The following is a 72,089-nucleotide window of genomic DNA, read 5'->3' as shown; positions in this document are numbered from 1 at the left end:
ATTTAGTGACTTATTGAATTTGATAAGGGAAAAAAGAAGGCGTATTCCTAGATGAACCTATGGGAGTGATCTTGGGAAAATAAGAAAAGAGGAATGCATGAATAATATCGTGGAAGAAATGGAAAATTTCTAAAAATTTGAGCATCAAGGGAGGTTCATCAAGTTCATTTAACCAATATTTATCATTTGTTTGCTTATTTAATGAATGTATATGCCAGCCTATATCTCTTGAGTGGAGCAAGCCATGTGCTAGGCACTGGTCAGGCACTAGGGATAGAACCCAAAGAGAAAGCTGCTCTCCTTGGGCTTGTGCCCCCATGCGGGAGAGGAGCACTAAAACTATGATCACACCAAAAACGTCTAAGGACAAACTGAGGTAGGGCTCAACAGCAGTGATTTCTAAACTTTCCTACACACCGGATTCACCTGACATCTATGTCCCACCTCTGCAGAGTTTGTGGTTTAAATGATTTGGGAGTGGCCTGAGCTTTGAACATTTCAGAAGCTCCTTCAATGATTCTAACATGCAGACAAGTTTAGGAATCACTGCTCTAAAGCAGAAGTTGTCAATCTATGGCCCTCAGGCCAAATCCAGCCCATTGCCTGCTTTTGTTTTTTTTTTTTTTTTTTTTTTTTTTGCATGAAATTAGTTTTTATTTTTACCTCTAAATAAATGCTTAACATTTCTCCAAAATCAAAACTACAGGTGAACACTTAGAAAAAAGGGTGGAAGCATGTTTTCTCCTTTCCTGGGCAAACGAGTAAGATGGACATTCCGACGTGGGCTCCGTTCGTTCCGCGGGACTAGTCTACACAGGTGGCCGAGTGGTTAAGGCATTGCTTGCTTTTGTAAATAAAAAATATGTTGGGAAACAGCCCTGCACACTCACTTATGTATTGGCTACAGCTACTTTCACACTACAACAGCAGAACTGAGCAATTGCAACATAGACCACATGACACACAAAGCTGAAAGTATTTACTATCTAACCCTTTACACAAAAACTTTGGGGACCCCTATTCTAAAGGAAAGAAATATGGTCTCAGAGAACATATAACAAAGCAACAGGAGCTAGCATAAGTGGAGGGGGTTGGGGGATGTAGTTAGGAAGGCTTTGTTGTTATCTAAGTTTGTGTAGGAAGGGTGTACAAGAGAAGAGCAATGCAGACAGAAGAAATGGCAGAAGCAGAGGTCCTATTCCAGTTGTCAATTGCTATGTAATGGACCAACCCCAAAACTTAATAGCTCAAAACAGCAGTCATTTTATAATTATCTTTCACAGTTGCAGGGGCTGAGTGAGCTCAGCAAAGCAGTTCTTGTTCAGGGCATCTCCTGTGGTTGCAGTCAGACCAGTGGCTAGGGCAGGAGTCATCTTGAAGGCTTCTTCACTCCCTGTATAGAGAACGATGCAGCTGTCAGCTGAGCCCTCAGCTTGGCTATGGACTGAAACACCTACTTACAAAAGACTTCTCCGCAAAGTTTCTGTTTCCTCACCGCACGGTAACTGGATTTCAAGAGTCAGCACCACAAGAGAACCAGCTGGAAGCTGTGTTGCTCTTTGTGACCTTCCTTTGTAAGTTACAGAGCATCACTTCTCCTATAACCATAGGGCCACCCAGATTCAAGAGAAGTGGGGCATGGGCATCGTGTCTGCCTAGGAGGATCATCACCATCACCTTTTAAGAAGTGTCTGTGGGTTGGGATATGTTGTGGTGGCCTTCTTTGGAAATACAATCTGCTGCAAGCACAAGGGAGCGTGGACTGCTCCCATATCTCAAAGGAAAAGCACATAGGAGATGAGGTCGGAGAGATTGGGAGTCTCTACCAGTCCTGTTAGTCGTGTTAAGAATTTGTATTTTTTTTTTATAAGCCATGGGAACGTCAGGGATTTTAATAATACTAGTGTTCAATACATTAGAGTGGGTATAAGCACAAATTCTGGAGACAGACAACATGGGTTCAAATCCTACCTCTGCCAATTGCTTGCTGTGTGATGTTGGAAAGTTATTTATCCTCTCTGTGCCTTGATTTTCTCATCTGTAAAATGAGGAAAATGGTTATTTTCTACAGCATCTACCTTATAGAGTAGTTAAGAAGATTAAATGGTTTAATACAAGTAAGTACTTAGAACAGTGCCTGGCTTTTAGTGAACACTACAGAACTGTTAACTAATATTATTACTTGGTAGGTAGTTAGTGTCCCATATCTTTGTCTTAAAGTGGAATACTAGCTTTCAGGGTGAGCTCAGTGCCTTTCCTACACACTCTACTCAAGGGATACAGGCAACTGGACCCTTTGTTTCTTTCATCCTAGATTTTTAATACTGGTACCCAAGGACCTGACCAGCAGCCCCGTGTCACCATCATAGCTTTTGCCTTTGAGCATGGTGTGGCTCCTGCAGGGGAGTCCTACCATTGTGCTTTGACATCCAGCATGACTGGGTGGACTATGCAGATGAGGCTTCTCATCTTGCCCAGCCCACCACAGCTTCCCAAGTCCTTTGTCCTATAAAGAAAAGCATTGGATCTAGCCAGTTTCCTCAGTCACCCTCTCCAGATTGGGCTCTGTCTTGGCACCTGCTGGGCCCTCAGCCTGCAATGAGTGGAGGCTGCCTGCCCTAAATCCTTATATTCTAACTAAGTCCTTCTTATACTTCAAGATTAAGTTCAGGCAAAACTTCTTCTAAAGCTCTTTTTCTAACCCTTTCCCTGCTCCACCCCCATAGTACACCACTTGCATGTCTGTTCAAACCAGGACCTAATTTGTGTGGCCCAGGGAAAAATGAAAAAGTGGGTCTTACTGTTCAAAATTATCAAGAATTTCAAAATAGCTACAGCAGAGCATTACGCCAAGCATAGGGCCCTTACTGTTGCAAGGTCTAGCATGACTGAACAGGTCGCAGGCCCAAGAAGTCGACTCTCATCAAAACACTTATCAGGCTACACTCTAATTGTTGTCACCCTTAAACTTCTACCACTAAACTAGGAGCCACTTGAGGGCAAAGATAGGATAGCATCTTTGTATCACTGATACAATAAATGTTAGAGGATTCATAGCCAAATTCTACCAGACCTACAAAGAACTGGCACCTATCCTACAGAAATTATTCCATAACATCAAGAAGGAGAGAATCCTCCCTAACTAATTCTATGAAGCCAGTATCACCTTGATACCAAAGCCAGGAAAGGACACAACAAAAAAAGAAAACTGCAAACCAATATCTCTTATGAACACAGATGCAAAAATCCTCAAAAAATACTAGCAAACCAAATTCAGCAGCACATGAAAAAGATCATTCACCATGATCAAGTGTACTTCATTCCCAAAGATGCAAGGATGGTTCAACATATGCAAATCAATAAATGTGATTCACCACATAAACAAAAGCAAAAACAAAGACCACATGCTCATCTCAATAGATGCAGAAAAAGCACTGGATAAAAACCAGCACCCTTTCATGATAAAAAACCCTCAACAAACTAGACCTGGGAGGAACATATCTCAAAATTATGAAAGCCACATATGACAAACCTCACCAACATCATACTGAATGGGTAAAAGTTGAAAGCATTTCCCCTAAGAACTGGAACAAAACAAGGGTGCCCACTGTCACCACTTCTATTTAACATAGTACTGGAAGTCCTAGCCAGACCAAGCAGGCAAGAGAAAGAAATCAAGGGCATCCAAATCAGGAAAGAGGAGGTCAAACTACTACTGTTTGCCAATGATATGATCTTGTAGCTAGAAAACTCTAAAGACTCCACCAAAAGTCTCCTAGAATTGATAAATAAATTCAGCAAAGTTTCTCAGGTTACAAAATCAATGCACACAATGCACAAAATCAATGCAGGATATAGCATTTCTATATCCTATTAACAGTCAAGCTGAGAATCAAATCAAGGACTCAATACCATTTACAATAGCTACAAAGAAAATAAAATACTTAGGAATATTTTTAACCAGAGAGGTGAAAGATATCTACAAGGAAAACTACAAAACACTGATGAAAGAAATCATAGATGACAAAAATAAAAAAACCTCTCATGCTTATGGATTGGTAGAATCAACATTGTTAAAATGTCCATACAGTCCAAAGTGATTTGTAGATTCAATGCAATTCCCATCAAAATAGCAATGTCATATTTCACATATCTAGAAAATATAATCCCAAACTTCATTTGGAACCAAAAAAGAACCTGAATAGGCAAAGAAATCTTAAGCAAAAGGAAGAAATCTGGAGGCATCACATTACCTGACATCCAATTATACTATAACTTTATAGTAACCAAAACAGCATAGTACTGGTATAAAAGTAGAGAACATAGACCAATGTAACAGAACAGAGAACCCAAATATAAAACCATATAACTACAACCAACTGATATTTGACAAAGCAGACAAAAACATACATTGGGGAAATGATGCCCTATTCAACAAATGGTGCTGGGAAAATTGGATAGACACATGCAGAAGAATGAAACAGGACCACTATCTCTTGCCATATCCAAAAATTAATTCAAGATGTATTAAAGACTTAAATGTAAGGTATGAAACCATAAAAATTCTAGAAGAAAATATAAGAAAAATGCTCCTCTAGACATAGGCCTAGGCAAAGAATTTATGACTAAGACCCCAAAGGCAAATACAGCAACAAGAAAAATAAATAAATGAGACTTGATTAAATTTAAAAGCTTGTGCACAGCAAAGGAAATAATCAACAGAGTGAACAGGCAACCTACAGAATGGGAGAAAATATTTGCCAACTACACATCCAACAAAGGACAAATATCCAGAATCTACAAGGAATTCAAACAAATCAGCAAGAAAAAAAAATCCCATTTAAAAGTGAACGAAAGATGAACAGAAGTTTTTCAAAGAAGATAGACAAATGGCCAACAAACATATGAAAAAGTGCTCAACATCACTAATCCTCAGGGAAATGCAAATTAAAACCACAGTGAGATACCACCTTAACCCTGTCAGAATGGCCACTATTAAAAAGTCCAAAAACAACAGATGCTGGCATGGATGCAGAGAGAAAGGAATGCTTATACACTGCTTGTAGGACTGTAAATTAGTACAATCTCTATGGAGATTCCTCAAAGAAATAAATGTAGACTTATCATTTGATCCAGCAATCTCACTACTGGGTATCTACACAAAGGAAAAGAAATTATTTTATCAAAGAGACACCTGCACTAGAATGTTTATCATAGCATAATTCACAATTGCAAAGATATGGAATAGACTTAAATGCTTATCAATTCATGCGTGGATAAAGAAAATATGCTGTATATATGCATACACATGCCATGGAGTACTACTCAGCCATAAAAATGAATGAAATAATGTCTTTCACAGCAACTTGGATGGAACTGGAGACCATTATCCTAAGTGAAGTATCTCAGGAATGAAAAGACAAACACCACGTGTTCTCATGAATAAGTGGGAGCTAAGTAATGGGTACACATGGCATAAAGAGACATAAGGGACATTGGAAATTAAGAACAGGGAGGGGAGGGGAGAGGGGTAAAAACGTACCTATTGGATACAATGAACACTTTCCTGGTGATGGGCACACTGAAAGCCCTGACTTCAGCATTAAATGGTATATTCATATAACAAAAACATTTTTACCCCCTTAATATTTTGACATAAAATTTTTTTAACTTGTCATTAAAAAATTTTGAAGAAAAATACACTAACATACAAACTGATAACTAACACTAAAAATACACTAATAACAAAGGTTGGAAAATAGGTTAAAAAAAATCATATAACTTGAAATCTCCTGTAAACCTTGATAGGGAACAGATTAGATTGATGGGGGAATTTGGAATCAGATGTCATGGTGCTAACCCACTGAGACCCCTTGAGACCTTGGCAAGTTATTGACACTTACCAATCCTCAGTTACCCCATCTGTAAAATGGACAAAACCATAGAACCTGTCTCCTCTTAGAGCTGCTACGAGGATTGAATGAGAATAATGCATGTACCTTGCACATACAAATTAGTTCATTAATAAGTATTATTACTAATTATTGCACATATAAATCAATTCATTATTAATAATTACCAGTAATAATTATTACTAATTAGTTCATAATAGTAATTATTACTAATAAGGATTATTACTGACTAGTTCATTAATTTTTACTGATAGTTATTGCTAATAATGTACTAATAATTAAATAAGCAGTTGAACTTGGAACAGTGTTTTCTACTTTTCAAAGTGCTTTCATGTTCACAATCTCATTTAATTTAAAATCCACTTTTATTATTTTAAACATGGGGAAAAGAAAACAGGCTTTTAATCAGCTATCCAGAAGACAAGGGTAGAATAAACCAAGTTAGATCTCTTTACCCTCATTCAAATTCTTTCAATCCCTAATTCAAATTCTTTTAATCCCTAATTCAAATTCTTTCCATTGCACCAGGGGTGATATTGCCTTCAATGAAATAAATCTATGAACATTTTCTGCAGACGTCCTTATAATTATATAACTAAAATTTTATTATTTTTCTGACCACAGTGCCTAGTAAATGCTGTCATAGGATTTCATACACTCAGAATTAAGGAACTAGTGGGGTAATTTTGATCTTACAAATTGCTACTGGCTCTTTAAATACAGAGAAACACACTCAGACATTCATTCTTTAATTTGGTGCCACTTAAAGGTTCACTGCTTGATGATGGGTATGAAATACGGATCCACAAATAATTGTATGGTGGGGGAGTAGCTCCAATGTAAAGATAAAAGCTTCACTGGACCTTCCTCCCTAGGTCAGCAGGATGGTCCTTAAATCTCACAGTCCTGACTTCTGGCTAACTGATAAGGCATTTGTAGTTTTCTAGGGAAGTTGAAATATTTTAAAAGGATATAGAGGATTTCATGTTGAAGTGACTGAATAGACTTTGAGAAAGAGAAACTTTGAGATGTTTATTATATAGAAAATAGATTTTTCTTTTCCTCGAAAAAGTAAAGGCCCTAATAGATGAAGAAAAGGACCTCAAACTTCCTCTCCATTTGGTCAATTCTCTACTGAAACTCCTATTTTTCAAACGTTAGACCTCATGAATTATTCTTCTGTATCACTATTTTCTCTCATATTTTTTTTTTACCTAGTTTCAGTGAAGTCTTCTCTAGCCACCCAGCAATTCCTCCCTCTGCCCCATAATTAATCCCCCTTTCTTGGCTTATTTTTCTCCTAATTTATCTCTTTCTAACTTACTGTATCAGCAAAGTTAAAAATATATATCCATTCCACTTTTTCTCCCACTCCTAGAGTACACTGGGCAGTGCTCTCAATTAGATCTGAATGTGGCCTTTTGCAGACCACAGACTTTTGAACAAAAAGACATGGTATCTGTCACCTCCATCCCACCCAGTCACAAACACACCTCCAACATATGAAGGTGAGGCAAAGACACTTGCCCCAAAATAAAACTCCCAATTGGAAAAAGGAAAAAGAAACTTGGAATACATGCAGCTGTCAATGGTTCATAGCAGTGATAAATTCTTCTGGGGAGAGGTTATGAAGGGGTTTCAGTTTTTGGCAATGACAATGTTGGGAAGGACCCAGAGTAAGGTAGGTCAGAGATAAGATCACTAGAAGAGAGGAGTTCAAGGAACTGAGAGACCCTAGTACAGAATCATTTCCCCGGATGATGCTGTAAAAAACACCAGCCAGAAAATCTTTTAAAGGAAGCTACTGTCATTACTCAGGTGGACCAAGAGCCCCACGTGGACATGTGGTGAGTCACAGCATTCGGAGTGCTGTAAGCATGTATTCCCTAACTGATACGAAAAAGAGATTCATCAAGGGAAAAAAGCTCAGGGATGCATTTACTCTTTTCTATTATAGTTTTGTTGCATTGCAAAATTATCTAGCATTTCCTGTCTTTAAGCTTTTGGAGGCAGAGATTTACTATAGTCATACCTTCTTCGTTTTGGTATCCCCAAGCCTACTACAAGAGTAGATGTTTAATGAACACGCTGGGAATCAAAATGGAAGTTCATGAGAAAGAGTTACAGCCACCAACCTTCAAATCATCATTCTAAGAAACTTAGAGCAAGGTAATCTAGCATGTGAACATGAGGGTTTTATGAAGACAATGTCAGAGGGGATATTCCTCTAGTAATGGTTATGTGGAAAGAGAAATTCCCACATTTACATTAATTTGTTTTGAAGATACTTTCTCTGTGTTTAGAACAGTTCTGAATCCTTCAAATATATAAATACATTTGTCGCAATAACCAATGATCGTGTTTTGAAATGTCATGTGATTCTACCATGTCTAACTCTTGCCTCTAAATCAGAAATGCTTGACACTGTTTTAATGCCAAACAGGCCCAGTTTTGATGTCTTTATTTCTATTTCTATGCAATGCGTGTCCTTTGGTATCAGAATTTTGCTAATATAGATGTAGCTGCTTTCAGCAGTTCCCTGGTCATCCCCTGTAGCTGCTGTGGAAGTCAGGACACCGCACTGTTATGGAACCCAGGCCTTCACACACTGGGCTCCTCTTCTTACCATTCTTGCTTTGCCCACTCAGATGCTCCTAGTCTTCCCTGACTCCGCCCCATTCATTTCATGATAGAGTCCTGGCTTCCCCATTACTATACAATTTACTCTCTACAAAATAGAAGGGAAGAGCTGACAAGGCCTAGGTTAAAATATTGTGCTGGATAATCTAGATCCTACTTGCATTTTCATGGCCTAAATTATATAATTTGACTGTCAATTATCTTCTTCACACTTTAAGATATCAATCTAGCCTCCAAGTAAAATGCTCTTTCCATCATATTATTCTTCAAGAGATCTGTAGGAGGAAACTTCTCATCTTTCATAATCTATATCCGATGTGAGCCACTTTGTCTGGGGTTACAAAGCAATCACTGATTTCAGCCTGTTCCAGGTGGTTGGCCCTTAGCAGTCATCCATCACACTCCCTTCGTTTAGCAGGTGAGGGAACCAAGGCCCAAGATAGTGGACTTACCCTCCATCACACAACTGATGGGTATTGGAGTTGGGACATGACATACTTCTTCAAGCAGGCTCAAACAGTAATAATGTTCAGGCTTCCACGTGGGCCCCCTTGGAACTTGAGGACAGTTCCTGATTGTTTAAATGGCCTTTCCATACTTCTTCACTAACAGCTACAGCCCAAGTCTTAAAACTCATCCACATCTACCTAACCTGCAGCATGCTTTCCAGGCCCCTCTCTGAGGGGTCTGGGGGAAGCTGGGGAGGGCACTGCACAAATAAACACAACAACACGGGCAGACTTTGGAGCTTTGCCTCAAGCAAAGCGCTGCCAGGAGTGAAAGTCATTAAAGACCTTTTGCAAAGGCTGTTAAGAAATGTGTAAACAGCCGTATAAACAACACCAGGTCAGGTCATGGAAGGAGACTAGCAACTGGGGAGGCCCAGGAGAGCCTGCCGAAGTGGGAAATTCCCAGCAGGGAGAAGACATTTGGAAAAACAACTCCATCGGGTTTTATCAACACAAATCATTTCCTAAGTGCTATATTTTATGTAGAGTATGTGTGGCCTAAATTTAACAAGGGAAGCTTTTATCAATCGTGGTTTTTATCGCTTCCAGATATCTCTGTTTCTGAATCACTGGCAACGTTGATGCTGTGCTCATTTTTCTGGACTTTCCTGTCTAAACACACCACGGGTGATACTCTCATTGCAGAGAACAGTGATGACCTGCACACACACTTCCTGTTGGGCGTGCTGTGTGGCTCGGGCCCTACACATGCTGAGCTGTAAACAAACGTGGGCCTGGTGTTCTAATTTTAAGCCTTAGAGGAAACAGACATATTAATAATCACGGTGGTAGAGAAACACCCACAAACTGGCTGTGTTATGAAATATCAGTTTCTTTGCCATAGTCAAGGCCTCGGCACTTTCTTTTTGAGGGGACCGATGCTGGAGGAAAGGGATTTCACCCATAACTTCCTTGAGCTTCTTAGGAATAGCATCAGTGGCCACAAATATTCAAGGGAGTTGTGCTGAGTACGGAAAAGTGATTTCTCTGTGTCTGTGACTTTGCCCACATGTGGAGAGCAATTCCATGAAGACGAGAGAAGCCTTATGCAGACGACGGCCAGTAGCCTATATTCTTCTGCTTCTGCACCCTGATTCTTTTCTCCCTGGCCATTCGAGACGCTCTCTCTCCCTGTTTGGTCCAGCTTCTATTTTTCTTCTGCCAAGGGGTACTTCCTTTGCCTCCTTTGTTCACCAAAAAAAGAGGGGAAAAGCCTATTTCCTCAGTCTGGTTCTTTAGGGGGACTTACTCTCAGAGCATGCTCATCTGGACTTTCGGAGCCACAGACATGCATGAGAGTTTCTTCCATAGCAGTTTCCTTGTTGTCTGTAATATTTTTTTTAAAAGGGAAGTCTTTTTTAATATAAATCAATTCCGTTAAACTGCTGTATGTCCTGAAAATCACTGGAGAAATTCGCACTGAATTTAGATGGTATGTTTGAGCTGCTCTGATTTAAAATATAGATCGCGTGCCTCATGAGGAATCGCCCTTGAGGCTGTACCTCAGAGAGACATGCCGTCACCCTCCAGGACAGCTGAAAGCAGAGTTCATTGAGGGGCCAGGCTGTTATGGATGCCCTTGAAAGAGAAATAAATCACGAGCCTTCCCCATGAGTCCTGACTGAAAGTCACAGTGACAGATTTTCAGAAAAGAAGGCATTACTGTGTAACGAAGCTGCTTCTCCCAAGTGCAACCCTGTGTGGCACTCAGCAGGGCTGTAGCATTAGGGTTTTATTTGTTTAGCGATAGCTTTTTTCTCACCTGAGTAACGCAGGGAGGGACGCCCATTGGACAAGTACAGCCCACGGGGTGTATTGTGCTTTTCTTCTCATTCCACTTGGCATGGGACTGAAGTCACTCTTCCAGAGACCCGTATTCAGTGCCAGTCGAATACTCTCACTTATTTCCTCTAGAGAAAATTTAGTTATTTCTTTCTTTTTGTTTTTATTCTTAATGATATAATTTATCTATTCCTATTAATAATACCAACAAGTAACATTTGCTGAGCATTTGACATTTGTCAGGCAGTGCCAAACACATTCTTAGTTCTCATTTAGCCCTTTTAAAGCATATGACTCAGTGCTTCTTAGCACATTCACAGAGTTGTGCCACCGTCATTATTATCTAATTCAAGAGCATTTTAATCACCCTAAAAAAATACTCTGTACCTGTTAGCAGTTAGCATGTTCCTACTCCCACCCCCAGCGCCTGGCAACTACTGAAGATCTTTCTGTCTCTGGGTTTGCCTATCTGGATACATCATGCAAATAGAATCATGCAATATGTGGCCTTTTGTGCCTGGCTTCTTTTACTTAATACTGTTTCTAAGGTATATCCGTGTTGTAGCATGTATCAGTACTGCCTTATGGATGAATAATATTTTATTATATAAATTCACCAAATCTTATTCACCCATTAATCAATGAGTGACATATCATTTGTTTCCTATTTACAATAGCCAAGGTGGACCTAAATATCCATCAACAGATGAATGGATAAAGAAATGTAGTAGATATACACAATTGAATATTTTATAGCCACAAAACAGAACGAAATCCTGTCATTTGCAGCAACATGAATAGAACTGGAGACTAGTATGCTGTGCGAAATAAGCCAAGCACAGAAAGACAAATCTCACATGCTGTCAATCATATGTGGGAGCTAAGTATTAAAACAATTGATTTCATGGAGACAGAGATAGAATGATTGTGTCCAGAAGCTGGGAAGGGTAGTGGGGTTGGGAAGAATAAAGTGGGGATGGTTAATAGGTACAAAAATATAGTTAGATAGATAGAATGAATAGTATTTGGTAGCCCAACAAAGCAACTATAGACAACATTAAGTTATGGTATACTTGAAAATAAGTAAAAGAGTGTCATTGTAATGTTTGTAACACAAAGAAGTGATAAATGCCTGAGGTGATGGATACCCTAATTTTAAATGTTTGGTAGAATTCACCAATGGAGCCATTCTCTTCATAGGAAGTTTATGACTACTAATTCAATATCCTAGCTTGTTATATGTCTTCAGATTTTCTATTTCTCCTTGAGTCAGTTTCAGCAATGTATGTATTTCTAGAAATTTATCCATTTCACCCATATTCTCTAATTTGCAAATATATAATTGTTCATAGTATTCCCTTATAATTTTTTTTATTTTGTAAGGTGTGTAATAATGTTCTGTCTTTCATTCATTATTTTATTGCTTTGAATATTTTCTCTTTTTTTTTAGTCAATCTAGCTAAACCTCAATCAATTTTTCTGATTTTTCAAAGAACCAACTTTTGGCTTCATTACTTTTCTATTGTTTTCAAGTCTTTAATTTATTTATTTCTGCCAAATCTTTATCATTTTCTTCCTTCTTCTTGGTTTGGATTTAGCTTGCTCTTCTTTTCATAATTGATTAAGGAAAGGTTAGGTTATAGATTTAAATCTTTCTTCTTTTTTAATGTAGGCATTTGCATTTACAGCTATATATTTCCTTTAATAGAGTACTGTTTTAACTGCATTCCACAAGTTTTGGTGTGTTGTGTTTTTATTTTAATTCATCTCAAGGTAGTTTCTAAATTCCCTTATAATTTCTTCTTTGACTTATTAGTTATTTAAGAGTGTGTTAATTTCCACATACTTGTGAATTTCCAGATTTCCTTCTGTTATTTATTTCTAATTTCATTCCATGTAGTCAAAGAACATACTTTTATACTTTCAATCCTTTTACATTTATTAAGACTTGTTTTATGGCCTAACATATAACCTATCCTGGAGAATGTTCCATGTGCATTTGAGAAAAATGTGTATTCTGTTGCTGTTGAGTAAAATATTTTTTAGATGCTTATGATGTCTAATTAATTTACAATATTCACATCTTCTGTTTTCTTGCTGATCTTTCATCTAATTGTTTTATCTATTATTGTAAGAGCAACACTGAAGTCTCCAATTGTTATTGTGAATTTTCATTTCTCCCTTAAACTCTGTAAGTTTTTGCTTAAAAAATTTTCAGGCTCTGCTTGTAGGTGCACAAATGTATATCATTATTATATTTTCTTAGTGGCTTGTCTCTTTTATCATTATAATATATCCTTCTTGTCTTTGTAACAATTTTTGTCCCAAAATCTATTTTGTCTCTATTTGTATAGCCACAAAAAATATATTTAAGCTGTTATTTATATTTGTCTATGTAGTTACTGTTTCTGTGGTATATCTGTTTTTATCCTTTTACTTTTAACCTATTTGTGTCTTTGAATCACAGGCTTATCTCTTATAGATAGCAAAAGGTTGGGGTCACATTTTTATATATTCTGCCAATCTCTGCCTTTTTATTGAAGCATTAACTTACAGGCAATGTAATGAATGAAAAGGTATGATTTACATCTGCTATTTGCAATTTATTTTCTACAAGTCTTTTTTTTTTTGCTGTTCTATTTCTCCATTACTACCTTCTTTTTCTTAAATATTTTATCATTTACCATTTTTATTCCTTTGTCATTATTTTGCTATGTTATTTTCTTACTATCTGCCCTAGTGATTAATATTGTATAATAATCTAGTTCAAATTAATAACTTAATTTCAATAATACCAGAAAACTTTGCTTCTATATAACTCCACTGCCTTCTCCTCTTTCTGGTGCTGTTATATTTATACAAACAATATCTTTATACATACTCTGCCCATGAACACAGATTTATAATTATTGCTTTTTGCAGTTGTTTTTGAAAATCAGATAGAAGAAAAATAAGAGTTACAAATAAGAAAATACATTTAAGCTGTTATTTATATTTGTCTATATAGTTACCTTTATTGGTGCTCTTTATTTCTTTATGTGGATTCAAGTTACTCTCTATTGTCCTTTCATATAAGCTTGAAGGACTCCTTTTAGCATTTCTCATTAGTCAGGTCTGCTAGCAATTATTTTTCTTAGTTTTTTTTTGGTCTTAAATGTCTTAATTTTCTCTTTCTTTTCTGAAAGATAATTTTGCTGGATATGAAACTCTTGGTTGACAGTCATTTTCTTTCAGCAGCTTAAATATATCATCCTGCTCCATCATGTCTAGGAAGAGATCACCTGTTAATCTTGTTGAGGATCCCCTATACATGATGTGTTACTTCTTTTTCACTGTTTTCAAAAATCACTCTTTTTCTTTGGATTTCAGCAGTTTTATAACATCATGATGTGTCTAGGAATAGATCTCTTTGAGTTTATCCTACTTGGAATTCATTGAGCTTCTTGGATGTCTACATTAATATCTGTTATCAAATTTGGGAGGTTTTTAGCCATTATTTCTTCAAATATTCTTTCTCTCCTTTATCTCTCTCCTTTCTTTTTGGAAGTCCCATTATGTGTTTGGTATGCTTGATGGTGCCTCATAGTTGGTGTTCAATGTCTCACTATAGGCTCTGTTTATTTTTCTTCATTTTCTTCTTCTTTATGTTAGTCAGACTTGATAATCTTAATTGACCTATCTTTAAGTTCATTGATTCTTCTGCCAATTCACATCTGCTTTTTAGCTCCTCTACTGAATTTTTTGAGTTATTGTTCTTTTCAACTTCACATTTCTACCTGATTTGTTTTCATTTTCTTCTGTTTATTGGTAGTCTCTATTCTGTGAGACATTATTCTCATACTTTCTTCTTATCCTTTCAAAATAATTTCCTTAGGTTCTTGAACATATTTAAGATAATTGACTTAAAAATCTTTGCCTGTTAAGTCTAACATCTGGGCTTCCTTGGGGAAAGTTTCTATTGACTGCTTCTTTCCCAATATTTGCTGCCATTCTTTCTTATTTTTTTACATTTGTAATTTTTTGATGAAAATCAGACATTTTAAATAACATAGCATGGAAATTCTAGAAATCTAGTCCCCTCTCCTCTGAGATTTGTTGTTGCTGCATTTGTTAGAGTTTGTTGTTTGTGGTGGTACTATTTGTTTATCTAGTGAATTTCCTGGATGTATTTGGTAAAGTCTGTATTCTCTTTCATTTGTGGCTGGTGAAATCTCCATTCAGTTAGGCTAGTGGACGACTAACCTGACAGAGATTTCCTTAAATACCTGGAATCAATAAGTCTTCCATCCCTTGGCAAAAGATTCAGTGTGTGTTCTGCGGGAGCACCTTCAACATTCAGGCAAGCAGGTTGCAACTCTGCCTGGGCTTTCACCTCCTGCTTGTGTGGCACCTCAGATCAGACAGAGGTGAGTCTAGGACTTTCTCAGATCTGTCTTGGGCCTGTGCACAGTCCTATATATGTACATGTCCTTCTAGATTTCCAGGAATAGCCACCTATGGACACCTCATACTCCAACTCTTCCTTTTAAGGTGTTTGTGCCAACTCTCATCACTGCCTCAGATAGCTGCAATGTTAAACAACTGTTGCTGATCATTTTTGGCAAATGCTCCCAAAGAAAAAGCTGTTTGCCCTGAATAAGGACAAGTCCTTTGGGTTGGGGTTGGGAATAACCAGACAGGTCAAATAGTGACAATTCTCTGAGATTTTTGGGGAGCTCCAAACCTGTTCTTTTTCTCTCAGGTGGCTGCTAAGCTGCTGATTTTCAAAGCTGTCATGGCTGAAGGACTGCTGGTTTTCAAGGCTATCACAGACCTGGGGAGAAAGTGATGAGATTAGGACAAATTCAAGTATCACAAAGCCTGATGTTTTACCCAGACTTGGCTAGATTTTTAAAAATAAACTCTCCGTGGACTGTTGCAAGTCTTTGGTTAGTTTACAGAGTACTGAAAAAGTTGATTCTGACAATTTTTGTCAATATTTTTCTTGCTTTTATGATGGAATAGCTCTTTGGAGGTCCCTACTCCACCATTCCCACTGATGTCATTTGCCTACCCCCTGTTCCCTATTGCCTTGAAATAGAATAGTTATGACCTGAAATTATTGTGCAGAAAAATCTCAACTGTAAATTTTTTAAATTATTTGTAAATAAGTTAATGATTTGCATATTCATTCAATATCTGTAACTGTATTCTTTTTTTTTGCCAAGTTGTTCTTTGTGCCCTTGTAGAACATAGGTTTTCTTTTTCCTCCCTGCAGCCCTCTATGGACATCTAAGGAAAACAACAATAACAAGAACTTAACAGCATTTGTTTTGTGCCAGGAACTGTTTAAAACACATCACAAATATTACCTCATAAGAATCTATGATGTAGGTGCTATTATCCCTATTGTAGACATGAAACAGTCCAAGTACAGGACGAGTAAATGATGCACCAAAGGTTACACAGCTAGTAATAGGCAGGGTGGGACTTGGACCCAAGTAGCCTTAGCATTAATATCTTAGCCAGGACACTATGCTGAAAACAAATGAACCACTCTAAAGGTTGATATTTACATTTTTTAAATGCAATGCTCTTAACTTTTGCTGAACAAAAGGAATCATACAAGTGTTTGCCGTCTTCTACATCACAGACCATTAAAGTGTCCACTGTGGAAAATATCATGAAGGAGCAACATTAGCCAATTGGTGCTAAGGTGTGACAGTGTTATGTGATATGGAGTAAGCATATGCTATATACATTTTTTAAAACAATAAGAAATCAAAGGTACAGATACAAACCTTGGCGTTTGAATCTTGAATCTATTCCAAGTCTTTTCACTTTATAAAGATGTATAGTGCCAGACCTATTCTGAAGCTGTGTGTAAAATTCTACATGCTGCAATGAGATTAATATTTTTTAAAGAGTGATTTTATGGAAAGTTGGCACCAGAAAATAAGGTTCTGTTTCATTATTCTGACATATAAAAGTTTATTGAGGTCACAACGTATTCTTTTTTGGAAAAAAAAATCATTAGCACATGGTGAAATACACAATTTATTGGCAAAGTCACAGTAGCACTTTTTCTGTGTAAATTTCTCACAGTCCATCCAAAATGTATTTGAGACAACTTCTAAACAGAGCTAACTGATGAATAGATTAACATGAATAAAGTTCTTCATGCTGGTCTTTAAGTTTCTAGTTCTCAAATAACATTGCTAATCATTTAGCCACATAGGGCTTGCTTTATTTTTAAAATTCCTCTATACATGCTTTGCAATCAACACTCCCCTTTAAAAGGCCTTGTTCTACCTTCTTTATTAAAACACCCTCTGTGTGACAGCTTGCTGAGCGCCTTCCTACCTCCCAAGCCTGATCTCTTTAGAAGAGGGTCTACTGTTCTTTTCCCCCCAATCAATACTAACAGCATAATGGAGGTGTTGATATTTTTCAAACACTAAAATTGAGCAAGTCTTGAAATAACTGACCTACAGTTGATTTTGGCCAACTAAGTAATTTACAGCTTACCTTTCTGGCTTGGTGTTAACTCAGTGTAAACCTCAAGGATCTTTTGGGTAGAGAGGCAAACCTGGAAAAATATTTGTCCTTATAGGTTAAGTCAAAATTTGTACTCCCAGAGCCCCTCCCTTTGAGGAAACCCAGAAGTTTCAACATAAACTTTATTTATAAAGAAGAATTATAATAAATTATAGCTGAAAAGGACTTTATTATCTAGCTCAAGCTCTGTTGACAAATGAGGAAACTGAGACCCAGAAAGATAATTAACTTGCACAAGTTGACACAGTTCAGTCACACCTGAAATACAGCTGCCCAAGTTGGCTTCCTAGGGCACCTTTTGGATTCTTTGACAGTTAGTGTTCAGGTCCTGCCTAGAGAATGATGGCGGTGCCTCCAGAAGATGGAGTTTCTGTTGCAATAGTGGAAGGAAGTCCAAGTTCAAAGCCAGAGAAACATTGCAGTGGTTCATATTACAATAAGAAATTTAGGGCAATGGTCAATATCAGAGTTTTGAAGGCCTGCTTGTTGGAATTAATGTGGAGGTGTTAGAGAGTACCTTTACTCCAAATTGCTCATCTAACTCAAGAGTTCTTGTAGATTCCTTATGACACTAAACAATTGTATTATGCATGTTTCTTGATCAATTTCATTGACCTCTGATCTACTGGTAAAAATAACTAGGAAAAGCTGTAACAGGGCAGGATGCTTTGAAAATGTTGCCATAATGACTTTTAAATGCTAGAACAGAAGCTGATATCCATACAAAATAAACAGAGAACCAAGGAAATTATCTGTGTGATTCAGGCAAAAATGACAATCTGCCTAAATTCTGAATGGATTACAGAGACAGCTGATTTATTTTGATCTGAATTCTTTGCATGATTGGGAAAGCTGTGGGAATTTGAATTATTTAGATGATTGGTAATGTTGTGTAATAAGCCAGGGGATGATCCACATTCTTGCAACGATAGTGGGGGAAAGCACAATAGCCTTACACTTTTCATTCTTTTATTCTTTCAACATACAATTGTAAAGCACTTATTATATTATGTGCTAGCAAAGGTTTAACAACTGGCTGAGTGGAGGTTAAAGGGAACTCTGGTTTGTAGCATTTGCTCATTCCCATGGTGTAAATAGTTCTACCATGACCTATACCAACATGAAGTCATTGAACACAGAGTTGGGATGAGATACACATAGCATACTATTATACAATATTTCCAACTATACATACAATAGACATCAATAGCCTCCAGACCATAGATAACAAAATGTAGTAAAATAATTAGGAAATGATTTTTCAGTATTTATTATCTTTGTTTTTAAATACAATTTATTGATTTGTAAGTTGCTAGAGTTTAATTTTTAATAATGGCTGTTTGACAGCCAGCTTACAAGATTCCTGGGAGTTTATCAGTCATCTTTTGTGAGCCAGTACAAGTGAGCCCCAGCACACCACTGCTGTTAGGTGTCAGACACTGTGCTACATGCTGGTGACCGTGGTATGAGATGCATTTCCTGTTCTTATGGAGAGTGCAGTCTAGTGAGGCAGACAGGTTAAAGACAAACATTATTAAATTAAACAATAAAGACAAATATTATTTAATTTGAAACAGCAATGGATGTTATAAATGTTATAAAATGGATGATTTCAAACAGGAAGCCCAGCCTTTTGTTGGAGGTTAGGGTGGGGAAGGGTTGGGGAAGACAACATTCCTGAGGGAATGACATTTAAAGCAAGGCTTGAAGGATGAGTAAGGGGCTAAGGCCAAGACAAGAAAAATGAACCAAGCATTCCAGAGGAGGGAAGAGCTGACCCAATCACCCTGTGTCAGTGAGGCCTTGATGTAGACAGTAGTGACCAAGGGAGAGAGTGGCAAGCTGGCTGCGGTGGCTCACAGGCAAATTTCATGTGATCGTTTAGGTCCTCTTAAGGGTTTTGGTTTTTCCTAAGAGAATGAGCAAACATTGAAAAGTTTAAGTAGGAGCAAGCAGTTGACAAATTTATATTCATGTGTAAGATTATTTGGTCTGCTGAGGGGAGAATAGATTTCAGGGAGCAATAGTGGAAATAGAGAGCTTCATTAAGAAGCTATTGCAGTGTTTCAGGGGTAAGAGGGTCATCATTTGGATTAAGTTGTCGGCAATGGAGAAAGAGAAATAAATGAAAGATCTGTTTTGAAGACAAAACTGACAAGATGTGTCATGGAAGAGGAAGCTCACAGTCACCAATATCCACGTTTCTTCTCCTTTTCTAGGGCACATGACTAAACTACATTTTCCAACTTTCTATGAAGGTAGGTGGAGCCCTGTGACTGAATTCTGACCAGTGGAATATGCAGTGAATGCTATGCGCAACACTTCCAGACCAGTTCAATAAAAACCTCCCCAATGCAATCCTTCCTTCTTTTATCCCTTCCACAGTGACCTTGGAGGCCATGTGCTAAACATGGCAGGCCCACAGTGTGGAAGGAGCCTTGGACTTTGAGCCGCTGTTCTGAGAGCCATCCTGTTTATAGTGGAGAGCTACATAAGCAATAGATCAATTTTGTTGTGTTAATTCACAGAGATTTGCATGGAGTGGGGGTGAATGGTTGATTTGCGGGATTGATCAGATATGGAGAGCGATAGGAGGGGTAGGTATCAAAGACAGCCATGGATTTCCAGCATGAGCAACTGTGAATGGAGAAGCCATTTAAGGATATGAGGAATACTGGAGAGGAAGGGAGATTATGAATTTTGTCCTCAATGTATTTAATTTGAGATGCTGTGGAAAACAAAAGGCAAATATTGAGTCAGCAGATTAATATACGAATCTGAAAGGAGAAAACCAATTCGATTGTATGAATTTGAGAGTTATCACCCCATGAACAGGGCAGCCACTTCACATGAGTTCAGTAGTCTTTGTGAATGTTGCTCCCTAGATTCGTATGTGCACAGCCTGCAGGACTTTACGGAGATGACATGAAAAGCCATGAGAGAGGAAGAAATCTTCTAAAAGGAGAGGATAGACTGAGAAAAAGTTCAGGAATAGAATCTTAAAGCTCTCCAATATTTAACATTAAGGTATAGAATGAGGTGTTCCAAAATAGCCTTAGCAGATAGGGCCAGCAAGGTAGGAGGGGATGATGTTAGAACAACTGTGTATTAATATTAATAGTTAGCTCAGGCTGCCATAGCAAAATACCAAAGACTGGGTGGCTTAAACAATAGATATTTATTTTCTCACAGTTTTGGAGACTAGGATGTCTAAGGTCAAGGTGCTTAAGGTAGGTTTAATTCTCAGACCTCTTCTCTTGGCATGTAGGCAGCCACCATCTCACTGCTTGCTCACATGACCTCTACTTTATATGTGGAGAGATGGACAGCAAGCCGTCTGGTGACTCTTCTTATAAGGACACTAATCCCATCATGAGGACCCCACCCTCAGGATCTCATCTAACCCTAATTACCTCCCAAATGCCTGTCTCCAAACATCACTTTGGGGATTAGGGTTTTAACGTATGAATTTGGAGGGAACATGAACATTCAGTCCATAACAACAGACAAGCAAAAAAGTTCTTCAAGAAAGAGGTTAACTATGCCAAAAGCTGAGAAGTAGTTAAGAAAGACAAGGACTGAAATTGTCCATTGGATTTGATTGCATAGGGGTCCATAGGAAACCACAGTAAAAGCAACTTTAGTGAAGTGGTGGAAATGGAAACCAACTCAGAGTTCATTGGCAAACAAACGTGGTATAAGGATGTGGAAAAGTTTGACTGCGAGAAGAAAGAGAAGAAAGACTGGAGTGGTTATGAGCACATAGAGGATCTCTGGTTTTGGTTATTTTTTACTTGGTATAGAATGTTTGAACACTCCAGTAGTGAAGAGGAGATAGGATCATGGGATTTCCCCAGGGAATATGCTAAAAGTCGGGGAATATGAACATTTTCTCTGCCTGATATAAGCAGAATGTTCTACCCTAGACAAAGCCCAAGAGTAAAAAAATAAATAAATTCCTTAAGCATTTTGACAGAGACTGGAAGGCCTGCAAAATCGCTAGAGGACTTCCTGCTTTTCAAAGAATATTTTCTTTGAAACATTATGTGATGTTTAGTCATATCTGAACTTTTTAAGAAAAGTTGCTGGAAATCAGAAGGCACTGGTCAATGGTAGGTACGCTTCCAATCCCTGAGTAATTGCAGTATAAGCCATCATCCTGAAGGGTTTTGATGAATTCCCTCTTGGATTTTTGTTTTGTTTTGGTTTTGGTTTCAGGGGTCAACTTAAAATCTAGATTTGTATCCTTTCTCATCTAAATTGTTACATATGCACAGTAGTCCAATGAAAGCACGTTAAAATTACTTTTAGGAGGACCTGCGGTTATAGACTGTAGGAGTTTAGGGCAGGATTAACTCAAAGGAGTTTTTGCACCCATAAAAGATGGTTTGCTAAAGGCCTGCTAGTATCCCCACAAAAAAGAAAGCAATACGCTGTGCCACATTCATTTTATATTTGGATATTGGAATCCCTTCTTGTCCATCCCTTTAAATCTCTCACTCACCGTATATTAGGAGTTGACAAATTCTGTGTCATTATCCTTCCTTTTTTTTTTATTTCAGCTTATTATAGGGGTATAAAAGTTTAGGTTATGTATATCGCCCATGCCGGAAACAACCCAAATGCCCATCAATACATGAATGGATTATCCTTCGTTTTTTTCCTTCACTATTATGACCCTACTTCAGGCTCTCAGTGCCTTTCACTTGAGTAGATACCATGTCCTGATTTTTTCTCTAATATATGAAACATTCTGAGTAATGTGTGCATAATAGAGTGCTTAGTATTATTCACCATCAGAGCCCTACTTCTCTGAGTGACTTGAAATTTTTGCCAAGCGCATCCAATGAGTGTGCTAGAGGACATCATGTTTTCACCTTAATCATGTGCATGACAATGTTGGGATGTGCCATAGTGGTATACGTTTATTGTCTGTACATGTTTTAAACTTAACTGAGGAAAACCAGACCTGCTGTTGAAGGAGCTCCTGGCTGGCAATTTCACTCATGAACAATCGTTGCAGCAAAAGTTAGGGGTGTGACTAACACCTCAAGACATGTTGAGAGGAAGGCTATCATAACTCAATTACATAATTCTTTCTCTGGAAAATAACCCAGAATTATTGATCCTTGATATTTATAGGATTATCACATCTAAGACTATGCAATTTACAAAGCTCAATTTCAAGAATTGCTACTCTTCATTTTCTGATATTGACATTGTGGTACATATACTGTTCTTTTGCCATATAAAAAAATCACACATAAATTAGTGCTTAAAACAAACAAACAAAAATTCCCTTTCTGCGGGTTAGCTGGGCTGAGCTTGGTGGTTCTTCTGTGCCGTGTGCTCTTGGCTAAGGCCACTCTTGAGGCTACATGCCTCTGGGTACTCATCTGGACTGGAACAACCAATCTGCCTCCTTAATATATCTAGGACTTTGTTTTGGTTCTGGTTATCAAGTTGGGTGCTTCATTTCTTCTGCACTTGGCCTCTCTTTCCCCAAATAGTTGCTCCTTATTCATTAAAAAATCCAAACTTCTTACAAGGTAGCAGGCCTCCAAGTGAGAAAAAGTAAAAGCTGACAGGCCTCTTAAGGTCTAGATCTAGAAGTAGCACAACGTCACTTTTGCTGCATTGTATTGAGCAAGGCCAGCCCAGAACGAGGGGAAAAGGAAGTATCTCCACCTGTTGAGGGGCGGAATGTAATGTGAGGACAGGGATAGGAGACACAAGGCTGGTGGCATCTTTGCCGATATTCTACCACATCTACTATTAGGCCATAAGCTTATGAAACCTCAGTTAATTTCTGCTCCACTAGGCATGAATATTTTAGTGACTTAATAAAAAAGGAGTATGAAACTAAATTCTGCTTGAAAATGGATTGTCTATCATGACTCAGTGAAGAGAGAACTTGCTCAGTATCCTTTGACTTGACGCTTAGCTATCATGAGATTGTCACTGAAGTTCTCTCAGTGTCCGTCCATCTACTAAGGGCACAAAACCTCTGTTTGCCATGGTGGATCATAAACAAAGCATTGTTTTATAAGCATTTTAAACTAAGTGGAGTGTTTTTGGGTTTTCTTGCAATAAGCCATAGTACCAACAAACATAAATAAATATTCCATTATCTTTAAGGGAAAGTCAACTGGAAAATTTTATGAATCTGTTATTCTAAAACATTGTATAAATATGTACTTAGGATTGCTTTCAAATTCAAGCTTAGATATTTTAGATAACACCTTTTTTTCCTGCCTACTTTTAGTTTGACTTCAAACAATTGGAAATCTTTTAAAGACAGAGAGTTATCTTATGCAAAGAAGAATGGACATTATGTCAGTATTTCCTGTTGGGAAGAAAAACAGATTTAGATTAGTTGTCTATGTCATTGTCTCAAGATTAGGTTTTAACAATTTTTTCCTTTTTTTTTCCTTCAGATTATGACAAGACTTAGCCAAGTCACTAATAACTAAAGGAAAATGTTTGGATGTGAGAGCTTCCATCAGTGCTTGGGATTTTAAAACCATCTGAGAATTCTTAGGATAAGTTTTGCAAGATGCAAGACATAAGTGCTTTCATAAGTAACCTACAGGGATTGGAAAAGAGAATTTTGTGTGAGGAGGAAGCTAGTGCAGTTACTGGGGTACACTTCCCTGTACCACGTAAGAAACATGTAACAATTCAACTCTTGCAGCTGACAGTGCTTACAGATTATTGAAAATCTACTCTGAACCAACTGCTCTACTGGGTACTGTCTATACATTATCTCATAGTAATTCATGGGCTATTACTCCATTTTACATATAAAGAAATTAAGGTTCAGGGAGGTTAATTATTATGCCCAAATATCCTCTAGCAAGAGTCAAAGCTTGGATTTGTAAATAGTAAATTTACTGACCGTAAGTTTAGAGCTGTTTAAATTGTGCTATATTGTCCTCCAGACCATAAATGAATCATAAGGTTATAAGGTTTTCCCCAAATATCTCTTATTTCCCTTCTCACTTTTCAGTCTTTTAGATTCTCTCAGTTCAAATTCTTATTCAGGCCCATTTTCTTTACTCTTCCTCTTTAAGTTTAGGTTCAAGAAAGGCTCTCAGACAGAGCCAGGTAGAGAAAAGTTCTGGTGGTGCACAGGGAAAAATCTGCTTTTTTCAAATTTCTGATTTCTGGGATGGATCTTGCGATTTTCCTCAAAGCTTTTGTCTTTAGCACTGTGGCATTTGGAGCTTGAGGGTGCCCAAGAATTCTACATTTAATGTGCTGCCTACATTCTTGACACACCTTCACACAGAACCTCAGAACAACTGAAGGAGCAACCCATATATATAACCTCAAAGACCAAGCACTAAGTTCCTTGAACATGATAAGGATCTCCAGACAGTTCTCATAACAAATCACTAACCCTTCAGGGGCTCCTACCCTAAGAGGAAGTTGCAACAGGCACCAAGGCCTACTGGAGAGCAGCCTGAGGTTATTCCACTGGTTATTGATCACACAAGGTTGCTTCCTTCTTGATAAGTTCTTGTGATACAGTTATCTTGCAAGGCCCTTGGCTGGACCACAGATTTAGCTTTACCACAATCCTGCTCACTCAATATTCACAATAATTGCTCCCATTCAGCCCTCACCATACACACCTAATGACTTTTCCTCTCTGAGTGTTGTGTGCGTTTCAGTTTTTCAGAAAATTATGTAATAACATGGCAGAGGGCTTTTGATAACGTTACTGCAGTTAGGTCTTGGTAATGGCCCTTCTGCCTCTGGGTGTAACTTCTGAAGGCCATTCTGAGGACGTTGCCTGGCAACTCAGGGGGGTGGTGGTAACACTGGACTGCACGTCCTGATGCTGTGGTGACAAAAACGCAGGTGGAATGACGTCAGTGTGGTTCAGGGCCAGGTTTCCGTCTTTCTAGTGTCTATATCAGAGGAAGGAAGGGACACAAGGGGAGAATGAGAATGAAAAATAAAATATGGAATACCTTGATGACTTCAAGTATGAAGATTATTTTACAAAGAAAAAAGAAAGCCATATCTGAAATGACACAAAATTGTTTCTTAAGAATCAAGTGAAACTTCCCTTTCAACCGTAGCATTTACAAGCACAAATGGTTTGTATTTAATACACATCCTATATTCCATATAACTGTTGGTGTTGGTTTCATCTAATAACTCAAAGTGTGTTTTCCCATGAAAATTTACTAGGCTTCTTCCTACACTCCCAACTGGGAGACTAGCTGACTGCTGTAAACCAAAAGGGCTTTTCCAACCTAAAGTTTATATGAAATTGGGGAGAATGTGTTTCTGCTCTTCAAATTTAAGATAAGTACTGCTGCGAAATCAGGGCTGTGTCTTAAATCCAGCCTCAAGGGCACATGACTAAGGGTAAAGGAGAAGACTGTACTTACAATGCCTGGACCAAAGAAAACGTCGGTTCTTGTCCTAAATCCACCCAGTCATAATGTACAGTGTGCAGCCCTGATCCTGTCCTGGAACCAGTGTACCCTGGTCACCACCTCTCTTCCCAAAGCTGAGTTCTCTGCTCTATTGGCCCCAAGTCCTGCTAATTTCTTGATCATTCCCTCCAATCACCTTTGCTCCTAGGCCCCAGATGTGCCAAAGCGAGCCATCCCCGGATGCCAGCACTGATACACTCAGTAAACAATAGAGTCTGACTTGAGATCCCAGGGTCTTTATTGAATCCTGCAGAAAACAGGAGCAAACCACATTCCCTGCTTCATATGTTACGTGCATTTTTCTCCAATAATGATGATGCATTATGTTTATGATATATAGTCCAGTTTTCATTATATCTTGTTTTGGTTTTGATCTTACAAAATGTTGTGAGTATTCCCATTTCACAGATAGGGAAATAAAAACTTAGAGAGCTGAAGTGGCATGCCCAAGTCACACAACTAGTAAGTGTGAGACCCGAACTGAACCCAGCTCTTCTGACTGTAACTCTTATGTTTTAGTGTAAATATTATACTGTACTCTTTTATTGTTGTAGTTAGCAGAATGAGATAAACATTTCTAAAGAGTATCGCCATAGTCACCCAGTATCAATGTAACTGAAACCTCTATGGAGTGGTTGAGCATTGAGTGGTAACCTCTTGCAGTGAGTTTTCCAAATAATTTTCTTAACTGATAATAGAAATAAATTTATGAAAGACTTCAGAAAGATGGAGCAAGTTGTGTGAATACTAATTTTAATGTCAGCTCAAACACTGAAATACTTGCTCATGCTTTTGCTCAATTGGTGTTTAAGCAGATTGTATTGAATTGTATGTTCGACTCACTAGTGATTTTTGAAAGTCTCTATTCTTATATAAAAGTCTTACCTCTGTACTATTATAATATATCAAGGTTGGTCACCAAATGCATAAATACTGAGTACAGCTGTAGAATTTAATAAAACCAAAAGTTTGAGCTAGCAAATGAAAAATTATATATTATTGGAAACTTGTGCTCAAAGTTGAAACTTGAAGGAAATATTTTAGCACTATCACAATATTACATTGCAATCATTATTTAATTTATCTCCTCTGAAATAACTTAAGGGAAGTGCTCGCAAAGCCCTATTTACTTCAGCCAGGAAGTAAGGCAGTGGTCAGAGAGTGAATGAAGTAATGGAAAGCTGACAATGCCACTATTGTAAGAGCACCTTGGAGTATTGTTTGACATTGACCAAGTGAGAAGTAAGTGTTGGGAAGTTTTAATTTCATCTTAACAAAAGGCTAGGGCCAGAGGAGTAATATAAAATTAGCCTTTGCTTGAATTCTGGTGTTTTTTTCTTCTTTAATTGAAAAGTATCAACTTGGAACACACCTGGAAGGAAGGAATGTCTTTTAGTAATTACCAAGATTTTGAAAAAGTTTTACATTTTAAAAATATTTCTTAAATAAATAGCATACTTTTCTACCTATCTAAAAGTAGATACTGTATAAATTTTCATAAATGATATGTATCATATACATATATGTGTAATTTATATATTCACCATTCAGTTTTTCCAGGAGAAACTTCAAGAATCCCTAAGCAACCTGTGCATTTCAATTGTCACTTTGAACTTTGGAACAAAGGAGAGACTGTAAAACCAGTTTATAAAAAGTATTATGAGATACCACAACTGGCATTTTTACGACCTTATTAAACTACATTCAAGTGGCATAAATTATATGTAATGAAAGTGAAAAGGATCTCTGACCCAATTTTAATATTGGGTGCATGCTTATTAGTTTGAGTTTTTTTCTGAATAGAAATCTTTTTTCAAACTTTAGCAGTTGATATTATGTGGAAGTCATAAATGTCAGATTACATTAAACTATTTTGGTTCATAGAATAGCACAGCCATTAAGTTACTAGAGAGTAATGAGTAGGTCTTCTCACAAAGTAAAGCCAAAGGTGTTAATTTAGATTTGAAACATTCCACCTCATTATAAAAGCCAAATTAATTTGCCATGTGTAGAAGCAGCAAAAACCAATATTTGAAATGTGAAAGGCCTCATTTTTGTAGGAGAGGGATAGAAATGGCCATTACAAAGTTTCTATTCCTAAAGAGTAGGCAGACTGGTCCCTCTGAGGTTAATTACTATTAAGTCATAGGGAGTCTCTTACTGGGTATTTCTATTCAAGAAGCTGAATTGATAGAATTAGTTAAATGTCAAAAAAGGAAGGAAGTCTGACAATTCCAAGTTTGTAAATGTATATACTTAAACGTAAATGTAAAATTGATTTATCTCCTCTAATTTTTATAACATAATAAAGAATGAATTTTCATTTGATTGTAGAGATTTTGTTTAGGCATTAATTACAAATTCTGAAAAAGAGGAAAAAAACATTAATTTGGAGTACCATAGAGTAAAGCATAGAGCATCCTGAATTTCGAATGTCCATTTACTAAAAGCCAGGCCAAATGAAGAATATCTGAAAACATAAAGAAATAGGGATATTTCTTCATCAGAACATCAAAAACAACAGCCTTTTCTAACCTAAACAACATAGTGAACAAAAATGTGTAAAGCGATAAGAAGAATAAGGTTGGATTAGCTTGTTATTTTTAAAATGTGAGAAAAACAGAAATGCAAAAGCCAATGAATGAAAGAAAAGCCTAGTTTATATAGTAGCCTTGCCCGGAGATAGACAAAGTACTGATCATCGTGACTACAGAATCAACCGTGCAGCATGCTCCCATGAAGGACCATGACATAAAGTTGCTCTGCTCCAGATAGCAGGCTACTCCTCAGTAAAGACCCCACAAGGATTCATGGGAACTCCTCTGTGTTCTCTAGCAAGAAAGGCAGCCGGCAGTAATACTGGCTCCTAAAAGACCGTGGGGAAGTGAGATCATGCAAAATCATTTAAATTTAGAGTAAAAAGCAACTGTAGTCCTTTTTGTTTCTATCTTGCTTTCTAGCTTAGGAAGTGCTTTTATATCCTCACAGCAACCACCCCAAATACTGACATTTATATTTTATTTTCCTTATTAGGATACTGGTTCAGAAAAGTTAGATGACTTGCCCGAGATCATTCAGCTAGTTAACGCCTGAGCCATTTATAGATAATCTTGCTATCTGGCCAGTGGCCACCTCATTTCTATTTAAGTGCCTCCAGCAAAAGTATTTCATGATTCATGATTTCTCACAAAATCTTATTTCACTGATCAAAAAAGTTTTGTAAAAAAAGTTCTCCTATGATATTTTTAAAAATATCTAGCCCTTGCAGGTTCTAACATGGTATTCTGGGTCAATAATAACAATAACCAACATTAATGTGTCATTTTACTGCTGGCAAATTTTTCAATACATAGTACCAAAATTATAACATGAAATTGTGATTTCTGCTTTCACACAGCAATGACTTTTTTAAAAACGTATAGGCAGCTCTCATGTCTCCCTTAACCTACTCTCATAGCCAGACTCCTCACCCTTCTATAGATGGGCTCCTTTACCCATCTTTTAAGATGTGTTTTCAAATATGAGGGTAATGTTCAGAAGCACTTTGAGCAGAATAAAAACAAAGTGAGAAGAGGGACAGAGTAGGTTGATCAGATACTGGGGGGAGTTTCTTGTAGTTGCCATAACAAGTTATCACAAACTGGGTGGCTTCAAACAACAGGAATTTATTCTCTCACAGTTCTGGAGACCAGAAGTCTGAAATCAAGGTGTCAGAAAGGTTGTTTTTTTCTGGAGGTTCCCAGGGAAAAACCGTCTCATGCTTCTCTAGCTTCTGGCGGTGGCGGTTGTAGGTAATCCCCAGCGTTCCCTTGACTTGTGTATGCATCGCTCCAATCTCTGCTTCCATCTCTACATCACCTTTTTCCCTGTATCCCTGTGTTTCCTTTTTTGTCTCTTATGAGAATGTTCTCATTGGATTTAAAGCGTATCCTAATCCAGTATAATTTCATCTTGATCCTTAAATAATTACATTGGCAAGGACCCTACTTCCAAATAAGATCATATTCTGAGATTCCAGGTGCACATTAATTTAGGGGAGGCAGTATTTAACCTACAAAAAGGAGGAAGAGGTTTTGAGAACCTCATGTGTACCTCATGCCTATCTATGATGAGTTCCAGGCACTGAGTAACTTTAAAAAAAAAAAAAAACCAACTGATTATCCCCTTTGGTTGAAATGAACAAATTGAATCACTATTTTCATGTACCAAAGACAAAATAATTAAAAAGAGGAAAATTTGGGATATCATGTTTTTATTTGGTAGAGTGATTTTTATTAGTAGAGCTGGTACAATCCCAAACAAGGGGGGACTTGGTGCACGCAAGGCGATTTGCAGTGAGGCTCCCAACATTCCACTGGAAAGTCACTAGATACTCAGTCACAGAGCATGGAGAAGGGCCAAAGAGAAACAGAGGAAGTATAATAACTGAACATATGGAAGCAATGTAGTGATTCTATTAAGAAGTGACAGATAAAGGCCATGGGTATTGCAAATCCATCACCCAGTTTTCAGTGATATATAAAGAACAGAGACCTAAAACACTGTTCATTTATATGTGATGTTTTTCCCCTTGTCTTAATTCCCTGAAGACCTTGGTTGACAGCACAGAATGTCAATGGAAATTGAATGTGTGATTTCAGAAGATTCAATGAATTTAGGGAATGATGAAGGGGAAAACCGATGCTCAAAACACTAGTTGATTAAAAGTGGGGGGTCTGGACAAATCCTCCCAGGGGGACCCATTATAAATTGTGGTCTAGGCAATACATGAAGGTGAATAGGGTTCCATTTAGATTGTCAATGGGAAAAGGAATAAACTCAGTAGATGCATGAATCTTATAAAAGGTAGGTGGTGGAAGGAGAGAAGTGCTAGTAGTTATAACAGAAGTGCTAAGAATCATGGTCTAATGGGGGAGTGAATTTTATTGGCCTCTGTACTTACTTCCCCATTGTGGAGCTAGCTGAGCTCAAGTTTGACCTGAGCTTTTCTAGAGTGGTGGCATTGCAATAAAATGCAAAGCATTCAAGCATGGGATGATGGTGGGAGGTATAACATTGGCATCAAAATCATCCATGCCCTCTTTAGTTTTACTTCAAATTGATGTCACTCAACTAGAGTTCAGTAAAAACAACATAACAAATTAGAAAGAGCTTACAAGAAACTACATGTTCTTTATTTTATTCAAAAATGTGACCCATGGCATATTCTGTATACCTAGAAAAATATTCATAAAGAACTCCTTCCTTATCCTCAAATGAAAAGTCACCAGAGTACCCCATCCTTCAGTAGCTCCTCCTTCAATGACCACTTCTCATGCTCAAGCTGGGACTTGTTCATCAGCAGCCTAAGAATCATAGAGATCTAATGGATGCTTCAAGATCACTCAAGCAAAATCTTCCCCCCCCCCCAACCCCACCACATCACCAAAAGGGAGACAGGTTTGCAACCAAGGTAGTATGGTACTTTTCTTAAACATATGGAAGCATGTTATGTAGTTAAATAATTTATGTTAAATTGTCCCCCAAAGTCTGGCCAAAAAGCAAGATAAATAGTCCTCTGATCCATAGTATCCACCATAGCATAAAAACATATTAAAGAGGCAATTGACTCCTCACAATGTTTGCAAGAATAGGAGAGTAAAATACAGTGAACTCAAAGAAAAGGAATAAGTCAAGAGCAAGGAAGATTTGTGTGTTCTGTTAACCCAGAGATTTAGTCACCTGCAGATGGAAAGTTTGTTTTCTACTATGTTCTATGTTCTTGAGATTATCACTCGTTGGGTCTTAAAGAGGCTAGCCTTCCCAGAATGCTCCACCTCTCCAGCGTATAAAAGCAAAATGACTACACCTGCTTATTTATTCACTCGCTCCTAATAAAGAGTGAGCCTCTTATATCTGTTAGAGACTATTTAGTTTCTGTGATTGCAGCAATGAGTTAAAAGGAGATAGCACCTAGCCTTGCAGAGTTCATTCATCCATCCAATCATTCAACACATATTCACTGGGTACCCACCAAGCACTATTCTAGGTGCTTGGGATATGACAGTGAACAAAACAAAAATCCCTACCGCCTTGGAGCTTACATTCATTGGAGGACAATAAACAATGGATATATGATACATACATAAATTGTACAGTATGTTCAAATGTGATAAGTGCTATGAAGAAAGACAAGCAGATCAGGGTAAGGGGGACCTGGAAGAGTTAGGGCCAGGGGAGGGATTGGAACAGAGTGAGTTGCAATTTCAAATCAGGGTAGACTTCATTGAAAAGGAAGATTTGTGCAAAGACTTGGAAAAGGTGAGGGAGTTTATTCTGTACCTATCTGGAGCACGAGGATTCCAGGCGATAACTAGTGTAAAGACCCAAAGGCAGAAGCATGTCTGACGTATTGGAGGAAAAGCAAGGTCCAGCTTACTACCTTGTACATGCATATAAAAAGAAATGTGTATTTTACCAGGATGCATTGGCCTTTTCTTCTAAATTATTTTATATCTATGTAAGATTCACTTAATTTTAGAAGAAAAAATTATTTTATTGAGAAATACAGAATTAATACAGTATGCTACTATAATCTATAAAGCCTTTTTTTTCTGAGATTTAACATATGAATTTTCCAATGCAGTTAAAGAAAGCAAAACATACTTGGATATTAATAGTAATAAACTGTATTTTCTACACTTCTTTGTAGTAATTTTCTCTATTATCTGTATAGGTAAACGCCTGAGCCCCTTCTTTCACACAGCAATGTTCAAGGCATTTGGATTCAGCAATCAAAGAAATTCCCCACCCTTAATGTTAACCTAGACAAGAATTGACATCGAAACAGAGCACCCACTGAAACTTTATTAATTAACAGATGTGGCCCTGGTCAGGCATTTTTTTCACTCACCACACAATGAACAGTTTACATGCGTAGTGATTTAACATAAAGCTGACTTGTGTTAGAACCCGGTTCCTCTTTGAACCACATGTAAAGTTTTAGCACTATGTCTGATTCTTCAGTGAAAAGAAAGTCTTAAGGAAAGAAAATGGATTAGCTAAGATACCCATAATTTATTTGTTGGCCATCTTTCACTGATAAGACATATAAACCTTGAAATTATAGCAAAACAAGCAAACAAACTATCAAGAAAAGATTAAGATTTATTCTTTATGTCAAAGTAAAATTTCTCTGCTTTTAGCATCAGGAAAACGTAGATGTTGGGCTATTTTTGCACTGGGAAGAAATTTCAGAAGACTATGGTTTAAAGTATCCTCATAGTCATTGGGATTCTACTGTTTTTCCTTTAGAATTTAAGACACTGAGAAATGAGACCTTTGCTTTAATATAGTGGCTCAGCACATGTCTAGATCTTAAGCGGAAAATGAATTCCAAGTGTCTGTCATGCACTTTCTCACTACAGAATGGAAGGTAGAAGGGACATGTCTTGAAAGCAAGAACTGATGGCTCTCTGCGCACACCTGTGTGGAAGGCGGCTCTCACAGGGTGGTGGCACACTCCCAACATCTGCTCCTTTCATGGAACTGAGCTGTAAATTGAAATTCCATTGCAATGTTTTTAGAACCAGTTGAAGTAAGGAGACTGTCAGAAATCCTCTTTAAACTCACCCTTATCCAAACAGGAAACTGACCCTTGGCCCCTGGACGTAACAGTACACCAGTGGAAATTTCATTATTCCCGTTTCAGCTGAACTAAGTGAAAATTAATTGTGTAATTATCTGGATGAGCGCATGTGTAAAATTTTACAATGTGCCAGTTAGATTAAGTAACGTGTTAGTGGCATGGTTTAGTGCAGAGTCAAAGCTGTCCTATAAAAATGGAATAAAAAAATCCAACAAGGTTGGAAGGAAAAAAAAAAACCATATGTCAGAACAAATGCTTAACATGAGAAGGTAAGGTTAGGCTTAATTCCATAACCTGATGAAAATCTTACCCTCCTGGACCATAGGTAAATCTGACAGGGTTGGAAGGTGTGTGTGTGTGTGTGTGTGTGTGTGTATTCATACACTTGGATTTTTGTGTAAATGACTTCTCCATTTATTGTAATTTTAAAATGAAATTATTATTAAAATATTTAATTTGACCACTATTGTATTTTTTTGTATGCAGTTTTACCTTACCAACTACATTAGAAAGTATGGGCTGTATTCAGTAGATGGTATTATTTGTCTCAGATATGCTTTGTTCACCTGTTTGATGAAAGAGTCTGACTTTTCTTCTGAACTCAATTCTTCAGACAAATAATGAGGTAAATGCTGCATTCTGACTTAAGATCATTTCATTAGCACATGCAGGCAGAGTATGAATTGACTTTAACATCAAATGCATGGGGATTTTCAATTTGAAGTTTTGTTTACTTTGCTAAAGATTTTTAAGGGACATTTTTCCCTGAGACTTTGGCCTTCCTTTTCCCTCCCCAAAATATTGCTATTTGGAGACAATTTCCATTTTAAAATTTCCAGAGTGTTTAGATAGCAGAATTTCTAGATGAAAGGAATGATTTAGGTAGACACTTTTTGAAAGTGAGGATTATCTTTAAGCTACATATGAGTAGTGCATTGAGATCTTAGCCATTCTGAATGTCAGATTTCATGTCGGTGCTATCTTGGCAAATCCAGATACTAATTTATGCATCTTGCCAATAGAATGGGTCTCCTGTTTTTCTCATTCATTTCTTGTACTACATATTGTCTCCTTAAAGCTATGTTTATGGTAAAAGTCTGTTGAGATTTTTCTTCCACCACCCTCCTCAAACATGAAAGTTCCACTAAACAAAAATAGTAACATTCTCAAAGAAAATGTACTCAAAAATGTGTTTTAACTTGGCTTAATATGATGCTATTAGACATTTGTACATTGGGTTACTAGCGCTTTAAAAGATTGTTAGTACTTTAAGAAAAGAACATGTCTCTATTTAGTGGAAAGCATTCTAGTGTATATAAACATGATTAAAAGAAAGCAAGCACCAAAGTGATTTATAGAACAGGGCAGTCAAAGGACATTAAAAATAATCGAGACCATTCAAAGGGAAAAGCAAAACTTCAGGTCAGAGAACATTAGCCTCAACATGAAAATGAGACTCTGGTATTAAACCTACATTTTACCATAGATTAATTATCAGGAAGACTTTGGAACAGCCCTTTTTATTTTAACTAAAACACAATGCCCTCTTCACCAGTTTGTAAGTGTCAGGAGTTGGGGGGAGGGGTGACTGTTTGTCAGACCTTAGAGAACAAAATGGATACCAGGAGGTGGCCTTGTGGACTCCATGGGCGGACCTGCAGATTCCAGAGCTCTGCTTGGGTTTGAGGACGTCCCAGTCATGTGTTACATCAGGCATGACCTGTCCCTTCTCAGAAGCAACTATGTTTGCCACCTTTTCTAAAAGTGGGCCTAAGAGTTCCTCGGTGCCTTTCAGGAAACAATAGAAATCAGGGGACTCTTGTCAGATTTTTTTTTTTTTCTTAATAAGGCATTTTACAGTTGTAACTGTCCGTACTTTAGATGAATTAAATTTTTAAAAATTTATTCCAAATTTAAATGTATAATTATATTTTATATGAACACTTGAAAAACTTCGTTTTTACATACATATTCCTTCTTTTTGAATAATGTAAGAGCTTGGAATGCAATTTCCAGCCCTGAACCACTTAGATTTTTAAATTATATTTTATTCTTATTGGTTCCAGTTAAGAACATTGTATTACCATAGAATATCAGGACTAAAAGATCTTAAGGCCCTCCTGGTTCATTCTACAAGTAAGTAGACCAAACCCTACAAAGAATGTCTCCTCCCCCAGTTCAGCTCTGTGTTAACTAATCTGGGTTTTCTAGTCACGTGGGGCTTCTCCAGTCCCAAACAGGATAAGAAAGAAATATATGATTCTGTAGGAAGTCAAATGCTACGTTTGATGTATATCAGGAGGGAAAGAGGCTTAGGGTTTAAAGTCAAGATGACCTAGGTTTGAATTCTGGATCTATGTCTTACTCTCTGTGTGACTTTCAGTGTGTAACTTAACCTCTCTGAATTTCAGAATCCCTCATTTGGTAGGTAGTGTCTACCCACAGGTTAGTTGTGAGCATCAAATTAGACAATATATATGGAGCTGCCTAGCACATGATGAAGAACCAATAAAATTCAAATATTTGGGGAGCAAATTTTCAAAGTCAAGAAGGCAATTTATTAAATTTATGGTCAAAAGCATATGAAAAAAGCTTTGAGAGCAATCGTGGAGGAAATAAGGTTAGCATAAATTTCCTTTCTAATAAGATTTATTATACATATCCCCATAGAACATGTTTATTCAGTGTGCAAGTAAATTTTTCATTTGGGCATTTGGAGAACAGAGTTGAAGAGGACAGGGAATACCTGATAACTTAGGAGGAAAATGTGTGTGAATATATATTTATGTGTGTGTGTTTATATATGCATATATATAAGACCTTATAGTGAACTTATAGATATATAATTAACATATGCATATAACATGTATCTATGTCAGTTTTATTACAATTTGTTACTTGTACCTCATTTTCTTTCCAAATGGATTCAAAGTGGCAGCATTATATTTTTGTTCCCCATTTTGGAAATGTTTATAACATTTTGAATTTCACAAGTAGTAGAAAGCTTTGGATTCTGATTTTGCCAAATGCTGATGTGCTTTGGAAGACCATTTAATAGATAAAGTTCCCAAGAAAGATACTCTTGCAGAATTCCAAGAAAACCTGGGAAACAAAGCTAAGCACCTGGTGCCAGGATATAAAAAGTACAGAGAACAGAGACCACGTGCACGAGAGTCTGAACACTGGAGCTTTCTGTGAAAGAGAGAGAGAACTTTCTCTCACTTCAGTACTAAGAGTAAGGTTACAGGTTTTTTTCTTCTTTTCATTGTTTGTGGAATTGATGAAATATTTTATTACAAAGCTGAGCCAGAATTATTCAAGATGAGAGCTTAAGAAATGGAATAATAGAGTTCTTAAAACTGATTTAAGGTTTAAAATCAGAATTTAGTTTTCTCTGAATACACAAATAAACTACTTCTCCCTACCCTAGGATCATTCTTTTACCATGCAGAGCTTGAGCACCAGAAGTACAGCAGAGATAAAACCCAACCCTTAATTTTATGGAGGGTCCATTCTATCAGAGAGAGACAGAGAAACAAACAAACAAATACTATGTTAGGTGTTGAGTGCTATGAAGAAACATTGAGCAGAGTCAAGGTGGCAGAGGCAGGGAGAGTGCGATGGTACGCAGGGCGGTCAGGGAAGCGCTTGTTCATAAGCTCTCCAGTGGGTAAGTTCAACCTTCTTCTGACAGCCCACACTCAAAAACTTCTAGTATGAACTGTTTCAGGGTGTAGTAGAAAGTGTACTTACTTTGTTAGTTTTTAGTTGTGATTACGATTTCTAATTAGGAAATACTTGGGTCTTTCATTTCTATGAAGTCGAGGAAACATGCAGTCAATAAGCCTACGTACGATGTGTGAGAGACACTATCTATATTTTAGCCAAAAGTGGAATCCCATGAAACGATCCAAAACAGGAAGAAGCAGAGAGGGAGATATTGCTTTGGGAAAAAAAAAAAGGGGGTGGGGGGAACTGGGGGATGTAAAATAATACAGTCACCAAAGCTAAAAATAAACGACAGAGTATCTGATCTTAGAAAACATAACATATTTTCCTGGAGAACAGAAATCTAAGACAGCAAAGGGAATTCTTTCCCTTACTGTCCCACTTTTATCCCAAAGATCTGAGGGAGCCAAATGAAAATTTCCTGGCATCCCGGGGCAATAAAATAATCTTGGTCTTGTGAAACCACATTAGGATGGAGAGGGAACAGAGGCCCTTTGAGTGCTCCTAAGTGCTGTGTAAGCTGCATTTTTCCCCAGGAACCCAAAGCTTTGTTTATTTGCAAAGAATTGTGCTACTAAGGTATAAAGGCTTCAGTGGCCCAGGTGACATGCTTGGATCTGAACACTTCTCAGTTAAGAAGCTCTCAATTAAATGCTTGTTCAAGAGTCCAGGGAGATGCATCAAAGGTTACAGTTTTTTTTTTTTTTTTTTTCTTTTCTTTTTTCAGATAAGCTGGTGAGAAAGAAAATGGCATTTCTTTTGGGAAGGTAGATCCAACAGAAAATGTCCTCAGCAAGATATCCTTCATGGAGCCCTGGGTGATCTAAGCCTATGCGCCTCCTTTCACCTTTGCTGGCTTCAAGCACTTTGATGGCAGAGAATGTGATAAAAACTACTTGAGTGAGTCATTTTTCCATTCAAAAATACTTTAGTCCAACTTTTAAATGTTTGCAATTGTGAGTGAGCGTGTACGTGTGCCTGTTAGGGGTGGAGGGTGCGGGGGATGGAGAGAGAGGGGGAGAGAGAGAGAGAGAGAGAGAGAGGAAGGGAGATGCGATTCTTTGGACAACAATAGAACTTTGTGGGGGGAAGAGGAGCTCCTTTTATTTTAAAGCTGCCCCACCAAAACACTATTTATATACCTAATGCTATAACATCAAGCCAGCAGCTGCAGGAAGTATATGGATTATTTACCTCTTCAGAAACATAGATGTAAATATATAAGGAATCACTGGTGATACTTGAATCTGGTCTCTTTTATTTGGGGCCTGGGTTACCCACCCCTATTTCTTCTAAGCCATAATGTTTAAATTGAAGGTTTATCTAATGTTTTGTTGATTAATTTAGTGCTGTTAAAGGAGCTAAACTGACAGCCCACAGAGCAGGGCCCTGTTTAGAAAAAGCAGGGCCCTGTTTGTGTGCCAGTCTTACTGCTCAAAATCACTCACGAAGCTATGAGGACACCCCACCAGCCCCTGGAGGTGTGGGCTATGGGGAAGGGGAATTCAATACAGTCCCAAGTCAACTCACTTGTTTATTGTTAAATCCACCTTAAATGCTACCTGCTTCTGCCTGTCACGTCTTTCTCTGGTCACCCTGCACACACTTGCCTGTAACATCTCACCTATGGTAGCTTTGCCTCTTTCAGGATAGCTGAAGGCAGTTCAAGGCACCGCACATTCCCGGAAGGAGGGCCGCGGGACACCTGCCATCTGCCCTAGATTCCACCACAGTCGTGATTTTAAACATTTGCCCCGTGTCAAACCCGTGTCCCAGCCCTGGGTTAGAAAACCTAGTCGTTGCAGTGCTGTGTTGCTAAGCTCAGTCTCCCCGCTGACTCCAGTCGTGCTTCAAAGCCTCCTAACTTCGCTCGCTCGTGGGTCTGCGCTCATCACACAGCCAGCGGGTGTCTCCTAGAGGGAGTCCGGTCCCACCGTTTCGTCCCTCCTGAGTTCTTGCATCTTCATTCTCCAGAGCTGGCTCTCTCACTTCTTGGCTGGCCTACTCGGAAGACTTCTCGAGTTCTACCCACATCACTTACTTCAATATCACACTTTCTTTATCAGCTCATGTGCCTTCCAGCAACAAGATTCAGGTTTGGAAATAACTGCTGTGAGATCCACAACTCTTCTGGAAAGAAAAAGAGCATTTGTAGCAGGAGGTAAGAAGCAGACCTCCTTAATGACGAAGGCGTCTGCCCATTCCCAACACATTCCCGAAGGTCACTAAGGGCCCTTGGCGAATCTGTTCCATCCTTGGCCTACTCCCTCACCAGTCCCATGTTCCCTAAGGGATTCTATCCACACCATGTTTTTAATCCGACTTATGTATATGCCAAAATTTTAAAATATTTCTGTCTCCAGACAAGCCCTTTCCCTGGAAATCTGGATGAACATATCCAACCAGTCACCTACCTGCTGGGTGTCTTCACATAGACTCTCGATATCAACATGACTAAAAGTGAACTCAAACTCTGCCCTCTTAAAAGAACCTTTCCTATAATAAAAGTGGTAAATGCTTTTGTAGTACTTTCTATGAGTCAGACATGATTCAAAGTACTTTACTCATTTATCATCACAACAATCTGAAGCAATATATATTATTATCCTATGAAGAAATAGAGGCACAGAGAGGTTAGGTAACCTGCCCAAGGTCACACAGCAATGGCAAAGCTGAGATCTGAACTCAAGATGCCTGGCTCCAGAGGCAATGCTTTTGACCATTGTGCTGTCCCATTCTCATACTTGTTGCCTAGTCACCAGGATGTGACGCCTAGGAATCAGCTGTCACCTTCCTCCTCACCTCTTCATCTAAGCAAGCTTATCTTTCTCTAATTCAACCCCCTCTTCTTAGATACAGTACTCCATTTTTTGCAAATCTACTCAGAATTCTTTAGTAACTCCCCAACACAGAAAGGACCAGGTCTGACTCTGCCCTGCTCCTCAGCTTCACTCCTTCCAGCCCCCTACGTGGAACAAGAGGTTCTAGCAACACTCACCTGTTTCTCATTCCCTTAAACACAATGCTGTGCTTGTCCTACAGATTTTCTCACACTGTCCTCTTGCGTGAAATGCCCTCCCCTTTTCCACCCGCCCCCATTTCTGTTCATCCCTAAGATTCAGTTCAGTGTTCCCTTTCCAGCCAGTCTTCCCTAATACCTCGGCCTCCACTGCTTTGCCTCCAAGTTGACTGGTTAGCTCCATTCTCCTCTGCGCGTCCATAACACCTGCTGCATGTTTCCGTCATTGACTCCTTCTATCACGCTACTCACCTGTTCCTCTCTCCGCCCTCTCCCACCAGGGCCGTTTGCTCCTTGAGGGCTGTGACTGCTCTCAATCAGTCTGAAATTCCCTAGCACCTAGTTTGGTGATTGGAAAACGTTGTGAATTTAATGAATGTTTTGTGGATGAATAGACATGAGGAATGACTGAAAAGAAAGTGCCATGTGGTGTTTACAAACATTAAACGTGCGTATCTATAAGGAAAAGAATGGATAAAACTTGCATGGATTATTTAGCAAGTATTTATTAAACTCCTGCTTTGTACCCGGCCCCGGTCATTTGCAGTGACAAATAACATGACAAACAATTGAATTGAAGATCAGATCATTCCAAATTAAAGCCAACATATCATTTCTTAAGTGGGTTTCCTTAGCCTGAGTCACTCTCCGGCAGGTCAGTCGCCCCTTAGCAAATGTCATGGCTTCGCTGGAGTCTCTAAAGTTGCAGGTCACAGTAGGATAAAAGGCCTCTGCATCCTTGTCTCCCCACTCAGGGCAGGGAGAAGCCCAGAGGGCCGGCTGCCCTGGGCTGTCTTTCCAGCACCTCTCCCTGGCAGTGTGCTCTGGGCTGGACTCCCCTCAAACTAACGCTCAGATGCAAAGGTGGCTTAGAGACGAAAATAAGCAGACATATAAAATGGTCCCTCCCCTGCTGAGTGAAGGCTAACAAAAGGAGAAACAAACAGCCTTGTCCATATCTCTCACCCCAGAGGACAGAGTAGGTGAGGCTCCCTGTCCAATCTCCAAAGAACAATGGATGTGCCCTACTGAATAGCCAGCATTTCAGTGTTCAACCCAGAGACTAAGGGTGGAAAGGCTAAGGTCTGAGGCAGAGGAGAATATGGGCAGGACCTCAGAGTCTAGAATTAAAGTGAAAACAGAAACAGGTGGGGCCAGGGCAAGTTCCTGGGTCAGTCACTATAAAGACTGTGCCTATTGTGCCTCTACCATGTGCCAGGAAATGATGGTGCAAATGGGGTCTTCAGTCCACCCTCAACCCCACCCCAAAATATACAGTATAGATAAAAATAATGGAATTGCTCCCCTGACATAAATTAAAGGTAAGTCCGTTAGCTACCATTCCCCTTCCAATGAGGTGGTAGCCTCAAAGTCCCCTCCTATGTGTGGGGTAACCATGTGTCCTTTGTCATGCATGGGGTCTGCCTTGGTTTACATTTGTCTAATGGAAAAAATATTAATAGCACCCTCTGTAATTCTCAAAAGAGTTCTGATGTGGGCTATAAATTATCACACTATATGAAGAATCTGAAGCCCCCATTGTGGCAGGAATTGGGCTCCATACATTGCTTCCACTGTGATATTTAATCTTCACTATTATTATCTCCATTTTTAAAGATGAAGACTTGAGGCTTGGATGGTTTAAAGGGCGTTCCAAAAATCATACAGTTATTAAATGGTAATAATGAGAATTGAAGTCAAGCCTCTCTGAGGCTAAAATTTGAGCTACCATTATCTATATTTCTGTAGTGAGACACTGCTCCCTTGGCAAGAACATGAAGAGTTGCATCCAGGATGAAATGAATAAAGAAGTTCATGAGGATTTTCATGCAAAAATCACTGTGTACTTACCATGTTCCATGTAGCCATGTTCTAATTTATTTTATTTGAGTCTCAAGGATGACTGGATTGGCAATAAAAAGAGATATGAGGGATTATATTTCAGGAAGAGGAAGCATGGGTGAGAAAGAATATGGCCTGATAAAGAACTTCTGGATGTTCAGTAAAATGAAAATCGAAGACTCAGGTTTAGAGAATAAGCACAGAGTAATCACTGAGGGGCTTGGCTAAAGATTCGGACCTCATCCTCCCTGAAACAGGGATCAGCTGAAGCCTTCTACCCAGGGAGAAACATAAACATTTATGAGTGTCCTTTCTGGGAGCTGGGTGGGGATGGGATTACAAGGATTAAACCAAAGGCACCAAACTGTTCATGAAGGCCAGACTAAGGCTGTAACAGTGGGGACGGAGGGGAGAGGTGTGGTGTGAGAGCTCTCTAGCAGACACAATGGGCAGACCCCAGTAACCAAATGGGTGATGTGGAGGTGAAGTAGCTGGAGAGGGCAAGAACGATGCTCAGTCCTGTCGGTGCTGTCCGACTGTAGACAGTTGCGTCAGAATTCCTAGGCCAGAGGCCTGGAGATCTGATTATTTAACAGGTGCTGGGGCTGCTCCTTACCATCTGGGAAACTGGGGACAGACCAGACAAAGTGGATAGTAGTTCCACTAATGGAATCAAGGATAGAGGAGGACGAGCCTCCATAAAAGAGATTATAAATTCATTTTGGAAATAGTACTTTTGATCCAAGGTAGCTAGGTTTCAGTATGAGAAACTAAGGAGAGGGCCACGCTGGAAACTTTAAATGTAGGAAATTATGCATGGATAAGTGATAATAGAAGTCATGCCGAGGGATGAATTCATCCTGTGGGACCAGACAGTGTGACAAAAAGTGAGGAACCAAGGATAAAACCTCAAATAACGGTAACATTTGAAGAGCATATGTAGGAGGAAAAAATCAATGAGAGAGAGAGAGAGAGAGAGGTGTCTTGGAAGTCAGAACCAAGAAGAGGTAATGTCAGAAGCTAAAGAAATATGTTTTTCAATGAAGAGGGAGTGGTCAGCAGTATGAAATGCCACAAAGATAAGGAATTTGAATTTCCCCTTGAAACTGGCACTTAGAAAATCATTTGTAACCTTACCGAGGCAACTGGATTACAGTGAAATGAAATGTAAATGGGAGTGAGAGAGTGGAGACAAGCAGCGTTAGCTACACTGTCTAAAATCTTGGCGAGGAAGGATTAGGGAGTGAGAAGATATTTTCAGAGCAATTCAGGGTGAAGAGAGAGCTTTGGGTTTTTTTGGGCTGTCAGGAGTTGCCAAGGAAGCAAGGCGGAAGAGAAAGAACAGGAGACCGTGGCTTGGGGCCCACAGACCTAGTAGATACTATTTCAAACTTAAAGACACATGATTATATTGGAGGACCACGAGGAAGGGATCAGCTGGGAGCAAGGTGGTCAGCACGGAAGGAAGAGCTGGTAGTCAATGGATGGGTGGCTGTCGGGGTAGGACCAAGGCTCTAGATAGTGTTTAAAAAGGAGGAATGCATTTTTCTCTAAGAGAAGAGGAAAGAGGAAGGGAGGGATGAAATTAAGAACTTTTTGGTGGAGAAAAAAATTATTTAAGGAACATAAGCCAGTTGGCCTGGTCCAGTAAAGTAGAAAATCAAGGCAGCCATTGAGAGAAAGAGGTAGAGATTGGATCAAGAGCTTATGGCGACAGCGCCACTGGAAAACCTATGGAAAACAGGCAGATTGACACTTCCAAACTCTTGGCTCGAAATCTTCACCTTGCTGTATTCACCAAATCTACATTATGATCCTTATCCAATCCTAACCAAGCCCCACCTCCCACATTGAAATGCTCACCTTAAATCTGACTTCAAAATGTCTATAAAGATTCCAACTTTGTGCTTACCTCACTGAGATGCCAGTGAGACTAAGATGGTACTAGCCTAACATGATAAGCAACATATTAAGCTTTCTCTTCTGCACAGATTGCTCTGGTAATATTTTGGGGAGCCAGCATTCAACAATTATTTCTAAAATAAATGAACAGAAGGTAATTAGACCTTTTCTTGATGAGTAGGGGCCAACCATTAATGCGCTAACACTAGCTTTCTAAAGATGGATTTTCAGAAGCAGGAATGCTGAATAGTTTAGAGATTGCTGATTAAATGTATACATTTCATGTATGAGAAAACTGAGGCCCAATAAGTACAAATGATGTGGAACAAAGAGATGAAGAAATGGAAATCTGAGTTGGGGCACTGCAGTGCTTCTCTCACTACGGGATCTCTATAACCAAGGAACCTGCCTTCCCTCCTCTTCATCCCCAGCTCTCTGCTCCTCCGCTCACTGTATAATACGATAGTTTCTATGAACACGTCCACCTGCCGGCCCTGCTGCTACTCCACTGGGCATGTCCTCCTCCTCCAAAAGAGAGGGAAGACTGAGGCAGGGAGAGTCCTTTACCAACAGGCACAGTGCTTAAGACAGAGTAAACTTTGAAATATGTCAGCAATGTCAGAGAGAGTTTCAAACTCAAGCCAAAAAAGTGTATCCAAACGAGGCTATTCATCCCTGGGGCACTCTTTTTTCTTTCCCCAAATTTCTCTGTTGCATATTTTTCTATCCCTTTGACGTGTTTCCTTTTTTTTTTTTTTTTCAAAATTGCACTCAGAGCGCTGCTTTTGCTCATATTGTTAACCTAGCCAATGGCAGAATTGTGAACATAATCATTTTTTTATTTCTTTCACTCTTTAGGATAATTTAGTTGATTATTTTTGTTCACAAAAAAACATTTTTTTATTTGCTCTATTTGTTGGTTTTCTTATTTCCTTATTTGCTACTATTCAGGAAATCTATAGCTACCTAAAGTTTGGTTTAATTTTTAGATAAATTAGTTATTTGACTTTCTGTCTCACTGTGCTAAAGACCTGGTTGATATTCAGTAAATGCTTCTTGGATCCAAATAGAAATTTTCTTTCTTGGAACAACATATATGTCCATTAACCCTTGACCTAGATAACCCCATGCATCCAGGTTGATAGATGCTATAACGGTAAAACTACTACTAACACCTTACAATGACAGAAAAGTACTCTGTGTTAGGTGATGTTCTAAGACCATAACCTGGGTTAATTAATGTAATCCTTAAATCAACCCTATAAGGTAGGGTTAAGCCACATTTTCAGAAAAGGAAAATGAGGCACAGAAAGGTTGAGTAATTTGTCCAAAATCAAGCAACTAAGAAGTGGCAGAGCTAGAATTTGAACCCAGGCCATCTGGCTTCAGTCTCTTAACCACTGCACTATACTAAGGACCATTATAATTTTATTTAATTTGCAAATATAAAAATAAAAACAAATTAAATGATTAAATTTGGAATTACAGTAACAATTCATTTTAATTTTTCTTTTACTATAGATTTGTTCATATAACAAATGAACATAAATGAAGGGTCATTTTCTATTCAACAACTTTTAAAGAAATATTGTTTGATTCTGAAAAATGAGAGATTAACCAATAATTTTAAAATGCTATGAAATATTTTGCGTAAACCTATCTCATTCGCACAAATGAATGACAGTTCTCTCATTGTCTGTGATTAAACTTAACCTTCAGGGTGATATGCAAAGAGAGAATTTGATTTATCCCCCTAACTGAGCTAGCTTAAAAGAAAATAGAATTGCAAACATTACTGACAGTGGCAGAAAAACTGAGAGATTATCTCATGTTTCTAAGGAAAAGAATGCCCAACCCAGGAAAGTTCCATTTCTCCTCCAATGTTGGGGTATGTTTTCTCCACTCCCCACCCCACCCCATTCCCCCATCCTGTTTCCACCTGGGAAGTAGGGAAATCTTGGCAAGTGACTGTGAAATTCCATTTTATTCTTCTTGAAGTAAAATGGGTCTTCTTTGTTCTTTAAGGCACTGCCTCTGTGCTTGTAATTCTTAACAATCCTTCCTTTACAGAGACTCTTAGTGGCATAGAAAATGGTTGCCAAGAATTCAAAACCATCACAAGTCGTAAGGGATTATATTTGAGTGAGAAGCTGCTAAAATTGTTTCAAATCACCCGATTTCACATAGTTGAGATGTGAACAGGGGAACGGAGGTGAAATGTAAGCTTTTACAGGAATGTTAACTGCTATCATCAGGGAAAGATATATTTTAAAAATATATATATATTTAAAAAAAAATTTTTATGTCAGTAAAAATATGGATATGTTCACTAGGATATGGGGGGGAAAGCCAGATGGGGAAAATGATGGAACAGAAAACAAAAGGCCAGACAATGTGAAATCTCTGTTTAATAAACACAGCTGGGGTGCAGCTGAAGTTGAGGAGACATGGACGCTACCTTTCTACTCACAAAGAAAATCTGCTAATGGTAGATGTGAAATTGAATATTTGGTGAATGAGTGGACATTTTCATGCCAAGAAATAGGCATGATTATTTATTCCCAACCACTGTGGGACTTAGCATTAAAGAGAAATTGCAAGAATTGGTGACTGCCTATAGTGGATGGTCAATTTGCAATAGGAAGCACACTTACATGAAAAGAAGTGATGTGCAAACCTTTGCAGCCATAAATGCACTCAAAAAGGCAGCATTCAGGACTATCTTAATGCCTTAGAGTATTTTAATGCATGCATATGTTCTTAAGATAAACATTTTTTAAAATTATTATTATAAGTACTATCATAATTAATGTGTTTCTAAGAATAAGTATTGTTATAGTTATTCTGAGATACTAATTTGGTTTTCACTCACCTTGATTATTAAATATGGTGGGCTTCATTAGCAGCATGAATTCAAAGACAGACTCATTTAACACAACAATTTGAGATATTTTTATTCTTCAGGAAGAGTATACACCTCCTTTTCCCAAATTACCAGGCTTCCCTCCCTTCGGCCAATGGTAGAGCTTAAGTAATTCAAGATGAAATATTGTTTATCTTTCAAGATGATAGCTGAATTTTACATTAGTTTCAAAACTGGTTTAGGTTTTTAGGAACCTCAACTAAAAATTTCGGGACTGTAGTTCATGCTTATATTATCTGAATGAAGAAATAGCTATACTAACCCTTTAAATACTATATCATAATAAAAATGACCTCGTTATAGAGTCAGCCAGATTCTGCCTTACAAACTGAGAGAAGGAAATAAGGGAATTGGGAATTCTTTCTTAAATAATTTCTATTTATTTTATATAGCAAACATTTATGAAGCATCTATTATATATAAAACACTACCATAAGCCCCTGGGTGGAATTCAAAGATGAATAAAGCACAATCCCTGTCCTCAAGGGGTTTATAATCTAGTAATGACATACTGCATTGAACAAGGTTATAGAAGGGGGTAAGGATGTTGACGGGGGGCTAGGAGAGTTTAATGTGGAATATGGTAGTAACCAGCATCAGGACCCCAAATTGGTATTTTGCTGTGGCTGTGGTTGGTTTTACTTTAGTATAGATCATTGTAAATTCCTGTCCCACGCCCAGTATTAAAAACCATTTCCAGGAAAACAAAAAATGAACAAACAACAACAAAATAAAACAGGTCAAACATCATAGGAGAGGGTTTGCTTATAACATAGTGAACGTGGAAATAAATGCCCCAGCTTGTAAGTCTGGAGATTGGGAAGTCAGCAGTCTGTTTCTGACTTTCTGTTTCACTTTGAACAAGCCACCTAACCTCCTTGGAATATAATGTATCCACTTTTGAGATGGTGTCAATAACATTTACTAATAGGGGTGCCAGGAAGAAAATAATGATAATATTTGCCTATTTAATGAATGGTACTTGCTAGGTTTAAATGGTCAAAAATGTTCTACAAGTGTCGTCCTATGTTCTGTCCAATGTGAATGGCACCCCCTGAAGTTATACAGCTTAGCTGCTGGGTGAAATGTCTTTTCCAAGGAAACAGGCTGGGATTCAAACCCAGCAGTCTGGCTTGAGAATTCATCATCTTAACTGCTAAGCAACACTTTCTCTCTGAAAGTAAAGAAGAGATGATGCAAATAGAAATATTGAAAGTGCTGAAAATACTGCACGTGTTGAAATTAAAGCACACTTACTTCCTGGTGTTGCGTGGCAGAGAAAAGTCATCCTCCATGTAAAGTTTTTTTTAAGACTATCCAATATTTTTTTCAAGGTTTAGTCCAATTTCTTTCAAGTCTTCATCTACAAACTTTGCAGTGCTTGGAGAAACCTCCTCAGTAATAAAAGCACTGACAAGTCTCTACTAAATGATACTGCATGAAACCCAGGGATATTATGTCTCAGGTGGGACGGACATAATGGATTTCTCTGTCCACAAGAGGGTGAAAGGATGAGCTGCCACTGGCTGGCTTATTAACTGCATTGTAAGTGTGCTAGTTTTTTCTTTTCTTTTTTTTTTAGCATATCCTTTATTCTTTTATGTGATGTAATAAATAAGCATATAAAGGGAGTCTAATCATAGCTGTTCCATTTTAATAGTCTCAAAGTTAACTTCATGGTTTGGTGAAGAAATATAATGGCTATTCATCCATTCATCCACCCACCATTAACTCAAAAAACATTTGTCGTATTTACTATACACCAAGCATATTATAGGTTCTAGGGTTCAAAAAACAGCTGTAACTGAGGAGGGAGACAAAGCAGAGATAATTAACACTTCGTGACAAAGGCCAAAGTAAAAGAAGGAATCGTGTGAGATGGACACACAGAGGGCCAAACACCAGAACTAGAGGAGGCAAAAAAGGCTTCATAGAAACTGTGACCCCCTGATCTGGGTCTTAAAGGATGTGGAGGGTCTGTTTAGATAGGCCATTCTTTTGGATAAAAAGCTCTCCCCACCGCCAACCCCTGCCGAATTAAGTAAAGCAAAATGGCCTCATCTACATCTTCTTTTAAAGAAGCAGTGAAAACTACTGATTTTCTAAGATACTAACTGAACAGTTTAGATTAGTTACCATTAGCTAATAATACCATTAGTGAAGTCAGAGTGTTAGGTCTGGCGAAGGGTAAACAGGTGGCAAGGAATTGGCTAAGGGTGGAGAGCGAGAACTGAATTGTAGCCCCTGATGGGACACACATGGTAAAAAGTTCCTGGTAACCTTTAACTGACCTAGACCGCATTACCATCTAATTAGCATAACATGGGTGGAGCTTCCCCAAGGATTCCAGGGTAGACGCACGTGTAGAAAGCAAAACTGTTACTTAACCAACCTGTTGGGTAACCTGTCAGGTGATTCTGTTATATAATCCCAACCTGTCAATCACCCCAAAGGCAGGAAGGACAACCAATCCTGCCAGAAGAAGGGCGGGACAAACTAGTGAGCCTATAAAAGGCAGCGTTTGCCTGGGGCTTTGGCGTCTTTCTGTGCTCATGCAGACTGACTTCTGCCCTCTCTCTGGGACGTGTTTTCACTTTGTGTAGCTTCATTTCTGTGCTTTCGTTTCTTCTTTTATGTTATAAACTGTATAAAATTGCTCCGTTTTCTGTCATCAGCTTAACTTGGTACCAGTACTCATTCTTTGACACTGGGAACCCAGGGACTAGGGAACAGCCACACAGATGAACCTAACGAGTGAATATGATACTCTGAGCTTATGAAGGGAACTAGGCAGCAGGAGATCCCATTTCATGTCCCAATGTGTTCCAGCTTGTAGTACAATCTTGAGCAATACAAACTGATACAAAGAAGAAAAAAAAATTTTGATTTGCTGTTTGAACTGGATCCCTAGAAGGTATTCAGAATGGCCTTTAGAAAAAAATGCTCCTTTCTTTTAAAAGGAAAGAATGAAGGGAGGGAGGGAAAGAAGGGAAGGAGGGAGGAAGGAACAAAGGAAACCATGGTCCGTACTTGCTGTTGAAAGGAGGATTCCTGGGTGGGATCTGAAAGGAAAGAGAAAACAAAGTTAAATCAGTCATTTGGAAAGTCCTTCCCTGGGGACTTGTGAGATCACAGGTCTTGGAGGTGTGACAGAGGATTTTTGGGGGAGAGGGCGGTCATGTGGAGGGAATATTGCGTAGGCAGTGGCGTGGGAGGCCAAAGCAGATTAAGGAAAAACACGTGGCCAGCCAGGTGGTTCACGCCTGTAATCCTAGCACTCTGGGAGGCCTGGGTGGGCGGATGATTTGAGCTCGGGAGTTTGAGACCAGCCTGGGGACGAGCGAGACCCCCATCTCTACTAAAAAGAAATAGAAAGAAATTGGCAGGACAACTGAAAACATATAGAAAAAATCAGCCAGGCATGGTGGCACATGTCTGTAGTCCCAGCTACTCGGGAGGCTGAGGCAGTAGGATCACTTAAGTCCAGGAGTTTGAGGTTGCTGTGAGCTAGGCTGACGCCACGGCACTCTAGCCCGGGCAACAGAGTGAGACGGTGTCTCAAACAAAAAAAAAAGGTCTTGCATTATACTTTAAGTTGTTTCCTGTGGGGTGTTCTCTGCTGTGCTTGGTCGTGGTGCTTTTGGGGAATGGAGAAAGAGAAGTGAATGTCTACTGTCAGCCAAAGTTATCACCACTGCATTTGATAAGTATTCTCATTGCTATGATGTATCGTTATTATTTGGTCATAAGAACATAGACAAAAGTGTAAAAATTCACCAAATTGTAAGCCTTGTTTTTCACAGGCAGCTGGGACTAGACGGGGAAAATTAACTTTAGTATACACCATGCTCTACTGTTTAATTTGTTATAAGACACATGTGTGTTAACATAGTAATTTAAAAACAAAATCCAATAAAATACTTTAAAAGAGTAAAAACAATAGAGAAAAAAATGTTAGGTGGACCAGCACTACAACATATTAAGGTGTATTACTGAAACAGGATGGCTCTAGTAATTAAATGTATTCTAGTGGAATAGAATGAAAAAGTCTGAAAATAGGCATCAGCAGATGCAAGATTTCATTGTGGGCTAAGGTTGGTATTTCTAATCATTATAGAAAGGTGGGATTACAAAAAAAATGGTATAGAAAGAATTGGTTAGCTCTTCAGGGAAAAAAAATTTCTCCCCGACACCTTACACTGAGATAAATATTAGATGTATCAAAAAGTTAAGTACTTAAAAAAATTAAAAATATATTTTTTGATCTTGAAGTAAAGAAAGCCTCTTCAAGCATGAACACACATCGTAAAGAATAAAATAGAAATGTCTATATAAACATGTAAAACTTCTGTACATCTCCTTTATCCAATTTTTAAAAAACCATATGAATTAAAAGGCAAATTAAAACCTGAGATAATATGCACCACATTTAGATTAAGATCTTTATATAAAAAGAATTTAGAAATAAGAAAAAGATGAACAGCCCCGTGGAAAAAGAATGGACAAAAGTCAGACGATTTGCAAAAACAGTACAGATGAACCTATGAAACTGTTCGGTTTTCTTAGTAGCCAAAGGAATATAAATCCAAACAAGAAATACCATTTTTTTGCTTATGACATTGATAACAGATTTTAGAGGTTAACCTCTGGAAGACTGCTTTAAATTAATTCGTTAAGTGCAATGACACCATCCCAATGGCAGCCGTCGCCACCTGTTGGCAGCAAGCAGAGGTGGCCAACTTTGCTTGGAGGCATGGCTTTGTTCCTGTCCAAGCAAGCTTGCAAATCAAAAGTTTGGAAGTTCAGAAATGTCTGTACCTCTGGGGTGTGGTGTGGGGAAATGGCTTTCTCATTTTGTGCTGCCAGAAAAATAACTGGTAAGTCTACAGAGAGCATTTAGCAATATAAAAATCATTCTGTGTGTATTTATGTACACACACACACACACACTGACCTAATGAGTCAGTTTGCATGAAATTACTATAGTAAAGTAAAAATCTCAAATAGGGGAAAGAATCCATCTGCTATCAACACAAGATCTGTTACATAAATTCAGTTCGATTCATTCACTAAAATGGTGATGTATAAAAACATGAAAAATATTTACTGCATCAAGCTAAGCTGTGGGGAAGGGGAAGCAAATGACAAAGCCCTGTGTACATTACGAGTCCATTTTCTTATTTTAAAAGTCTGAAATCATACGTGCCAAATGCTGAAAGTGGCTATCTCTGGGAGGTAGAAATGTTTCAATATTCTCCTTTCCTTTGTGTGTTTTATGTTTTCATATTTTCTGCGATTAATACAACTTTCGTACCCAGAAAAGAAAATTCTTTTAAAAAAATGACTGGAGAGTCGGGGGCAGGGGGAAAAAAGCGGTCTCTACAGATTTGCTAAGTTTTTTCAGTCACTGTAATAGGCAAACGTTGACGAAATCAAGTGCTGAGTGCTAGAAGCTGGGCCATGGCCGACTATCACTGTAACTGCCCTGGCGTTCTTACCCCACCCTATGGCCCCGGGCTGAGCCTTGGTTCTCGCCAATCCACTTTTATAGAAGCCTCCAGTGTCTGAAGTCTGTGCTCCTGTCCATCTGCCTCTGTGGAACAGCAAGCCCTCCCCCACTCCTGCTTTGCCTTTCTCATTTCAAAGCCTCTTTCCCCTAAAAGGTTTTCCCAAGTTTGCTTACTATCCTGTGCTAATTCAGCAGCACAATCTGTGATCCTGGGTAAGCTAATCAACCTTTATGGGAGTCAGTTTTCCCATAAAATGAAACTAATAAGAGCACCTACGTCATAGGGTCGTTGTGATAATTAAATGAATTAATATACTTAAAATGCCTAGTAAATAGGTAAATCACAATAAATGCTGGCTATTATTATTTAGTGATTGTTCTTATTTCGCTATTTTTATCCAGAGTCTGTTTTATCCAGCACCCTCATTCTATGAGGTCTTAATAGGTATCCTTTTTTAAGAAGAAAAAAAAAAAAGCCAAGTGAGTGAGGGGGAAGACCAGCCTTAAACAAAATGAATACATTTCTTTATTACAAAATGAATAGGATCTACATTAAATCTACATGAGGGAGACAGTGTGGAGGGTTTTCCAATAAACTTCTATTTGAAAAAAATCCCTGTGCTCCATTTCTGAAAATATCTTAATAAATGGCTGCATTTCACTTTCAGAAAAGCTGTATTTGTTCGCTTATCATTTATCATAGATTTCTTTCTTCCCCATTCACTCCTCAGTAAAAGACCTCACTTTTATTATTTTTTAAAATTTTTAAATCTATTCATTAGTTCTTTTGAAAGCACTTTGAGATGAGAACTACGTGACTGTAAGGGGACAGCTTGCCTTTAAGTGGATTGCATTTCTTTTTTTTTTTTCTTTTCTTTTTTTTTCTTTCATCTGTTATGGGGGATACAGAATTGCAGGTTACATACGTTGCTCCTGTACCGCCTTTCCCCCCAAGTCGGAGCTCCAGGCGTGTCTGTTCCCCAGGCAGTGCGCGTTGCACCCATCATGTAGCAAAGACACATGTACCCGGATTGCATTTCTAAGGCATGAAAACTTTCTTGCTTGGCTCATGTGGGTTTGAAATACATTTTTACTGAATGGAAGAATGAGCAGATGAATGCAAGAAAAAGTATCTCGGTCTAAAATAACAAATTAACCAATTGTTCTGGAAAGCTGACTGAAGCAGAGGTTCTGGGAAGGGAAGCTGCATTCTAATATAAAATGTATGTACTGCATATATAATTTATACTACACTGTCGTGGACATGTTTTTAGAAGTTTAACTCGAGAAAGGCTTGCAAACAGCTCAGAAATACCCAGCACATTTGTGTCATGAAGGATACCCCCAAAGACACAAGAGCTGACTCTGGCAGTGATCGTAGTTGTCTGCTCTGTTTGGGTTCTTGGCCTACTTACGGCCAAGACAGGGGCTTTTCTATTGATTTGCAGTTGCTTGAGTGGGACATGTGCAAGAGGTCTGAGCTTGTAAGCTTGGAGGCTCATCCAGGCCTCAGTTCATAATCTTCACTCTTGTTCCACCTGTAGCTAGGCTTCTGGGTTCCCGGACCATTTGTTACCCAAACAATTTGTGTTTAAACCCAGGATAGGAGTATTATCTAAATTACAGGATGCTTTGGGCTGCCTGCCCTTTGCAGATGATGGCTATAGGTTAGCTGATCTAAACAATTAGTTAAGGAACAATGTGATCCCTGGTGACAATTAGGATGTTTAAGGCATCCTGCTGACAGCTATGGTGACAGCGGACACTAAAACTACCCCTCACTGAAATCAAGAAACTGGATCTTTCTGATTTATAGGCAGTCCCTCCAACCCCCACCCCGCGTGGCCTTTTAAAGGGCTTAAAAAATGATGGAAAAGGGGCCATTGCTACTTAGTGGGAAATGTAGGAATGGCAACCTATAATTGTAGCTGAATCATTTTTCAGATCTAATGATTCAGAGGATTAAAGCAACAGGGGAAAACAAAGAAAAGTGATAGCATATGCTTCTTCTGAAATGAGCTGATCTTAAAATGTGAGTGAAGATATTTTCAGAGACAGCACCTGAGTGGGGATTCCCCCACCTTTTGGTTTCCGTAAGCATGACGGTGTTCTGCAGCTTACAGCGCTATCACTCTTACCCTTTACCAAATAAGGTTTAGAACAAGAGTTTAAAGCAAGTACTTTATTTAGAGAATCTAGAAATCCTAAGATGCCAACAAAGCACTACTGTTTTGCTACCACTCTCAGAAAGGAAATATTGTAATCATAAATGTTCTGAAGAATTAACTTTTTGAATTTAAACATTCATGTATATTTACATAGGATTGTTTCCCAATTCCTCTATCAATTGAATAAGCCTGTGAATGTGTTCCAAGCTGGCTCCTTCCCTACAGAAAAGAACACATTTCTCCAGAAAGGATTTTGAGGAATCTGTCCAAATCCTAAATCCCTTCTTCCCCAAGAGGAAAAAATGGGGAGGGAATTGGGACATGGATTTCTATTTCAACTCTTCTTTCTTAGATCTTTGAATTACAGGATATTAAAAATAAACCTAGAAGACAGTGCAATGAATTTTCAGAGCAGCTGGAAAAGAAACCATAAAACGTGTGATTACAATCAGCAAAGTGTGATAACAGCTGAACGCATTAGACCCATCCTTAAAAAGCCAGACCCCACCCCCTTCCCCTCTTGGGCCTGTTCGATAGAGAAGGGATGTCACACAATACAATCCAAACATGTTCTCTGTCCATATTGGGTTAAGCAAATATAGTGCTGGTCATTGTCCTCAAATGACAGACATCCACAGATGGAAAGTGGGAAAATCTGACTTCCAGGGTGCTGCTCATTCCACTCGGCAAATTCTGTTTGTAAAACCCACCTGCACCAGGCTCTGGCCTGGGTACTATAAAAAAACAAATTCTTCACCGTGGTCACTGCCTTCCAGAAGCTTAGAGAATTTCTCTTTGTACGTCTTCCTTTGGTAATGAGAGTGAAAGGAAAGTCCTAAGGGCATGCAACCTTTCTTGCTTTCCTTGTTCAAGTAGAGAGAGTTCTCCATTAAAGGCGTCTTGTTCTCTTTAATGTAGAACACTTAAAAATTGCCCTGTAGAAGGAATGTCTTTTTTGATGTGTGACTATTATATTTCAATTTTACAAGTTGTTTATCTGAATGCATTTAGAAGTTATTTAAGCAACAGTGTGGGGGAAAGCCAAAAATGAAATTTGGTTCCATGAAAACAGTTGTAGAATTTTGAAGTATTCACCTTAAACTGTATTTTTAGTTTTAATAGCCTAAGTATAAAAACTCAGTTTTACATTGTGAAAATTCTCTTACAGGCAAATTTTTTAAAAAGGAAAAGTTTTTCTTCACTAGAAAGTTACAACTATGATGTATGCAAACAAAGTCAAAGAAAGAGACTGGGCTTAAATATCTATGAAAAAGTTCATGCCCAAATATAGAAAGAGAATGCTAAAAGAGACTCCATGTATTTGACTCTTATGTTCAGGTTTTCTCCCATTATTTTGAGAGAATAGACAAAAGTCTTCTATATGTAGCAGCCTTCACATCAGGAACTTATTTTCAATGCACAAAATTTAAATACATTATCTTCTCAAAAAGAAACTTTCTTTTTTTAATTTCTATGGATATACAATAGGCATATATATTGTGTGCATGTGCTATTTTGATACAAGCATACAATATGTACTGATCAAATCTGGGTAATTGGAATGTCCATCACTTAAAACGTTTATCATTTCTTCGTGAAGAAGAACACTTTCTTGGGGTCAGGAGCATCAAAGCTTTTTGCAGTATAGCTCTTGATTTCCTTTGTAAATCTAAATATTTCTATAGAAAATATAAATTATCAACATTTAAATATTAGATTTACTATTTCATAGCTATTGAGTATATACACCTGACATTGAGATATTAACAAACAGTTTTAAAAATAGCCTTTATATTTCCAGAAACTTAGCATCTCAAAATTTAATCCAAGTAGATCTGGTATCAATTTACTCTTATTAGGGACTTTAAACTCCAGACCCTTCCTTCCCCCCTCAAAAAATGCTTTTCTATATCAATCAATTTTTGTATTTTATAAGCTAATATTTACTTCTGAACAAAGAATAGTTTTTTTAAAAATAATTTTAAAGTTAGGATTAGATATTTTTATACTAAAGAAACTTTAAAAATTTAAAGATAGTTGCTTGACAAGAATTTATGTACATAGACCTCCATAACAATTTTATTTATAAGTATTAAACTATTTAGAAAATAGAAAATAAGCCACATAATAAGCAAATTGTTTAAAAAATGATACAGCCATCGATAATCAGGTTTTCTAAGAGCATTTAATAATTTGGGAAAGTGCCCATGATGTGATATTAAGTAAAACAAGAAGGATGAAAAGTGGTAGATATGATACGATCCTAATTGTTCATATGGGAGGATAGTTTTTTCCTGGCAATGGAAGATGCTGACGGCTGTCCAGATCACTGTCTTTAAGAAGGCTTCATTTTAAAATGAATCATATGTATTTTTGTAGCTGTGAACCTTATCCTTTATGCTTCTTTCCCTTTGAAAATGGAGTGCTCTCTTTTTCCTTCTTTGCTCAGAGCAATATATCTGCCCAGCTAAACAATAAAAATGATTGAAATTATTTGAGGACTACAGTTTAATTTGTAAGTTTATTCCAAGACTTTGCATCTTTTCTTTAATGCTTTTCACAGGGCATAGTCCAAGGTGCTAAACTAAAACAAAGACGCAAGCTTGAAATCTTCACTTATTTAAAATGTGGTCGCCTTTCTTCTTTTAACATAAAAACCACTAATCTAACTTCAATAATAACTTTAAATCACTTTGAGTCCTTAGATTTTAAAACAGTATTATATGGCATAATTTTTTAATGAGTTAAAACTGGAAGTTTAGATATGAGCGGGTTTTTTTAATCTAAAATATTTACAAGAAAAAACTCAAACTTCGAAATTATGTGATAGTGCTATTATTCCTTTTATCCTAAACCTTCATTTCTATCACCTGTATAAACATACTTGAGATAGCTAAGTATACAAATGTCCAACTGATTTCTAATTGCCTTGTTATTTTCATCAATGCTGACGGTCAGTGGGTTTTTAATGTAAATATTTTACATGCACAATGAGAAAGAGCCACACGAATGAGAGCTTGAGAAGGTTCATTCTCCACCGCCTACAAATCTGGGCCTTAGAGCGCCACCCCATGGTAGACTGAGCGAAGGGCACCGTGGGGTGTGCTCTGCCCTGGAGCCCAAATTCTCCACGTCGTCCGCGTAAAGGAGCTTCGTTCACTTTGACCTGTTTTAAACATCAGCAACTCTGAATAACTTACTTTTCTGCATCAGTGGTTAAGCAATTGCTGAATTTAGGAGTCCCTCTTAGTACTTCGTACTCTGACTTAAAGAACAGCCTTTCCCCCCACTCTCCAGATAGAGTAGAAAATGTGTGGGGATCTGAGTAAATAGTCACAACAAAGAAAGCCTTGTGAGCCTGTGCTGCGAAATTCACTCCCACAAAAATTCTAGTTTAATTATCAGTTTCAGTACCTACCATAAATATTCATAATGTCTCTATATTGTTACTTTGCAAAGGATCATAATGTTGGCTAAAATTGCCAAAACCAATAAACAAGAATAAATGCAATTAAACTTTCTGGGATATTAAACCAGAATTTGCATGTGTGGGTCATTAAACTTAGAAAATTAGAAAATTAGGAACAGTACAGAGCAGGACTACGAAATTAGGAACAAAAGCAAGCCACTGTGAAATGGCAACTAAGTTCTCTCATGGATTAAAGACAATTTTTTTTTAAAGCTACACATCCCTTCCATTTTCATCCCAGGGATTTCTTTTATAGAAAGTAAAAGAACATCACCTTTCCTGTCTTCATTCTAAAATTATCTTTTAGGATAAGATGGCATACTATAATTGAAATTCTACTTGTCACTTTCTTATCTGCATTAGCAGAGTAGAAATGTGTGAGTAACACTAACTCGAAGGCTGTTGGCATCAATTTTTTAAACATTTTAAGTTGTTGTTAATTTTTCAATATTAATAAGCCCTCAAGACTCCCACACACAATGGGAAGAAATCATTTACAAATGTAGCAAGCCCTGGCCAGAGGCATGTCTTCAAGTGACTCTAGCGGAAAAGAACTGGGACAAGAGTCGGACCCAGGAGCTTTGTCCAGCATTTCTGGATCCGCACACCCCTTCTCTGCCAAAAATCTTCTAGTCAACTTCACAAATGCCTTTTGCAGGCATAATTGGGGCGAAAACCAGCAACATCGGGGAAGGGGATGTAAATTCTGTATAGAAAAGAGAAAGTCAAATAATGGAAAACTTCTCAGGAAAAGCACTTGGAAAACTGGACAGGAAGACTAGTGAAATGGCATTTTTCTGCCCATTCACCCCTCTCTCTAATGACTTCTCTTCTGTCAACAGAATTGCCACTTATCTCTCAGGATTTCTTTTTCAGGAATGGTGATAATGAGGAAAGTATTTTTAATGAGTAGAGCCATTGTTTGCTCTGCCCTGTCCTCACCCCTGAAGAGAACTTCCCTAATTGTTACAAAAACTTTTCAACTTAAAGATACTACACATTAATGGAGCTGTTGTTTAACAAGTGATCTGTAAATGTACAAATCAAGCACACTGTCAAAGTAAAAGATGATATGAAATAAATGGAAGAAAAACAGTCCTTTTTATACTTCGTAGTCCAATTTAACGCTGCTATCCTTTTTGTAAAAATTGTAGAATATGGCATACCCAGAGAAGAATATATAAAACATTTGCTGCATAAAGAACAATGATGAAATAAACTCGCCTGTAACCATCTACTGATTAAGAAATAAAACATTGTTCCATTTTAGAAGTTCTTTACTGTCCCTTCATTATGCTACCTCTCTGTATCCTGACTTCTGTGATATTCCTTCTCTTGTTTTTGTTTTTCAAATACAGCTTTACTATTTAAGTATTAACTGAATTATTCTGTATGTTTTTACCTACTGACTGTTCAATGCTACTTGAGAGAAGTCTGTCCTCCCCCAAGGTGGAATTTCTAGAGAGGAGATACACTCCCACTTCTTTTTTTCTAGCCCAAAGACTTGCGTTTCCCAGGATCCACATCCCTTTCCCAAGCAGACTTCAGTGTTCTTAATTCCAGCTTAGTCTGAGATTCTTAGGCTGTAGAAGACAGGGTGCATTGTGAATAGCTACTAACCAGTGTGTTCTACTGATGCTGTAAAAATGCCTTCCCCGGGGTCTAGGCTAATATGTAGGAAGAGCAGGTGGACAGCTATGATGTGTGACTTCAAGGCATTAGGCCCATCGTTCTGTTATCTCAAAATCAGGTTGATGCCTAAATGCTACAATTTGGAGCTTTATTGTTTTGATCTAAGGCTATGCATTCTTTACTGTAAGAGAAGGTCTTAGGCTGGTTTCTGGGATCACGTTTTCAGAGGGGACAAGGTGAGTCTATCAGGACAGAAGGGATTACTAATGGGACCTTAGAGACGTGCATTTGATGGCTGAAAAGCCAAGCCACGTAGAAAAGAGAAGTGCTTTGAATATAATGTGCATGTCGGCAGGCACCCGTGTTTCAACTCTGGATGGTGGTGCTGTTTGATTGTAATGTATGCTGCCTTCCTGAGTCAGGTGGCACAATGCCAAGTTGTCTTCCGAAGTTTCTTCTGGAGTTTTGGTGTGAAAGGGAACCCATAATCCATAAAGAAGTTCAGTGAGTAAAATAGTGTTGAAAGAAAATAACTGAAAGGAGTAATTTGACAACATTTTGGACAACCAACCTGCAAACATCACCTACTCTGGTTAACATCTTAAAGCCTCTTGCAAAAAAAACCAATATGTTTTCATTAGCAAGATGTGCTCAAGAACTTTATAAAAGAATTCTTCTAGCAATACAGGGTCCCTAATACTGCCTGGGGCAGCCCCACTAGACAGAGTCCCCTTGAATCAACAACATCACCGAGATTGGAGCTTGATTTGGCTCCTAAATTTCCCATCAGGCCCTGCCTTAAACCGTTCCATTAAATTAGAGACATGAGAGCTGGCACAAAGCACACGCAGAAATGGTGTACAGGAGTTGAGTACCATGATTCACAAAGGTGAGCTGACAAAACAAACAAATTTGTGTTTCTATATCCCAGAAAACTCAGCTTGTTGAACAGGTAAAACCCAAGGATTCTGGTTTAATCTAGAAAACCCAGGGCCTCTATGGACCGATCCCCAATGGAGCCCTTGTACAGCAGTTCTTAACCTTGAGTGTGCATTGGAATCACCTGGGGAGCTTTAACGAACAGATTTTCGTGTTCTGCCCTCAGATTCTGATATAATTGGTCTGTAATGCAGCCCAGGTGGGTACTGGGAGTTCAAAAGGTGCCCCAGGTGCTTCTAATGTGCAGTCAGGATTGGGAACTACTGGGCTAATCACTGCAGAATCGACCACATTTTATGGTCTGAATCAAGGATGACAGAGGTAAGGGGGCACAGGGGTTTGTTCTCAGGCACTATGTGTAGTAGGTTACATGGTGACCCCCAAAAGTTATGTTCACATCTTAATCCCCTGAACCTATGAATATGACCTTATTTGGGGAAGAAACTTCTTGTAGATGTAATGAAGTTAAGGATCTCAAGATGAGATGATCCTGTATTATCCGTCTGGGTCCTAAATTCAATGACAAGTGTCCCTGTAAGTGGAAGGCAGAGGGAGCTTTGAGGTGGGGAAGAGTAGATGGCCATCTGAAGGCAGAGGCAGAGACTAGAGTGATGCAGCCGCAAACCAAGCAACACCCAGAGCTACCAGAAGCAGGAAGAGGCAAGGAAGGATTATCCCCGAGAGCCTTTGGGGGGAGTGAAGCCCCACAGATACCTTCATTTCAGACTTCTGGCCTCAGAACTATGAGAGAATAAACTTATGTGAAGTCACGCAGTTTGAGATAACATATTTTGGCAGCCCTAGAAAACTAATACATTGTTCAACTGCTTTATTCATACTATCTCATTTAATCCTCACAAAAATCCACATGAGAGAGGTATTATCCCCATTTTAGAGATGGGGAAAGTAAGGCTGAGAGAGACAGAACAGCTTGCAGATGCAAGGTGCAAAGCTAATGGTGGTAGCATTTAAACCTGACCAGAGCCATGCTGAGTGGACTAAAACTCAGAACATAGGACCTTCCAGTATATTTATACCATTTTGACTTGGATCAGATAAGTCCAAACACACTCCCAAGGTCCATATGCTCTATCTTTAAATGAGCTTTTATTAATCGATGTAGTTTGTGTGAATGATTCTTATCTCTTCATGCACATTCAAATATGCAGTTGGAATTAGATACCTGGAAGGAAGATGTTAAAATTCATACACTATTGCTTGCTACAAAGATTCCCCAAGCCTTAGGGAACTGGCACATCTACAGATGTTTAGAGGTCTTTATAAATCACTAGACTGGGCTACATGTCTCAAAACTTGAATGTCACTTTTCGCAGTTTCTAAGATCTAGAATCTACCACTCGACTTTCTATATCTCAGCGTCCTCACCTGTAAAATAGTCATGGAAACTCTTACCACTAAAGGTTATGTGTATGAAAATGCTTTGAAAATGATAAAGCTCTCTACAGATTTACGTTGTGAGTGTGTTTGCCATGGTTACTGCTGAAAGCCATACCAGGCACTGTGATTTTAAAAACTATGAAGGGTGGAGAAATGCAATTTCTTTTTAAAATTAAGAACTGGGTGTTGAAATAGTAAAGAACACATTGCAATCACACAGTCATTTAGTCTTTACAAGGCTCTGATCTCTAGAGAGACTTATGCAATTGCCTTAATGTGATTAACGATGCAAATAAACTTATTTGAAAAGGAATTGTCATGATTCTGGTGGTTTATGTAAGAAATTTATTCTTAGTTTTTTTCTTTCAATGCCCCAAATCATTCTCATCTATTTTAATCTAAAAGCCAACAGATATGTTGAACTTTTAGATAAATTCAATAGAATGTTTTCTTCTTACAGAGAGCAACATGGTTTTATACACACACATACACACACACACACACGCACATACACACACGTATACCCATACAGATGAATTTTAAAAATAATCTTCAAATTAGCAGATGACCATAATGATGGAAAAACATTTTCTTTATTAATAGCACCAATTGTAAATGTGAATAGCAACATAAACAGAGAACATATAATTTTATAGAAAAGTATTTTATTACAACTTTGACAATTTTCACAGAATGTGGTTGCCAGAAAGTGGTAATAATTTTATTAATAAAGTTAGCCATCTAAAACGGGATTTGATTACTACTGCTGTAAATTAAGACAGTCTTAATTGGACACCTAACATCAAACTGATGGAAATCCAACCTCCTATTAGAATTACATAATATGCTATTAAATAGTGTGAGACAGGAAGGGATGGGAATAAAGGCTATGAACATATGGTAGTTCACATTTCTTTATGACATTACATGGACTTTAAATTAGAAATAATCTGCCACATTTTGACTATATAAAGTTTAAAAAAAATCACTGTAAAACAACTGTTTTTGTTTCTGTTTCAAATGACATTTTCATTTGCATATAATTCATTTCTTTTTCAGATACAGCCTATATTATACAAACTAAATTTTGCCATAATAATGTTATAAGAAAAAATCATTTTTTTTTTTTTTCACACATGAGAACAAATGCTTCTTACCCCTTTTTAGACTAATTTGATGCAGCAAAATAGAAATTCTGGTCGCTTTCTCAAGAAACATAGTAGCTTCCCCCCTATGCAATCACTTTATTTTTGCTTGTGCAACATCAAGCCTCAATTCTCTCTCTAAAAGTAATCATGCTTTGGGAAATATCCAAATTTTTGGTATTCTGAAATCCCTGGGGTGCAATATTTTAAACGTTTACTACATAAAGGGGATTTTTCAGAAAGCTATCACAACATCATAGAAAATAAATAAAAAAGATTAAGTTCAGAAATAAACACTGATCACAACATTATGAAATAAATATGTCCTGATTTTTGTATCTCGAGTTAGCCAACAAAAACAAGGGAGAATGTGATAATAGACATGGATCAGAATCTATTCTTTGCTTAGATAACACTGGTGTTGCTAAATAGAAATCTCTCCGGTCCTTGAAATGATTTAGGTTTTATTAACCCCTGATTCCCATCCAGGGAGTTACAAAATTACTTCTTGTTTTATGAAACACGCTATTTGGAAGTCTGAAAATGTGATGCTATTTAACAATCAAGGTTTAAGTTAGCTGTGAAATTGCCTGTTTGCATGATGAAGCAGGAGTTGTGAACTTCAGTGTGAAATCATTTCATGGTCATATTTCAGCCTCCTTCGTGTTGCACAAGCATTAATTTATGAAACTATATTTTACTTAAAATGAGGAAAAAAAGAAAATAAATTTGCCCTTTAGATACTACTCTTTCCTATGATCTGCATAGGATTTGCTCTCCAGCTTCTTCTGTTAGCTGGTTTAAATATCAATTCTGAGGAATCGCACAAGTCCTGCCTGTTGCAGGGTGCAAAAGGCCGCACACCTCCATGGCCTCCAGGGCCACCGCTCCTGCTGAGCACTTGTGCATGTGCCTCAAGGCGTCTTTCAGCAACAGTATCAGATTTGCTTGTTGTTCTGAAGTAAATGTTTTCATGGTCTGTCACCTTGATTTTTCTTAAAGGTCAGAAAAAAGCTCTTACATGGGTTCTAAAATGTTTGGAGTTTATAATCACCAATCTTTTGCAGCCTTTTATCAATTGCTTTCACATGGTATATCTACAATTAATCAGAAGATAAGACACCTGAGATGTTTTCAAGTACTCAGTATTTCATTTTTGTGCCTGTAATACTTAATTTTAGGCAAGGCAGCTAGATTTGGGATTTTTTTAGTCATATTAGGAAGCACTTTTCCTCACTTGCTCTGGGTAGGATCAAGAGTTTTCAGGGAATATAATCTGAATATAAAAAATTTTCCAAGTTGATGCCAGCCTCAGTGATTTCACAATCTCTTAAAATATTCTATTTCCAGAAACCAGCAGACTAGAAACTAATTTTATTAAATTTGCATTAACTTTCCAGGCTTTTGCAATAGGCAGGCTATCTTAGCCTTGCTTTAGTGCTTTATCTTAAATAATATTCACACAATTAAGAAAAAGCACTGCTCTAAAATTTAAAATATTGAGAGATGTATAAGCAATGTATGCATAGATGATATATACATAGTGTGCTATTTCAGAACAAAAACTTGACTCTCATTTGCACGCTGCCTGTACTTTTCCCCCATGCTCCCTGCTCTTTTTGCTTAAAGGAAACATCCTTTGGAGACTGAACTACTTGGATGAAATATATACTTTTTACCAACACAAATGCTGAATCACTGAGCTAAGTGCAAAATTTAATTAAGTGGCAGGAACAATCTAGTCCTCCCATGAAGAGGTCCTGGTCTTCTGATAGGTGGGTGAAACAAAACAAGCGTATGTTGCCGGGCCCCTGCGCAATGTAGCTGAATTGTGTGTGGTCTGAGTGGACGTTTTTTGTCATCCTGTTTGGGAACCAGTTCAGGATCTGTTTCTGTTGGCACTTTCCTCCTGTTGTGAATATATTAGTACATTTCTCAAAGTCTCTGCAGACCTGAAAAGCTGGTAATTTAAGCCCTGCGGCTATGACAGACAGTTCTCTTCCGTCAGTTCAAGCATGGGTGATGGGATTTCTCAAAAAGGAAGAGAAGATATCTCAAAAGCAGAAGAAATAGTACTGGCCCAGAGTTAGCAGTGAGTTCTTATCTGTCTTTCAGTTTTTACCATAAATGTTCAAGAATGCTTTATCTCTAGTCTGGAAAAGTTATGAGAAAACCATGCCTTGTGCTCGGGTTCTTCAGCTAATTTCTGAGCCACAACTTAAAAAATGGGAAACACACAGTTTTCTATAGGCGATAAAACATCAGATCCTTATGAAAGTCATTTACACCCACACTTATAAACCATTTCTCGCTTTTCACTCTATGCTGTGTGGTAGAGCTGTTGGAAGATTTCTTTCCTCCCTCATGACTCTGAGCTCATTAATATGCAGTTATGTGGAAAGATTCTTTTATTAAATAAACTTATATTTAAGATGTAAGATACAAGATAACTATTCCTCAGGAGTAAGGAAAAAAACTATGTAGATATTCTGTTTACAAACATATTCCTAACACATTTAATACATAATCAAATTTTATTTAAGGCACCAAAGCTTCCTTTTATATTCTACAATTAATTATTTGATAAATCCAAAAATCCCGGGGGTCAAGTGAATGCCAACTACTCCTCTGTTTTTGCAGACAAATTTGCACGTTGACTTATTTTATGCACAATAATTTATACACATAGTGGCATTATTTGTGTTTTTAAGAGTTAACCGCAGCAAAACAATATATGTGGGCAAACTTTGATTTTTTTTCCAAAATGCCTAAGTAAAAACAGCATATTACATTCGGGTGTCAGTCCTAATGGTTTTCTATATCTCCATTTCATTTACGTGAAATTTTGCATTCATTGAAATTAACTATCTACCTAATACTATAAAACAATATAACTACAACATAAGCCATTCACATTGGCCACATCTGCAAATATTTTTTTCCTCCAAATTTCAGTCCAGTCCATTAATGAAGATGTGATTGTTTCCCTATGACCTTTTAGCTCCCTCTAAATCCTAGGAGACACGCTGCCTCTCTTCCTAAGCCTACTGCACCACACATGTTCCCGTTCACACTGAGCATCTCTTTATCTCACAGTGCTCCTACTTCACTATTTAGGGGAGAGTTCAGGACTCCCCCAGATTCGGGGTTGAAAATGAAGCGTAAATCTTACGGGCTAATAAGCGCGGCAGTTACTTCAATAAAACGTTACTTAAAAGTCAATAGGCTGCACATGTTAAAGACATTAGAGCTGTTAACAGACCGTTGTAAAGCAGGCAGAATCTTTAATAACCTGCATGCAACATTGAACCATTGTATTTTCAGCTCAGGGCAGGTTTAGATCTAGCACTGAAGCACTGGAATTGAGGTATGAGCCACTCTTGCATTCTCAGAATTAACAATCCAAAAAGACTGGATCCAGCGCTAAACTCAGTGCTCTGGAAAAGCTTAGGACCCAGAGAGTTTTGCCTTGCCCCTATCTTCAGCTTAGAGACAGCCCAACAGCTTGAAGTCTCTAAGGTCTGAATCTCTTAGCCTTCAGCCTGAAAGGCACAGACACAGAACTGTTAACGAGAGCCGGCTGCAGACTTCTGCAGAAACGGGACCAAACCCAGGGGCACCCTTAGTGCATACTTCCAGAACCAAACTGTCGGCTCAGAGAAGGCTAATTATGAGGGAGGTATATAACAACAGCAAAAGAAAAACTGGACAAAATTAGTTCTGAAGCATTTTATTCTACTTTCCTCCTGAAGGAAAGCAAGGCACTAGTTTTGTCTATGGAAATTTCTTCCATACCTCCCCAAACCAGAACATTTGTGTTGTAAACAGCTACTTTGAACGGTACCTAAATACACAAATATCAAACAAGTAAAACATACTGGTGAAACTCACAGAACATCTTATTGCCTAGGGGGCGGTACTGCCTGTCTTTCTGGTGTTCCTGGGCTCTTTTTCATTTACAGAACATGGTAGTTTTCTAGATAGAGAAAAAGACAAGACAAACAAATTTTCTTTCTAGTTCAGGCAACTATTAAATTTTACAAAATAACTTAAAGATTTTTTTGTCTAAATTATTAAAAGAAAACTGATTAGAAATTCTATTCGGCCGGGCGCGGTGGCTCACGCCTGTAATCCTAGCACTCTGGGAGGCCGAGGCGGGTGGATCGCTTGAGGTCAGGAGTTCAAGACCAGCCTGAGCAAGAGCGAGACCCCATCTCTACTAAAAATAGAAAGAAACTATACGGCCAACTAAAAATCTATATAGAAAAAAAAATTAGCCGGGCATGGTGGCGCATGCCTGTAGTCCCAGCTACTCGGGAGGCTGAGGCAGGAGGATCGCTTAAGCCCAGGAGTTTGAGGTTGCTGTGAGCTAGGCTGACGCCACGGCACTCATTCTAGCCAGGGCAACAAAGCGACACTCTGTCTCAAAAAAAAAAAAAAAAGAAATTCTATTCATAAGTTTAAGCTAATTAATAACATTTCCCTTATGGCAATTCATCTTATATCCTGATCATTATTTTTGTTTATAGATAAAACTTATAGATTTCCCAAGTTGTGTGAACCAAAAGAAGAAAGTAGTCTCCATCAAAATCTTGAGAAAGCCATGTTATTAAAAGTAAAAATAATCTGGGAAGACAAGAGGAGGGATAAATGAGAGACTTGGTCAAAACAGGATTATTATAAAAATGTGATAACTATATAGAAATGTTATACGTTTGGAACTTCCAATGATCTCGCCACCCAAAATCATCTATATTTTTGTGTCATGTATTCCATTTCAGTCTTTGTCCACAGGCATATGAATTAATTGGATCATAATCATAACATTTTGCATTTGTGTGTTTTTCACTTAACATTTTTTCAAAATTATTTTTTCATATTTCTCTATCTTTTTTTATGGTCACTTACAATCCACTGAGTGGAGGCATGCTAAATTTAGCCATTCTCTAACTGTACATTTAGGTTGTCGATTTTTTTGTGATACTTAAGTACCTACTCTAAGATCAGCTTTGCAGATGGTAATGATAAGAGGGTGAGTGAAGTGGATGCAAAAGAGACTGTCTGCGAGGGAGGGTTGTAGGAGTTGTCCCTCCAGATGGTTCCTGCAAGACCCCTGAAGAGTTCTGAGGAGGAATATCAGGGAAGCAGAAGGTTGTTGGCCATGATAAGTAAGAAGGAATATCGCAACAAATAATGAGGTAATGTGGTAAAAAGGGGGCAGAGAGGATAAAACATGAGAAGATTCCTGCGGCCCCCCAAAGGTAGAACCAACAAAAACTAGGGTAAGCACAGAACCTTGGCATCCAGCTTGGGAAACAGCGTCAGATACAGCAGTGGAGTTGAGGGGTCCCAGGAAGTTTCACAGGAGCACTGACTGAACCATGACTGGGAGAGGCTCCAACAAAGCATTCAGGGAAGGACTCGGAAGAGAGAAGGAACTGCAAACCTAACTCTCCATGAGCATTTTAGTACTGATTTAGTTGTCTACAGCCTTTGCTCTCAGTTCAGGAATAGAACTGCTAGTTAGTTCTGCTTCTACCTTTGACAGAGTGTGGCCTGGGGCGATCTCTTTTCTATTCAGTTTCCCCCCAACTATCCCATGAAGGTAATGCCTTGGAGCTCTCCCCTGGTCTATTGTGTGGGTTGATGAGGGGTTGTAAAGCATGATATATGTGTAATGTGTGGTGTAAAATATTTAACACCTCTCTTGAGAAAGAAAATCCCAATTGTCCACCTGAAACTGTCTCCCTCACCAATTAATTCCAGTTCAGGAGATTGACACAGGGAGTTCCACCAAATCAAGCACAGGCCTATGAAGGGCTCAGACAGGTGAGAGAGTGAAATTCCACCCCTACTCCCATTCCTCACCCCCCCACACGCAATCACAAGGCCGGTCGGAGGAATTACCGCCTGCAATAGACCAGCCAACCTGCCCCTGTGCTTTGCAGGTAATATTTTCATAAAAGAGGTTTCTTTTTGTTCAGTTTGCCTGGTAAGAACATTTAGAAAGTAACGAGTAGCTACTGAAGCTAACCAGGGACGTTTTCCTATCCAGGGAATTTTCATTATGTTCAACATTTGGAAATTTCAGCTAAAGATAATTGCAGGTAAGCGTCCACCAACAGATGTATTCATTTTCCATTGTAGTTTTTTTAAATGGGTACTTGTACACAAAAGACCTCCTTCCTGTACATTTCGGCTCTCCAGGGTACAATTATGTGGAATTATTCAGCAGCCAAGTTTGCTTCGTATCACTTGACTGGGTAAGGACACAGAGAAGGCTGCTCCTCTTGGCACTGAAAGCTGCAAATCTTTTTTGCCTAAATGTTTAACAGCCACATTCATCACAGTCTCGTAACAAGGCCTCCCACAGACAACCTAGTTCACTTGTTTTCACCCTACTGTTAAGAGTTTACCAGAAAGACCAACTCGGGTCATAGCGTTGATTTTATGTTTCAACTAACTGTAACTAACATTGGGTTATGAAAGTCTTGAATGTTCAGCTTTGGAGTGGTCTAACACAAATTGATTTTTCTTACCATTTGCTACTTCCCAGTACTATCTACAGTTTACATGTTCTTACATAATATTTACATTTTTGAGAGGCAAAATCTTAAGCTACAACCAATTTCAAATAGTAATGGTATTTTATACAGTACTTGAAAAAGCATTTTACAAGTTATAAGGCACTTCAATATGTTGTGTATTTTTTTATCATATTGGTCATCCATTTTTTTATTTCAATGTATTTAGCTGGTACAGTGCAGTTTTGTTACATGGATATATTGTACAGAGGTGAAGTCTGGGCTTTTAGTGTACCCATCACCCGAATAGTGTATATTGTACCCAATAGGTAATTTTTCATTCCTCACCCTCCTCCTACCCTCTCACCTTTGGAGTCTTCACTATTATTCTACTTTGTACACATGGTTTAGTTCCCACTTGTAAGTGAAAATATGTGATACTTGATTTTCTGTTCCTGAGTTACTTAGGATAATGGCCTCAAGTTTCATCCCAGTTGTGCATTATTTAATTTGTTCTTTGGAATAATTCACTAGAGTATGTTTAATGATAAGATAAATGATTATCAGAAAATGTCTTATTCACTTCTGTTCTTTTTGATAATTTAACAGAGCTGAGCAAACAATTTATTCCTTTAACCTTCAAACTCCTGCTTTGGAATACAAATAAGTTTACTCATTGGTTTTGTATTTTTTAATTTGACATTCATTAAACATGATTGCCAGGATTGAAGCAAAGCCCTTTACATACTATACATTGTCACATTTAAGCATGGGACAAAGAATTTAAGGTTTATAGAAGTCCTTCAATTATTTTCCTCCAGAAAATAGCAAAAGTGGACTTCAGTGTGGATGATACACTAGAATAACAATAAAGCCCTTCTCCCACAAAGATTTTAGCTATAAAGGAGAGAGGTAGAGTTGTCCTCTGAGAGTTAAACTGTAAAACCAAAAAATAATGGAAAATCTTGGAGGGGTTTTTTTTTTTTTTTTTTTTTTTTTGAAGACTTTAAGAAAGATAGACTGTCACACAGACCAGAGTGAGAATGAGACTTCATTACAGGGATTTATATGCACAGAGAAAAAAATAGAGATCCACAAAGAGATTAGTTCTCTTTGTGTCCCCATGGGGACACCTACAGAGGTGCATCTTCATGGGAAGAGACTGCTGCTGGCTCCAAGACAGGACTTAGCCAGCTTCAGGACTAAGTTTGCCCTTTCAGGGTAATCAGGGTCCCTTGCTAAGGACATTGGAGTTACAAATTAAACCATGTGATCTCTGATTCCACGGACCCCAAGACCTCTTCTAATGATGACATGGCTTTTCTCCCAGATGCTGCCAGGAAAGAACACACTAATGACACTGCTGTCAGTGCTTATAGATCTTATGGTAAAATAATGATAGTGCCTTATTTATACATCCATCTCTATAAATTCTGTGAATTTGAGTTTGTGTCTATAAGTCAGCCACAAGCAACATTCTAGAGCTGCAGACTTGAGGACTATAGTCTGGACTGCGATAAAGTCACTATGGGAAACACCAAAACCATGCTCTCACAAGGTGCTTTTTCTTTTTCTTTATTATTATTTTTTTGGTTGAAATGTTAGCACTATTAAAAAGGTTTTTATCCATGAGAACATCGTTACTTGCTTCCACATAAGACTTGACCATGACAACATACTCAAGACACTTTCAGTGTCTTTTTAAAAAAACCTTATGGAAATAAGAATAAAACTTTATCTTATTTACAGACAAGGAAAAGGAATCCCAAAGAAATGAATTTATTCAATGCCATTCAGCTAATTAGTTATCAGAGCCAGAAGTAGACTTCAAATTTCCTTCCTGTGCAAGGCTTTCATATTTTCCAAGGAATTACTAATTGCTTTAAGCATTCGCGAACACAGGTGGATTTCATTTGACTCTTTGCATTTCCCTTGCATTTGCCTGACATTTCAAACACAATCATCATCTACCCAGTCTTTCCTATCCCTTCCCACTTCTCCATTGCTTGAGATCCCAATTTCAGGTGAAACACATCTCCCAAGAAGAGATTCATGCTTTAGAAATACTCAGAACCTTTAATTTGGTAATGTTACTTATGAATCTCCAAGGAGGATATCGGATGCATTATCTCTGAGCCTATTTGACAAATCTTTGCCCAGAGCATCTCATTATACTGTGATTACAATTTCAGAAATGCTGCCTCCAAATATGTCATATTGCATGTGGTTTTTTTTTTTTTCCTTTGGACGTTAAATACTCTAGCTTCAGGAAGCACATGAGGTGGGGGCAAGGAGAGAGTTGAAAGATAACAAGGGTGGTGAGTGAAGAAAGTTAGCAGAGTCATTTAACACTCCTGCCTGTAAAACCAACCAACTAAAGTGCTATAATATTTCTTCACACCGGTCCAGAGAGGATTCATTAATTAGTGT

Source organism: Eulemur rufifrons, chromosome 15 (genome assembly GCF_041146395.1).
Source record: "Eulemur rufifrons isolate Redbay chromosome 15, OSU_ERuf_1, whole genome shotgun sequence".
NCBI lineage: Eukaryota > Metazoa > Chordata > Mammalia > Primates > Lemuridae > Eulemur > Eulemur rufifrons.
This window is presented reverse-complemented; position numbering follows the sequence as displayed.